Source organism: Rhinoderma darwinii, chromosome 12, assembly GCF_050947455.1.
Source record: "Rhinoderma darwinii isolate aRhiDar2 chromosome 12, aRhiDar2.hap1, whole genome shotgun sequence".
Taxonomy (NCBI): Eukaryota; Metazoa; Chordata; class Amphibia; order Anura; family Rhinodermatidae; genus Rhinoderma; species Rhinoderma darwinii.
The window spans coordinates 24113385-24185473 of record NC_134698.1 but is presented as its reverse complement, the minus strand read 5'-3'; the positions used below and the strand labels follow the sequence as shown (position 1 = coordinate 24185473).

Here is a 72089-nt window from a genome sequence, read left to right as displayed (position 1 = left end):
ACGTGAAGCCAGTGTGTAAGTGGATGCACGAGAACCAAGGTCATTTTGCAGTGGAAAAGACTGTACAGATCATCAGGAATCACTTCTATGCTCCAAACCTGGAAGAAGTAATGAGAGATGTCTACAAGGAATGCACCGAGTGCGTCCTACACAAGGCAACAGAACAGTCGGAGAGACCCATGACCATTGTGACGGGTGAGCCACTAGAACTACTGACGGTAGAATTCTTAACAGTCCAGGAAGTTACCTCGGGGCACCGATATGCGTTAGTATGCTTGGACCATTTTCAAAATTTGCCATGGTGATACCTACGCGGGATCAGACCGCTCCGATGACCGCAGCTGTGTTCTGGAAGCATGTTATCCATCCGTATAGGTGCCCCAGACGCATCTTGTCAGATCAAGGACCGAATTTCGAGTCGGATCTCTTCCGTGAGCTGTGTATTTTACACGGAATTCGAAAATCCAGAACGACTCCGTATCACCCACAAGGGAATGGAGCTTGTGACCATGGGGGACGAACGGCAAGAACGGTGGCCTGAATATGTAGACGATCTGGTATGGGCCTATAACAACACTGTGCATAGAGCTACCGGGTATACCCCATATCAATTGATGTTCGGCCGACCCAGCCGGGTTCCTTTGGATCTTTTGTTAGAGACGCCGGAGGTGGAAGTCAACCGTTCCTCGTCACAATGGGTACAGGAACACCAACGGCGGTTGAGTGCAGCGCAGGGCGTCATGGAGAGAGCTCGGCCCACGGAGAGCCTGCCCCCTATGGAAGAACGCCAGCGAGCATTTCATACTGGGGACCGAGTGTTGGTGCGGAATCGCAGGGCAGCACGTGGCTGTAAGCTGGAGCCCCAATGTGAGAGGCAACCATATGTGGTGATAAACCGCGTCGATCCTGGGCTTCCTGTGTATGAAGCGCGACCAGAGAGTGACCAGGGACCGAGCCGGAGGCTGCATCGCAACCTGTTGTACCTTTCTGACGCCAGAAGCAGTTACGTCAGCAAGACAAGAAGATCCGCAGAATACGCCACCGACAGATACTGACGGAGATTGGTGGTTGAAGGTTCCATCCAACGGCCCTAGTGTAATCTGCAAACCACTACCGACAGAGACAGGCCGTCCAACGGATGGGGCGGAGATCCCTGCAGCGGAAGTGAATCGTGAATTGCGTTACCCTCAGAGGTGTAACCGCAACCGACAACCGGCCTATTTGCAAGACTATGAAGTTTAGTGCAGAGAACTGCACTTGATAACCAGGGGGGAAGTGTAAGGGTGCACCCGTACTTACCTCTCCCCGGGGGTCAACGCAGAAACACGGGCTTGCCGGGCGGCTCGGGAGTTTGGCTCCGGAGCGGACGAGCTTCTTGGGCGTCAAGGTGACGGCCGCACTGCCGACAGCCATGACGCATGCGCCCAGAAGTGAAGCAGGGCGAAGTCTCGCGATGCTGGGACTTGGGGAGGAGGAGGAGACCGGATGAAGAGAGAGGACGGGAGAGGCGGGCGGAAGTGAGGGAGCGCGGCTGGAGAGAGTGTGGAGGAAGGAGCAGGGGAAGCAAGAGCGAGAACGCTAAAAGGGGGAAAGTAAGGTCAGCCCAGCCGAACGAACAGAGGGGAACCCACAGCGTGGATACAAGAGGCAGTACCACAGAGGGCTGCCGGATCAGCGACCGCAAAGAGGGAAATCAGTGTGGCAGCAGCAGAGGACCGACAGGAGGAACGTGTCTCCCTGCAGTGGAGAAAGAGAAACAGGGGGTGCGCCCAAACAGAGGACTGACCGAAGCAGGAGCGGTTTGGAGCCTCAGCATCCGCTACAGGTACCAGCCACACCCCGTAGCCCCTAACTAGGACCCTCAGATCTTCCCAGGGACAGTACCAGTAACCACATTACAGCCTGACCCTCCAAGAGAAGTACGGCCCTTGTTTATCCTGGTCACAGAGTACTTTAAAGACTAGCCTTACACTATCTTCGGATGATTTAGCCTGAATTAGGCCTAGTACAGGCTCGCTACCTCATTAACCACGCCAGTGTCCCTGCGTGTCCTCCAGAGTGTAAACAACTGTAACATTTGCATGGAACTGTTGTTCATGAATCTTGTTGGATCAGGAGCAGACAGAAGGAACGGTCGGGTTAATGGGACTTTATTGGACTATTAACTGGACTTTGTGAAACCTTAGCGTCAACCCGCCGGTACAGTTGCATCCTAGGGGGTCCACCGTATGGACCGCCGACTGAGGAGAGAGAGGGTTTGTCGCGAAAGGTAGCGGATAGCTCCGCAAGCACCCGTGACGGTGCCAGTACGTACGGGTAGTTCACTGATTCCCACAATGCGACCCATGGGCCGGGAGTGTGACTCTTACCCTGGTAGCTCACACCGTGACTGACAGCGGCGTGACCGTAGCCAAGCCTGGCAACGTGGGGTCAGGCACAACCTCTCTCCGGGGGACTTCCAGCGGGATCGAAAGTCCTCAACCTCAGGATTCCTGTCTGCTCCATGCAAGAGAATTTCCTGTTACCTGTTCATTGCAGTAAATAAGTTGAACAAAAGAAGTCGTGTCTCTTGCATTGCATACCGATAGTGGTAATTCCTTCTACATAATTGGCGTAGTCGGCAGGATCTGAAGCCTCGCCGCGATGGAGCCGTCCAGCAGCGAAACACTACCGCCGACTCCGACCGTCATGATACTCATGGGAGCCGCTCTAATGAACATCCCCAAGTTTGACGGAAAGAGCGTATCGATTGCAGACTGGACGGAACGAGTTTGTACTGCGGCCCGGTTATTCCAGGTACCTGTGACCCACCAAGCCGACCTGGCATTCAACTCGCTCGAAGGGGACGTTAGACAAGCTGTCTTGGTCTTACCGCTTTTAAGGAGACTGTCAGTATAGCGATATACTGCAATACATTAGTATTGCAGTATATCATGCAAGCGATCCAATGATTGCTGGTTTAAGTCCTCTAGGGGGACTAATAAAAAAAATAAAAAAACAGTTAAAGTTTTTCTTAATGTTGCAAAAAAAAAATGTTTAATGTTCAAACACTCCCTTTTTCCAATTTTTTCCATAAAGCAATGTTAAAAAAAATTCAAGTTAACATAACTAGTGTCGCCGCGTCCGTAAAAAGTCTAATATAGCAGTAAATAAATATTCGGCACACAATGTGATGATTTTAGCAAATCTTTCGGTTTTATTTTATCAAAAATTGATGCCAGAGGTTTAGTGCGACGTTTCGGTCGTATATTAGACCTTCATCAGGCACTTGTACTTCCTGGTGTCTGGTTCATCCAGTCGTTGGCGCTGCGTATATTAGTAGCAGTTTACTGCTTTCTTATGGCTCTACTAATATACGCAGCGCCAACGACTGGATGAACCAGACACCAGGAGGTACAAGCGCCTGATGAAGGTCTAATATACAACCGAAACGTCACACTAAACCTCTGGCATCAAGTTTTGATAAAATAAAACTGAAAGATTTGCTAAAATCATCACCTTGTGTGCCGAATATTTCTTTACTACGTAATTGGGTTGGGACCCTATTCGTGCACCTACCGGATCTTGTGCGCTCTGAACCACTACATATCATAATATAGCGTTGGTGAAAGCAGTAAAAAAAATATATATATACAAATATATAAAATATAAAAAGCAAATTGCTGTTTTTTGGTCACCTTAGCGCTCCAAACAAATAGAATAAAAAGTGATCAAAAGTCGCTTGCACCCCAAAATGGTATCAGTGAAAACTACAGCTCGCCCCACAAAATGTAAGCCCTCACACCGGTATAGTGACGGAAAAATAAAAAAAAGTTATGGCTCTGAGAATAAGGTGACACAAAACATTATTTTTCTTTAGCAAATAGTTTTATTTTTTCTAAAAGTGGTAAAACATAAAACAAAACATAACAATGTGGTATCGCCGTAATCGTATCAACCTGTAGAATAAGTTAAACATGTAGTTTTTTACCGCCTGATGGACGCCGTTAAAACAAAACCCCCCAAAAAAATGGCGTAATTGCTGTTTTTTGCCTATTTGACATCAGAAATAATTTTTGATTCAGCTTCCCAGTGTATTATGCTGTAGAATAAATGGTGCCATGAAAAACTACAACTTGTCCCGCAAAACACAAGCCCTCATATGGCTACGTAGACGAAAAAATACCAAAAAAGATATGGCTTTTGGAAGGCGGGAAGGAAAAGGCTAAAATGAAAAAACTCAAATTGGTCGTGTCCTTAAGAGGTTAAAGTTTATTCAGTATACAGTAAACATTTCTACAACTTTCTAATATACTTTGTGTTTCATTGTTCGGTCATTTAGAGGCTAAAAATCTGTGACAGGACCTATCAGGCCGTCGTGGGAATGGGTAAGGTGAGTTTTCTTTTTATTGGTGCAAAGGGGGCCTAACTTATCTATGGTAAAACACAGGGGGGCCTAACTTATCTATGGTAAAACACAGGGCGCCTAACTTATCTATGGTAAAACACAGGGGCCTAACTTATATATGGTAAAACACAGGGGACCTAACTTATCTATGGTAAAACACAGGGGCCTAACTTATCTATGGTAAAACACAGGGGCCTAACTTATCTATGGTAAAACACAGGGGCCTAACTTATCTATGGTAAAACACAGGGGCCTAACTTATCTATGGTAAAACACAGGAAGGCCTAATTTATCTATGGTAAAACACAGGGGGGCCTAACTTATCTATGGTAAAACACAGGGGGGCCTAACGTATCTATGGTAAAACACAGGGGGGCCTAACTTATCTATGGTAAAACACAGGGGACCTAACTTATCTATGGTAAAACACAGGGGCCTAACTTATCTATGGTAAAACACAGGGGCCTAACTTATCTATGGTAAAACACAGGGGCCTAACTTATCTATGGTAAAACACAGGAAGGCCTAATTTATCTATGGTAAAACACAGGGGGGCCTAACTTATCTATGGTAAAACACAGGGGGGCCTAACGTATCTATGGTAAAACACAGGGGGGCCTAACTTATCTATGGTAAAACACAGGGGGCCTAATTTATCTATGGTAAAACACAGGGGGCCTAACCAGGACCGGCCCCAGGATAGATGGCGCCCTTTGCAAAATGATCTTTCGGCGCCCCACCCCATGCACCAGTCCTCTGGAATGCGCTACCCCAGACAATCAGATTAATTCCCAATATCCACAGTTTTAAATGCGCCCTGAAAACACATCTATTTAGACTGGCCTATAACATTCCCTAATCTGACTCCTTTCCATGGCCCTCCTTTTAGATTAGTCATCAGAATAAGATTCCCTCACACTCCTTCTCTTCATGTCAGTCATACACGGAGACTGGCTGGTGACCGGCTCATGCAGCTTTATGTGTACCACCCCATGTGTATAAAAATGGCCGGACTATTGTACAGAACAAACTGTTAAACGTTGTGTCTCCTTTATTTCCTCATAGATTGTAAGCTCTTGCGAGCAGGGTCCTCACTCCTCAGGTTTGAATTGTAAATGAACTTTGTCACTATGTAATGTCTGATATTGTTTGTTTCATGTTCCCTCTAAATTGTAAAGTGCTGCGTAATATGTTGGCGCTATATAAATAAAGATTATTATTTATTATTATTATTATTATTATTATCATTAAAAAAAAATGCCCCATAAAAAAAATTATAATGCCCCTTTAGTGCCCCCAGACAGTATAATACTAATAATATTTAACAATATAATTTATTACAACCCCTTCAAGGACACAGTATTTTGTCCTCTAATTGTGCCCACAGTATTATGCCCCCTGTAGTACCTCTACACAGTATAATGTCTGCTTAGTGGCCCTACACAGTATAGTGCCCCCCCTGTAGATTTTGCCATATAGCCTCCCTCTAGACAGTGCCATAATCCCCCACCGCCTTTTTGTAGATCGTGCCATACAGCCCCCCACCTCCCCCTTGTAGACAGTGCCAGACAGTCCCCCACCTCCCCCTTGTAGACCGTGTCCCCAAACAAAAACAAAAATTGTACTCACCTAGGCCCCGTTCCCATGACGTACTGAGCTGCTCCACGATGGGATCCTGTGGCCTAGTACAGAGTTTCTCAACCTTTTCGGACTCGAGGCAGCACTGGAAAAATAAAAATTTCCTCAGGGCCCCCCTACCAAATTTTTTTTTGAGAAAGACAGAAAAAAGGCTGTGAACAAGCACTACACTAGTAGGGTTTGTTCACACACGTTTTTTGTAAGGCAAAAAAATCTGCCTCAAAATTCCTTCAGGAACTAACAGCGTTGTTTGACCTTTTTTTTGTGTTTTTTCTTAAGCTGTTGAAGCGAATGCAAAAAACGCAGAAAAAAAAGCTCCAAACGAGTGCCGCAGGTATTTTCTGCCTCCTATTAATTTCAATTGGAGGTCAGAGGCGGAAATCACTTGAAGACCCTCAGCCCCCCACTCACAGTAAAATTACCATCAGCCCCCCCACTCACAGATTCCCCCTGTAGGTAGCGCCACACAGCCCCTTGTAGGTAGCGCCACACAGCCCTTTGTGGGTAGCGCCACACAGCCCTTTGTGGGTAGCGCCACACAGCCCCTTATAGGAAAGACCACACAGCCCCTTGTGGGTAGCGCCACACAGCCCCTTCTAAGTAGCACCACACAGCCCCCTTGTGGGTAGCGCCACACAGCCCCTTGTGGGTAGCGCCACACAGCCCCTTGTGGGTAGCGCCACACAGCCCCTTGTGGGTAGCACCACACAGCCCCTTGTAGGTAGCACCACACAGCCCCCTTGTGTGTAGCGCCACACAGCTCCTTGTAGATAGCGCCACAAAGCCCCCTTGTAGATAGCTCTACACAGCCCCCTGTAGGGAGTGCCACACAGCACCCTGGTAGGAAGTGCCGCACAGCCCCCCCGGTAGGAAGTGCCGCACAGCCCCCTGGTAGGAAGTGCCGCACAGCCCCCTGGTAGGAAGTGCCGCACAGCCCCCTGCTAGGGAGTGCCGCACAGCCCCCCTGCTAAGGAGTGCCGCACAGCCCCCCTGCTAGGGAGTGGCGCACAGCCCCCTGCTAGGGAGTGGCACACATCCCCCTGCTAGGGAGTGCCGCACAGCCCCCTGCTAGGGAGTGCCGCACAGCCCCCAGGTAGGTAGTGCCACACTGCCCACAGCCCCCCTGTATGTAGTGCAAGGACTACAAAATGACCCTGAAAGCTGGCGGGCAATAGACATTCAAAAAAGGACAACTGTACAGGAGCACACAAAATACCCAGCTTTCCCAGCTATCAAATAAATGTGTGGAAATAAAAGAAGATATAACTTTTATTTAGTCTAGCTAAAGGATTAATCCTTTTAGCTAGATTAAATAATAGTTATATCTTAGTTTATTTCCACAGATTTATTTGATAGCCGGGAAAGCTGGGTATTTTGTGTGCTCCCGCACAGTTGTCCTTTTTTGTAAGTAGTGCCACACAGCCCACGGCCCCCCTGTAGATAGCAAACCCCCCCCCCCTTTCCAGTATAGATAGCGCCACAGTAGTTCCCTGAAGGAGCGGAATCCCCGTGTGGCTGGGGATTCCGCTCCTGGAGCGCTGCTTGATGCTTCTGTCCATATATGGACAGTGACATCAGGGGAAACTCCTGAAGCGGAATCCCCGGTCACAGCGTTGCTCACGCTGTGACCGTCGATTCCACTCCAGGAAAAGCTCCTGTCGTCTGTGTCCATGACGTCATTGGCTTCTCCTGGAGTGGAATAACTGGTCATATCGTCTGCAACGCTGTGACCGGGGATTCCGCTTCAGGAGTTTCCCCTGATGTCACTTTCCATATATGGACAGAGACTTCAAGCAGCGCTCCAGGAGCGGAAACCCCGGCCACACGGGGATTCCGCTCCTTCAGGGAGTTACAGTGGCACAAGTAGATAGCAGAGGAGGGAGATACCTCCCTGCTCTGCTATAGTGCCGTCGCTACCGCTATAGCCGCCGCAGCAGCTGCTAGCGGCGCCACCAACCTCATGCCCGGTATCACCGCTAGCAGCTGCTATGGCTAATACAGCGGTAGCGACTGCCACTAAGTGAAGAAGCGCCCGGGTGGAAAGGCGACTGTAGTTAGTGTGTGCATCCCCACTGCTAGTTGCAACGGCGCGGGGATACACACACCCGCTGGCGCCCCTCTTGCAGTGTGGCGGCTGGCGCCCTGTGCGACCGCACTGGTCGAACGTATCTAAGGCCGGCCATGGGCCTAACTTACCTATGGTAAAACACAGGGTGCCTAACTTATCTATGATAAAACGCAGGGGGCCTAACTTATCTATGGTAAAACAGAGGGGGCCTTACTTATCTATGGTAAAACACAGGGGGCCTAACTTATCTATGGTAAAACAAAGGGGGCCTAACTTATCTATGGTAAAACACAGGGGGCCTAACTTATCTATGGTAAAACACAAGGGGCCTAACTTTTTCTTTTTGGTGTCTAGTTTCTTCCATTTTACTGCCGCTGCCGCCGAGTAAGTTGCACCGCAAAAGGGGTCACTAAGACCATGTTCACACGGTGGATTTTGCTTGGTGGGTCCCGCCAGGGCCGCCATCAGGAATTTCAGGGCCCCCTACAGCTAAATTTTCTGGGCCCCCCTACCGTGGCACCGCCTGTTAACGGTACTCCGTCCAGCACTATATCATGGTACCCAGGGCCGCAATCAGGGGGGGTATTAGGGGTACTGATGTGAGAGGCCCGGCCAAACCTATTTGAAAGGGGGGCCCGGCCAACTGCCGCGACTTGCCTTTGGTAGAAAAAAAACAGGCCCCTGCAATGGGGCCTGTTTTTTTCACCAAAAGAATGTCATGAGCTGAGGGCCCCCCTTTCAATTAGGCTTGGCCGGGCCTCTCACATTAGTACCCCTAATACCCCCCCTGATGGCGGCCCTGGGTAGCATGGGGGTCGTCATGGGGGCCGTCAAACACCGCCGCCCGTGCGACCGATCGCGCGCACCCGCAAACTCCCGCGCATGCGCATCGGCGACCGCCTGGAACTGCGCACTGAATTTTGAGGCAGATTTTGACCTGCCCACACTATCTTGCCGCGTTTTTTGCCCGCGGCGATTGAGGACAGCAGACAAAAAACGCAGCGAAAAATGCATTTTCTGCCTCCCATTGATTTCGATGGGAGGTGAGAGGCGGAACAGCGGCAAGAAAGACGTGCTGCTTTTTCTTTTTTCCGCGACTGGCTCCCATTGATTTCAGATTAAATCAATGGGAGGCGGTTTTGGAAGTTGTTTGGTGCTGATTCTGACGCAGTGTCCGAGTCAATATCAAGGCCCAAAAACTCTGTGAACTGGGCCTTATTGTTAGGGCTTATTCAGACGAACGTGTAATACATCCGTGCAACGTGCGTGATTTTCACGCGCCTCGCACGGACCTATGTTACTCTATGGGGCCGTGTAGACTGTCAGTGATTTTCACGCAGCGTGAGTCCGTTGCGTAAAACTCACGACATGTCCGATATTTGTGCATTGTTCGCGCATCACGCACCCATTGAAGTCAATGGGTGCGTGAAAATCACGCCTAGCACTTCCGCAGCCGTATAAACTATGAATGAAAACAGAAAAGCACCACGTGCTACACACATACAAACAGAGTGTCATAATGATGGCGGCTGCGCGAAAATCACTCAGCCACGCATCATACGCTGCTGACACACGCGCAAAACTCCACGTTTTTGCACGCGCAAAAAGCACACGCTCGTGTAAATCCGGCCTTAGGGTAGGAACACACTAGGCATGAACACTGCGGATTTTATGCAACACATTTTATTGTGGAAAATCCGCAGCGTATAACAGTCGCAGCAGAGCGGGTGAGATTTGAACAAATCTCATTCACACGCTGCAAAAAAAATGGACCTGCAGTGTGGCTTTTGGCTTTTTAAGCCGCAGCATGTCAATGTATTCTGTGGAATCGCTGCTCCTCTGTTGCGGAAATGCTGCGGTTCTGCCGCAAAAATCACAAATGAGAAAAAAAAAAAAGGCACTTTTTTACATTTATAAAAAGTTTAGACTTACCCCGGCCGTAGTCCTGGTGAGGCGATCCTCTATTCTTAGCGCAGCTCGGCCTCCTGTCATGACGTTTCATCCCATGTGACTGCTGCAGCGGTCACATGGTCTACAGCGTCATCCCAGGAGGCGGGGCTACGTTTAGAAGAGAGAGATGCGTCACCTAAACTACGGCCGGGGCAAGTCTAAACTTTTTTTTCCCTGCAGGATTCCCGCAGCGGACATGCCTCACGAAACCTGCGCCACTATTTGGTGGAGGCCGGGCTGCGCTAAGAATAGAGGATCGCGTCACCAGGACTACGGCCGGGGTAAGTCTAAACTTTTTTATGAATTTAAAAAAGTACCTTTTTTTTTCTCATTTGTGATTTTTGCGGCACAACCGCAGCATTTCCGCAATAGAGGAGCAGCGATTCCACAGAATACATTGACATGCTGCGGCTTAAAAAGCCAAAAGCCACACTGCAGGTCCATGACCTGCCTAAGTAGAGTCGTGTGTTAATGAACCTTCTCTTATCCCTTCTTTTTCGTCCACCCCCACCTTTGAGAAAAAGACACGTGACAGCGAGGTTGGATGTGAAATGGCCACAACAGCCGTTTATTAATTTCACAGTTTTTAAAAAAAATGCAATTTAAATCCGAAACATTCGGATAACTAATTAGGAATCCAACCAGAGAATTCCTCCTAATAATTCACATGATCCAACATGGGTCAGAATCATAAATAACAATTTTACGTTAACATTAATCCGAGCAGGGGAAGTCCTTGAAGCCATTTTAGATATTCCTTTTAAAAACTCGAATTAGCCATCTGCAACACCACCAAGACCTTACCTCCAGCCGTAAACCAGCTCGGAGGCACCGCTCACCTCTGCAGATGGCTCCAACCACCAGAAGACCACTTCAAAGGGATAACACCCGATGAAGTCTTCAACCATGTACCTTTTTTGGGGGACGCATACCCCCGATGCGACTCCCTCACCATTTTGTACTGACCGACCTCAAGGACTCCCCCCGCCAGCTGCTATGACACCTGGACCTGCTCCGAATGAAAATAAAAACAACATGTTAGATAAGCACACAGTAAAACAAACCAATCATAGACGGACTCACATCAAGACCACAAAGGATAAACAAACAAAGGGCGGGAGGGTGGGAGCTTATGAAAATTGTGTGTTACTCCTCCCGCTGCTTCCGGCTCAATGCCGAAAACAGCGGGAAGCCTGGTAACGTCCCCTAACTCCTCCCTGCCTCTCATCTACCTCCCCCTCCCTCTCCCTCTAGTTAACCCTTTCCCTACTAGGTCCGGTCATGGAGGCTTCCCTCTGAAGCCCTGCAGGCTGCGTCCAGCCTCTTCTTGACCTGCCTAAGAAGAGTCGTGTGTTAATGAACCTTCACTTATCCCTTCTTTTTCGTCCACCCCCACCTTTGAGAAAAGACACATGACACCGAGGTTGGATGTGAAATGGCCACAGCAGCCGTTTATTAATTTCACAGTTTTTAAAAAAAATGCAATTTAAATCCGAAACATTCGGATAACTAATTAGGAATCCAACCAGAGAATTCCTCCTAATAATTCACATGACCCAACATGGATCAGAATCATAAATAACAATTTAACGTTAACATTAATCCGAGCAGGGGAAGTCCTTGAAGCCATTTTAGATATTCCTTTTAAAAACTCGAGTTAGCCATCTGCAACACCACCAAGACCTTACCTCCAGCCGTAAACCAGCTCGGAAGCACCGCTCACCTCTGCAGATGGCTCCAACCACCAGAAGACCACTTCAAAGGGATAACACCCGATGAAGTCTTCAACCATTTACCTTTTTTGGGGGACGCATACCCCCGATGCGACCCCCCCACCATTTTGTACTGACCGACCTCAAGGACTCCCCCCGCCACAGCGAAACAGGCCTTGACCACCTTAAGCCTGTGAGTCTCGCCACACCACCACCGCCCTTTCAATTCCCTCTGCTATTGCCAGACTCCACAGATCAATCCCAACCTCGGTCAAATGAACCCCATCACTCCTCCAGTAGTTACCCTCTCCTGACTCCAAATTCCTGTGCCGCACACAAATGCCCCCCATTTTTGGCTACAAAACGGGACACCGCCCGATTAACTTTGATGCGAGCCTTATTGATTCTTTCCACTGACCTAGCCAGCCGCCAATGCTTCCTTGGAACAATGTCCGACCACACTATAACTAACCCGGGATAAGAAACCCACAAGCACAACATATCGTGTTTGATATCCCGCACCAACTCACCAAAGGGGCGGACCCCCAAATCATTCCCACCCATGTGCAACACCAAGACTTCAGGAACCCTATCCAGCTGGGAGTATGTCTGGAATTCCGCTAACACCCTGCTCCACAACATACCTCTAAATCCCAGCCAATGCAAAACCGCGTCCTGCCGCGGAATGCGCAACTGGCGACCGTCCGGGCGGACGTCCGCCCTCAAAGCCCCCCAATTAACGTAAGAGTGGCCCAACAACCACACAAGACACGGAAGCTGATCTGAAACGGAAAAGAAAGTTAGATACCAGCACACAAACGATTTTTTAAACGCTAACAACATGACTCATAACAAATGAGGGCGCACGTAGGACCTAAACCTGTTGGACTCCCAACGACCGATGCGCCGCACCCCCTCTTCATCCAGCCCCCAGCGCCCCGCCTCTGTTGCTGCGCCAATCCTGAAGGAATGAGATGAGTACGGGCCCGCTGCGACACCGACCGCCGCCAAGCATTTCTTGAACACCGCGCCAAATTGAAATCTGGACAAAAATGACCCATCCTCGTGACATAGCAACGGCAACTCGGGAGACCCTCCCTGTGGCTGAAAAACCCGCATGCAAGCGACCGGGCACATCGCCGACCCCGGGAGGGCGAACAAAACTATCAGCTTTCCTTTTCCCAATTGGTCAGTTTTCGACCGGCGCAACCATACCTCGAGCCGATCCACATATAAGCTCACCTCCCCCAGTCTCAACCCCCCTGCCCGTTTGGTACTAGGTGACACCAGCTCGCCAATTCTAAGTGCCCCGAAGAACGCTAAGGAAAATGCTAACCGAAACAACTTCACCTCGGACGAAGAACGACAGACCGATACTAATGACACGCCCAAAGAGCAAAGCAGAGAAAACGACACAGGCCTCCTACAATCCGCTTCAACCCTACCTCGGTGCAGACCCTTTAAAGCCTGCCCCACTAAAAATTCTTTAGATATATCCAGCAAGCCCTGTAACTTAAAACCAAAAGCCAACGCAGACATGAAACGATTAAGCTTTGCCAACGAAAACCCCGCCTCCCAGGCGTCCCCCAACCAGTACAAAAGCGCCACCAACCTGTCTCTATCCGTGCTGACGTTACCCAACTCTCTTACCCACTCCTCCCACTGCCTCCAACAAGCAGAACAAGCACTCCACGTCGTGCGCGCCAAAGACCTTTCCACCAATCGTTCTACGGGACCGAGACCAGATCCCAGAAATGTTCTGGACAAGCCAAACCGAGACGGTCCGCTCCCGGTGCCAATTGCCGAAATCGGTCCCACTGCGAGCGAGAAAGAGCATCAGCGATACAATTCCGTACCCCCGGCACATGCACCGCCACCACCCACGCGTTCAACGACAAGCACACCAAAACTAAATGTCGCAACAACTGAACTACCGGAGGAGAGGATGCAGTAATGTTATTAATGGCCAGCACCACCCCCATGTTGTCGCAATAAAACCGAACCTTCTTATCCCTGAGCCTGTCCCCCCAAATGGTCGCCGCAACCACGATAGGGAACAGCTCGAGCAGGGCCAGATTCCGCGTGAGTCCACTGGACACCCAGCTAGCCGGCCATTGACCTGCACACCACGGACCCCCCCCTGTACGCCCCAAAACCGCCCGCCCCAGCCACATCCGTAAAAAAATTTAAATCACTCGTATCCTGCGCTGGAGCCATCCATAGCGAGCGACCGTTATACTGACCCAAGAATTCATCCCAGACCTGCAGATCAGCCCGATGCTCCTCCTTGAGCCGCACAAAATGATGTGGCGCATGCACCCCCGCCGTTGCAGCCGCCAAACGACTACTAAACACCATCCCCATTGGCATAACCCGGCAAGCGAAATTCAACTTCCCCAGCAACGACTGGAGCTCGCGCAACGTAATTTTCTTTAACCTACAAGCCCGACGTACCTCCTGACTCAATGACCCTAACTTATCCACAGGCAGACGACACTCCATCGCCACCGAATCAATTTCAATTCCCAAAAAGCAAATCGTCGATACCGGGCCCTCAGTCTTCTCTGGCGCCAAGGGAATCCCAAAATCCCTCGCCACCTTCTGCAGGGAATGAAGCAAATTACCGCAAACCTGCGAACCCCCCGGGACAACACACAAGAAATCATCCAAGTAATGTATCAAAGAGTCGACCCCGGCTACTCCCTTCGTCACCCATTCGACGAAGCTACTAAACGCCTCGAAATATGCGCAAGAAAGGGAACACCCCATCGGAAGACACCTATCCACGTAAAAAGCCCCATTCCAGAAACAACCCAACAGCCGTTGGCTTTCTGGATGAACTGGCAACAACCTGAAAGCCGCCTCAATGTCGGTTTTCGCTAACAGCGCGCCGGGACCCGCAGCACGAACCAGCCCCACCGCCTTATCGAATGAGGTATACACTATGGAGCACAACTAGTGATCAATCCCGTCATTTACCGACGAACCCTTGGGAAACGATAAATGCTGAATCAAATGAAATTTCCGGGGCTCACGCTTTGGGACAATACCCAATGGGGACACCACTAAATCTTTTATTGGCGGATCAACAAAAGGCCCCGCCATGCGACCCAACGAAACTTCTTTAAACTATTTTTCCGACACGACCTCGGCATGCAAGTAGGCCGACTTAAGGTTCCTCCACGTAACCGGGACCTCATAAGGAGGTGGAGGAATAATAAAACCAACACAAAACCCTTCGTAAATTAACTTGGCCGCAGCCCTATCCGGATACTCATTTAGATAAGGGGCCATCCTTTCCACCCTCACCGGTGACAACCCCTTGACTAGCCGAGGAGGACTGGTTCCCTGCCCTCTTCTTCCGCATACATTTTGCAGCCCCGTGGGATGCACCATTACACTCTGAGCACACGTGCTTGAACTTACACGTGGCCCCGAACTTACACTGGCCATCGTTAAATTGCCAGCAGAATCCCAATTTTGCCCCTGCACCTTGCCCGGCCTGACTGGACTGACCTCCTTGGCCAACGCTCCCGGGAAAGGACTGCCTAACCGAAGCCGTAACCCTTAACCAAAGAGCAATATCCTTCTGGTCCCACCGAATCGCCGGCCGAACCGCTTTCCGCTGACGGAATTGCTCGTCGTATCTTAGCCACGCCTGCCCCCCGTACGCCCTATGAGCCTCCCCAATGGCATCAAAATAGCAAAACAACGCCGAACAATTTTCCGGCGCCTTTTCCCCTATCACACTGGCTAATATGGCAAACGCCTGCGACCAATTGACGAACGTCTGCGGGATAAGCCTATACCGCCGACGTTCCTCCTCCTCCTTCTTACTCTCATCCCGCTTGCCCTTATCCAAATTGAATTTAGCAAGCGGCAGGAGAGAGAAAATCTCAACATATTCGTCCTTCCAGATCCGCTCACGCACCTCCTGTTTTAAATGCGCCCCCAACGGACCTTCGAAGCAAACATACACCTCCCCGCGAGCGCGATCATCAATACGCACCCTATCGGCATCTTTTTGGGCCTCGGTCTGTACTGACACCGCGACCGCCTCCTTAGCCGCCACCGCCATCCTGGGACGTGCCTGTAACGATCCCACTTCCCGGGGGCCTTCCCAAACTACCACCGGGGACACCTCTGTAACTACCGGCGCCGCCGCCCTGTCTAGACGCCCGACCAGCTCCCGCAAGCAACCCACTAAATCTGCTAGACCCGCGCCGTTGCGCCCGACCGCGCCGCTACCGGCAGCCGATACCTCGCTTGCTGCCCCCCCCCCCCGACACCCGACATAAAAATCGCTGGATATGGCAAAGACGGAGTTATGCACTCACCGGGCTGCACAGGCGCTGTGTTCCCCTCAGCCGGACCATCCTGACCTCGCCGATAATCGTCCAGCTCGCCTTCTTCCAGATCCTCTCTCGCAGAGGACTGGCCATCCCACCGACATCTCCTACACGGGGACGATGGGCCGGCAACCTGCCGCCCGACCGCTGGGACCCAGACTTCCGACCGGACCTGTTGCCTCGTCGTCGCTGCAGCTCTAGGCGTCCGTCTTGACGGTCTCGATGAAGCCTGCCCCCTGGCCGGAACATCACCATGCGGGGCGGCCGTAGATTGTCCTCCAACTCTTGCATCCGATGGGGGAGGGGTGACAGGGAGCCCGGCCTGCGACTCCCTGTTTACCGCCGGACCCCGTCGCGGCTGGGGATTCCTGCCAGAGCGCAGGGCCTGGGAAAAGGCAGCCCTCCCAGCTGCCTGGCCTGCAGCGTCCTTTGTAGGGCTCCCCCTGCGACGCCGTGTCCGCGGGACCACCTCAGGGCTGACACTCTGTTTGTATGTTTGTAGCACGTGGTGCTTTTCTGTTTTCATTCATAGTTTATACTGCTGCGGAAGTGCTGGGCGTGATTTTCACGCACCCATTGACTTCAATGGGTGCGTGATGCGCGAACAATGCACAAATATCGGACATGTTGTGAGTTTTACGCAGCGGACTCACGCTGCGTGAAAATCACTGACAGTCCTCACGGCCCCATAGAATAACATAGGTCCGTGCGAGGCGCATGAAAATCACGCACGTTGCACGGATGTATTACACGTTCGTCTGAATAAGCCCTAACAATAAGGCCCAGTTCACAGAGTTTTTGGGCCTTGATATTGACTCGGACACTGCGTCGAAATCAGCACCAAACAACTTCCAAAACCGCCTCCCATTGATTTAATCTGAAATCAATGGGAGCCAGTCGCGGAAAAAAGAAAAAGCAGCACGTCCTTTCTTGTCGCGGTTCCGCCTCTGACCTCCCATCGAAATCAATAGGAGGCAGAAAATGCATTTTTCGCGGCGTTTTTTGTCTGCTGTCCTCAATCGCCGCGGGCAAAAAACGCAGCAAGAAAACGCGGCAAGATAGTGTGGGCAGGTCAAAATCTGCCTCAAAATTCTGTCAGGAATTTTGAGGCAGATTTTTTTCTGCCTGCAAAATACTCTGTGTGAACAGGGCCATACTTAATCAGAACTTTGAGACACTTTACTCACTGTGTCTGAAGAGCTGCTGGCTCCCACTCCAGTCCTCTTCAGGCGATGTCTTCGATCCAGACGTCCAGTCCTTCACCTCCAGCCAGGCTCCAGGTAAGTTGTGTCCATGTGTGTGTCCGCGGCTGCGCGCGCTACTTTAGCGGGTGCGCGCGCGGGCGGTCTCGAGTGCGGGCTGTCGTGGGTGCGTGCTCGCGGACGCTCGCGAGTGCGCACGAGTTTCCTTGAGCGATCCTTGAGCGAGTTTCCTTCGACGACCCCCATGACGAGAGGGGGGCCCGTAGCTCACGACATTCTGTGGTGAAAAAAAACGGGCCCCATTGCTACCAGGTCCCTCACCCATCTCCGTCCCTGTGCCTACTTCTCCAGGAAGTTTTCGCCCACTGAGAGTAACTATGATATTGGCAACTGCGCACTCTTAGCCATTAAATGGGCATTTGAAGAGTGGCGCCACTTCCTGGAGGGGGCTAGGCAGCATGTAACGGTCCTTACCGACCACACGAATCTGGTTTTCCTAGAATCTGCCCGGAGGCTAAACCCGAGACAAGCTCGATGGGCGCTATTTTTTACCAGATTCAACTTTTTGGTTACCTATAGGGCTGGGTCTAAAAATATTAAGGCCGATGCACTGTCGCGTAGCTTCATGGCCAGCCCCCCTTCGGAGGAAGATCCTGCTTGTATTCTGCCTCCTGGTATAATCATTTCTTCTATTGATTCTGATTTAGTCTCAGAAATCGCGGCTGATCAAGGTTCAGCTCCCGGGAACCTTCCTGAGGACAAGCTGTTTGTTCCCCTGCAATTTCGGCTAAGGGTACTTAGGGAAAACCATGACTCCGCACTATCTGGTCATCCAGGCGTCCTGGGTACCAAACACCTCATTGCCAGAAACTATTGGTGGCCTGGGTTGCCTAAAGACGTTAAGGCCTACGTCGCCGCTTGTGAGGTTTGTGCTAGGTCCAAGACTCCCATGTTCCGACCAGCGGGCTTACTACGTTCTTTGCCCATTCCCCAGAGACCTTGGACCCATATCTCCATGGATTTTATCACCGATTTGCCTCCATCTCAAGGCAAGTCGGTGGTGTGGGTTGTAGTAGACCGCTTTAGTAAGATGTGCCACTTTGTGCCCCTCAAGAACCTACCCAATGCCAAGACGTTAGCTACCTTGTTTGTCAAACACATCCTGCGTCTCCATGGGGTCCCTGTCAATATTGTTTTGGACAGAGGGGTACAATTTGTTTCATTGTTTTGGAGAGCCTTCTGTAAAAAGTTGGAGATTGATCTGTCCTTCTCCTCTGCCTTCCATCCTGAAACTAATGGCCAAACTGAGAGGACTAATCAATCTCTAGAACAATATTTAAGGTGTTTTATCTCTGACTGTCAATATGATTGGGTCTCATTCATTCCCCTCGCCGAATTTTCCCTCAATAACCGGGTCAGTAACTCGTCAGGGGTCTTCCCCTTTTTCTGTAATTTTGGGTTTAATCCACGGTTCTCCTCCGTTTCACCTGGTAGTTCCAACAATCCCGAGGTAGAGGTCGTTCATCGGGTACTGTGCACAGTCTGGGCCCAGGTTCAGAAGAACCTAGAGGCGTCCCAGAGCGTACAAAAAACTCAGGCTGATAGAAGACGTTCTGCTAACCCCTTGTTTATGGTCGGGGATCTGGTATGGTTATCGTCTAGGAACTTGCGCCTTAAGGTCCCGTCCAAGAAATTTGCTCCCCGGTTTATTGGGCCATATAAGGTCATTGAAGTCCTCAATCCTGTCTCCTTCCGACTGGAGTTGCCCCCATCTTTTCGAATACACGACGTGTTTCATGCCTCCCTCCTTAAACGCTGCTCCCCGTCCTTAGCTCCCTCGAGGAGACCTCCTGTTCCCGTTCTCAGCCCTGAGGGGGTGGAATTCGAGGTGGCCAAGATTGTGGACAGCAAGATGGTCCAAGGCTCCCTCCAGTACCTGGTCCATTGGAGAGGATACGGGCCTGAGGAGAGGACTTGGGTACCCGCCCGGGATGTTCACGCTGGGGTATTGGTCAGGAAGTTCCACCTTCGTTTCCCCAATAAACCAGGTCCACTTAGAAAGGGTCCGGTGGCCCCTCATAAAAGGGGGGGTACTGTAAAGGATCTGCCAGGCACAGCGGGGTTAACGCCCATAGGTAATCAGTCGGCACCTGAGTCTATGCCTCTGAGACTGACTCCAGCTTCCACCACTCAGGCTGGCAGGCTTAGGAGTGGGAGAGCCTATCGCAGCCTGGCCAGACTCAGCTAGCTCCCGCCCTCTGTCTATTTATACCTGCCTTTCCTGTTCCTCCAGTGCTTGTGATTCTTCTCGTGTGGTTTCCTGGCCCAGCTACAGCTCCTGACTTTTTGATCCTGCTCCATACTGACCCTGGCTTACTGACTACTCTTCTGCTCTGTGTTTGGTTCCTCGTACACTCCTGGTTTTACTCGGCTCGTTCACCTCTCTTGTTGCTCACGGTGTTGCCGTGGGCAACTGCCCCATTTCCCTTAGCTTTGTGTACCCTTGTCTGTTTGTCCGTGCACTTACTGAGCGTAGGGACCGCCGCCCAGTTGTACCCCGTCACCTAGGGCGGGTCGTTGCAAGTAGGCAGGGACAGAGTGGCGGGTAGATTAGGGCTCACTTGTCCGTTTCCCTACCCCTATTATTACAGCAGCCTCCTGAATACAGCTGGGGTCGAAAAACATTCCGACCCCAGCTCTTTAACCCTTTGATCGCTGGGGCATGAACAAAGGGGACTCCCCTCTGCGATTGAAGACTTTGTAATCCGTCTGCAGTCAGCCGTGGGGACCTACAGAGGACCCCAGGGCGGTCTGTTCAGTTTGCCTGCTGTTGTGGCACATTATGTGATGCCCTAACAGCAGCCTGTGTCATAGTGACACCGAAGATCATGTATTAGCATATAAGAGTATGCTAATACATTATAAGTGAAAAATATAAATAAAGTTATCCCTTAATGGGATTAAAACAAAATATTTAACAAAAAATAAACATATTAAAAAATCTCAAAAAAAAGTCATTATTTTGCCTAAAATAAATGTTATTGCCCATACATAACATAAAAACAAAAAATCCTACCCATATTCAGTATCTACACGACCATAATAACTTGAAGAATTAATTTAACAGGTTATTTAGCGTGAAAAATGAACAGGATAAAAAATAAACAAAAAAGACAATGCCGAAAATCTTTTCCTACATTCACGCCGTAAAAATAAATTATAGAACTTACACAGTGATTGTTTTTTACCCCCAAACTGCGCAGAAAAAACAAAAACAATTTCCCGCATAAAACAAGGCCTCCTACAGCCACGTCAATGAAAAAATATAAAAGAGTTATGGCTGCTGAAAAGCAGAGAGGCAAAGACGGAAAAATTTAGCTGGTCATTAAGGCCTTTTCAGGCCCGGGTATTGAGGGTTTAATAGGTCCACTATCTGATGATGTCATCATCTGTAAACTGCTATGTTTCTCACCAGAGAAGTGGATCCTCAAATCAGTTTGGACCTGGCAAAACTAGGCTGCAGAGTCCAAGGTATCTTCCTGTTCCTACACCCTTAACCCCCACAAGGAGATATAGACCTTCATGGTCGGGATCCCAGTTTGCGAAACCGAGAATAGTCACCGATTGGCGGCAGGAGCAATGATACAACTTTAGCCTATTTAGGAAGGGGTCATAGCCAGGGGTCATCACCAGGATAGTGGTCAGAATGCGACAACCAGAGAATGAGGTTAAAATCAGGAGGAGACTAACCGGTACCAGGTGACAAATCCAAGGGATGACACAGAAGCGAAATCCGGAAAGCCAAGATCAGGATCAGAGTCAATAGCAAAGGATATACGTTTAAAAAAAAGACAAGGCTTTGAGGTTAGAGTCCGCTTTAAATAAGCTACCAGAGTGATGTCATCTAGGAGGGTCCGGTTGCCATGGCCCGCCAGAACTGCCAGCAGGAGGCATCGCAGGAGGGGGGAGAAGTCATTCAGTTTGCAAGGTAACTTGATGCAGCCTGTGGCTAGAGCCACGGCTGCCACTGGCGACTTGCTGCTGGAACAGGGTAAGGCCTCATGCACACGAATGTATTTTTTTCCTCCCGTAAATACTGGTATAAATACGGGTCTTTGGTCACACGTATTCAACCTGTATTGCACCAGTATTTCCGGACCCGTGCCCGTAAATAAGGGTCCGGTGTCACCAGTATTCCACCCGTATTTATGGGCACGTTTTCGATGCAAAATTGCACTGCACTAATCGGCAGCCCCTTCTCTCTATCAGTGCAGGATGGAGAGAAGGGGCAGCGCTTTCCGTAGTAAAAGTAAAAGAAATTCATACTTACCCGGCCGTTGTCTTGGTGACGCGCCCCTCTTTCGACATGCAGCCCGACCTCCCTGGATGATGTGGCAGTCCATGTGACCGCTGCAGCCCATGATTGGCCTGTGATTGGCTGCAGCGGTCATATGGGCTGAAACGTCATCCCGGGAGGCCGGAATGGAGGAAGAAGCAGGGAGTTCTGGGTAAGTATGAACTTCTATTTTTTTTACATGTTGATCTATATTGGGATCGGAAGTCACTGTCCCGGGTGATGAAACAGTTACTGCCGATCGTTTAACTCTTTCAGCACCCTGGACAGTGACTATCCCCTGACGTCGCCTAGCAACGCTCCCGTAATTATGGGTGCACACACATAGTCACCCGTAATTACGGAAGCCCCATAGACTTCTATGGGCCTGTCCGTGCCGTTATTACGGCCTCAAATAGGACTTGTTCTATATTTTTCAACGGCACGGGCACATTCCCGTACGCATACGGGGAGGTACCCGTGGCCAATAGAAGTTTATGGGCCCGTAATTACGGGCCGTAATTACGGGTCGTAATTGCAGCCTTTTTTACGTTGGTGTGCATGGGGCCTAGGGAAAATTATTGAAATTCTACATCAGGAAGAATGGCAGCCAGTAGAACCAAGTGACTATGGTGATTCCAGGAGAGGAAGAAGCTCCATACATATAAATAACATATTTATATATAGCAGGTGGGTATTACCCCTAGGTAGTCACTCAGGTTATTTTTCAGATCACAACTGGATATCTGCTTTTACCATATTGATCTAGAATGAGATGCGGTGAAACCAAACCTTTTTCTATTGATTACATGAATCCTTACATATGATATAGGGCTTTTCAGACCTTCATATTACAGCTCCATGTGGGGTCAGACGCCGATCAGCCAGAACATTAAAACCACCTGCCTAATATTGTGTAATTCCTCTTATACTGCCAAAGCATGTCATGCATGGACACCAAAAAGACATCTGAAGGCGTCCTGTAGTATCTGCCAGCAAGACGTAAGATACACTATATGGACAAAAGTATTGGGACAAACCTCTTATTAATTAAATTTAAATCGGTCCCATTGCTACAAGTGTATAAAATCCAGCACTCGCCATGCAGTCGCCTTTACAGACATTTGTGATAGAACGGGTCGTTGTAAAGAGATCACTGAATCCCAGCGCGGTCCTGTAATAGGACGTCACCGTTGTAACAAGTCAGTTCATGAAATTTCACCCGTCCAAGATATTCCACAATCAATTACAAAGTGGAAGCGTTTAGGAACCACAGCAACTCAGCCACGAAGTGGAGACCACGTAAAGTTACAGAGCCAAGTGCTGGGGAGATTAGTGCATAAAAGTCGCCAACGCTCTGCTCATTTAATAACTGCAGAGTACAAAACCTCCTCTGGCATTAATATCCACACAAAAACTGCCCCGGAAGCTTCACAGCACGGGGGCCGAGCAGCTGCATGCCAGCCTTACATCACCAAGCACAATGCCAAGTGTCAGATGGAGGGGTGTAAAGCCGCCGCCACTGGACTCTGGAGCAGTGGAAACGTGTTCTGTGGAGTGATGGATCACGATTCTCTATCTGGAGTCTCATGGACGAGTCTGGGTTTGGTGAATGCCAGGAGAACGTTACCCGCCTGACTGCATTGTGCCAGCTGTAATGTTTGGTGGAGGAGGATAATGATATGGGGTTGTTTTTCAGGTGTCGGCCTCTTCGTTCCTGTGAAAGGAAATCTTAATCCTTCAGCACACAAGACATTTATGACAATTGTAGCTTCCAACTTTGTTGGAAAAGATTATTAAAGAGAAGGCTTAAGGCCCCAGGCATTTTGCATCTACAGGCTTCTATATCCCATACAAAGTTACTTCTTTTTGTCTGCAGCGTTTACTAAAGGAACCTTCTATAGACTATAACCCTGGGTGGTCCGCTAATTTATTGCAGACCCAAATCAGGCCACTTTAAAGCCCCTTTAAATTGTACCTCTAGTTATACTGACTCATGTACTGACTGTAGGTGACCGTGGGTAGTTTTAGCAGCTGGATATCCAGGGGATACATTTACAAAGGGGGCTGTTTTGTTGAATTACCCTTAAAGGGGTTGTCCACTACCAGACAGCCTATCCAATGGATAGGTCATCAGTATATGATCTGTGGGGGTCTGACACCCAGACCCCGCACCGATCAGCTGCTCCGGCTGCCTGCGGGCACCGGACGTCCATGCCGGAAGCAGATGGCTCCGGACACAAAATAGCGGCCGATTCAAGTGAATAGGAGCAGAGCTGCAGCTTGGCCGCTATGCAATGTATGGAGTAAACTGCTTCCAGCCCCGTACATTGCATACTGTGCAATGACATCTGATGCCTGCAGGCAGCCGCAGCAGCTGATCGGTCCGGGGCCCGGGTGTCAGACCCCCACAGATCATATACTGTTGACCTATCCGGTGGATAGGTCATCAGTTGTCCGGTAGTGGACAACCCCTTTAATTTGATTAAATTCTAGCTGCCTAAAGTCACCACTAGAGGGAATATTTCGCACTTATTTATTTGGAGGTGTATACATTTGTATATGGTAAGACCCTAGTGGTGGCTGAAAAATTGCATTATTGACCTCTAGAACTATATGTATGGAGCTCTGTATCAAAAAAAAACAAAGCTGCATCCTCTAATTTAATAATCCAATATAGAAGTTTGATGCCCTAAAAATTAAATGTTTAAAGTTAAAACTAGAACTAATGAATATTAGGATTATAATAAATATGCAGATATTTTGAGTTTAAAGGCTATGTACACCTTCACCACCATGTTTTGTACTGTCCAAAATCATCTAAAATGTAAAGTGAAGCAACTTTGCAAATAGTCGTGATTAAAAATGTAGTTTTATGTCAGGCCTGTATCTCCATGGTAACAGACTACAAGTAAACCCTATGTAGTCTGATCTTGCAGCTATGCTATCTAACGTCTGTCCCCAACCTATTGCTAACCTACCACAGGTAACTTTTTTTTATTCATTACGGGGGGAAAAAAGGGCAAGCTGTCTCTATAGAACCACCTATAGGTGACTACCCTGTTGTCGATGTCTAACCAAGCAGAATCAGTACCTTCCCAGAGCTGCTATAAAGGAATCTCACTAAATTGTGCTGCCTACAATTGGGTGTCTCTAGTTTGGCTATTAACCAAAATCTTGTTTCAAGTCTCTAGAAAGTTTCGGGCATTAGGTTACAGAATAGTCACCTATAGGTGGCACTAGACAGACAGTTTTCCTCCTTCTGGAGTACCGGTATTTTGTATACATTTTCCCAGGTAACATTGCCTTTAAGACTCCCTGCCAGCAAGAAGAATCAGCACTTTCCAATAGAAAAAAAAGGAGAAGACTCAAAGTTATGTTTATAAATGGTAATTTATTTCCTACCATTATTACCCTATAATTACTAATATAATATTACTAGAATTATATTACTGCTATCGTTATAACCCTAACACTATGAGATCCCTATTCCTAAAGCTGTTGATTCAGAAGAAGGCGAAAAACCCTGGACACATTCGGCCAATTTATGCCACAAGGGGAAAATTCCTTCTTGACCCCGGGAAAAGGCGATCAGTCCGAGAACCCTGGATCAAAGCTGCTAATAACTATTACAGTTTACTAATTATTATAGGTAATTAACCTAAATTATAATGAAATGTAATTTAATTATTATATTGTTAGTATTACTTTGGTGTTGTTAATAATAATATAATGATACTACTATTGCTATCACTAATATCTAAGTCCCTATTCCTAAAGCTGTTGATCCAGAAGAAGGCGAAAACCCTGGACACATTCAGCCAATTCCTGTCACAAGGGGAAAATTCCTTCTTGACCCCGGCAAAAGGCGATCAGTTCGAGAACCCTGGATCAAAGCTGCTGCTAAATATTATAGTTTACTATATTTTATAGTTAATTTACCTAAATATGTTATTATTATATTAATTTGTTATTATTAGATTATTATTATTATTATTATTATTATTATAGTGATATTTCTATTGCACATTTTTAATAAGACTATACTATAATTATTAGTTTATTGAGATTATACTATTTTTTATATAATCTTATTACTACTATATAACTACTAATATTACTAACATTTTTATTGTTATTTTCTTATTTATATTTATTATATCCCTATTCCTAAAGCTGTTGATCCAGAAGAAGGCGAAAAACCCTGGACAATTTGAGCCAATTCATGTCACAGGGGGAAAATTCCTTCTTGATCCCGGGAAAAGGCGATCAGCCCGAGAACCCTGGATCAAAGCTGCTGCTATTATTATATCATTATTTTTGTTATTACTCTCTTATTATTATACTATTTCTAATATTACTGCACTCTTGCTACCAATATTAATATGACTGACCTTTTTAATCTAACAATTATTAATATTATTATTATCATATTATTAATATTACTGTCGTTGCTGTTGATGTAATAACAGTTAAGATGTTTCCATACAAGTCTTCATCTTCTCATTGGTCTGAGGAGGATGGTCCAGATGATGTTCCTCTTCCCTCTGATGTTCTTCATCATATCATGGAGGAAGGAATGCTGGCGGATTTTCTTTCTTCTTCCTGTCCGACACTGAATTCTTCTCATCGCCTCTTTAACCGTTTTCTCTTCCTCCTCCTCCTCTTTCTCTTCATCCTCCTCTTTCTCTTCAACCACATTCTCTTCTTCTTCATCCTCGTTGTCTGATTTCTCATCAACCTCCATGTCTTCCACTTCATTGTCTTCCTCCTCCTTGTCTTCCTCCTCCATGTCTTCCACTTCATTGTCTTCCTCCCCCTTGTCTTCCACCTCGTGGTCTTCCTCCTCATGGTCTTCTTGCACTTGTTCCTCCTCGCGCTCTTCTGCCTCTCCTTCCTCCTTCTTGACCTCTTCTTCCTTCAGATCCTCACACAGATGGCTTGATGTAGGTTTTGGCTCTTCTTCATCCCACGGCCATGGCAGATATTTCCTCTGAGCTTCGCGGTTCGTTGGCATGAGGCGCTATGAAGATAAAATATTCAGTCAATTGTCTATTGAAACGATCCAATAACATTTTTCCATCTATAGAAAGAATATGGACAAATCTGTTATAGAGAGAGAACATAATAACCAGTATGATCACTGACCTCCATCTTGAAGATTGGTGATGGTAAGAATTTCGTGCAGTAGATCAGGCGCTGTAGATCTCTCTCCTCCGTGGTGCTGGGGTAAGCTGAAGAGAGAAAACAACCAGATAATGGGATCAGTCATAAAACGACACCATAAACCATAACATAACATTACAAAAATATTCCTTTAATCTGTCATCAATGGGACATAAAAGGTGCTTTATTTTAAAATATTCTGGATTATTGGATGGGCATAGAAAAGTATAGAAATCTTAGTTTCAATCTTCAATTTCCTTACTGGTTCTCTCTGCTCAGTCTTCCACATTATAGTACAGTTTTGTGCTAAATGACAACATTTTCGGGATTATCAGATACAAAGCAATTTTACTGTATTTTGAGATCATCTATCAATCACTTTCTTGTGGTAAAGTCTAATTATTAAAAAAAACTCACTTATGAAGGGTCTAAGTCCAAAAGCGGATTCCTGCTGCCGATAGATGTCCTAAAGAGAAGAGAATCCAGTAAGTGACCACTTATCCCTCCTCAGGAATGGACAGTAGGACAAGTAGTCAGTTTTACAAATGAGCAGCCGGTGATTTGTGGAATTGTTACCTGTCCGGGGCTCTTACTCAATAAGCGGCTACTTGTCTGAGTGGACAGCCGGCCACATGGACCTCTCCTGCTGGATCCAAGTCTCCTGCTACATGTCCATCACAGGGAAGGAAAAAACAGGACAATGAAGCCACTGACCTCCAGAGATCTGCTGCTCGCTGCCATCCTGTACCCGTCCTGAACTGTAGTATCCAAATCACAATCTGAAACACAAAAAAGAGATGTAGTCCCAGATCTGATAAAGACCCAAAATCCTGCAACTTTCCACATGTATTAATAGTGAATGTCCAAAAATATATATATTTTTTTTAATCTAAAAAGATCCAAAATTCTGAGTTGAATAATTAATTGTTCGGGACACCAATTGCATACGGTACCTTCAAGTTTGTGGCCTGTGATTGGTGCCTCAGGTCACATGATCTATGACCCATAAGGAATAGCAGTGCACAAGTACAGACCACGCAGCGCCATAATCTGGACAGTACAGCGCTTGGCGGTCCTATAGCTCCCATAGATCTTGTATGAGGTGTCAGTGTGCGGCTGCATCTCTTCTTACAATCTCCTCCACACTGCAGTCGTCCGGTTGTGGAGGAGAGCAGGGGTGTAGCTATAGGGGTGCAGAGGTAGCAGTAGTACCCAGACCCTGATACCTGAGGGGACCAGAGGCTAAAAAAGAAGACGCCAGTATGACAAACATCACATAGTAGATGGGGGCCCTGTTATAAATATCACACTGGACCCCAGGAGTTTCACAATATGCCTCTGGACAAACGGATACTGGGGACCCCAGTACTATTGATCGTGGGGGTCCCGGCAGTGATTAAACATGTATGGCCCCTCCGGTGTATAGGTGAGAAATGTTTCTGGTGGGAGAATCTCTTTATCATGTGCGATCATCGTTTTCTGCGCTGTTTATTTCTTACATCTTGACATTATAGAACATTTATCTCTGGAAATCTTCATGTAACATTCTCCACGGTGGATTTTACTGTATTTTGGGCTTTGTACTCTCATATATATATATACACACAGTGATAATACATTGGAGTGTGGCCTGTACTGGTATTTGTAGCCGTATAGGAGGAGGAATATAAGTAATACTGGACACAAATACATATGCTATATGGGATTTCATTGCTGCCCTATAAAGATATATGACATGAATATTTTGTCTATGTTAAATCCATTCAGAAGTACAGAATACACCCCAAAACATCAACCAAAGAGTCCCCATTTACAGCGTCAGAAGAGTGACCCTATAAACAGTTCCAGCAGACCGCCCCTCATTAAAAATAATGCCAGCAATGCACCCACACATAATGCCAGCAGAGTGCCCCCTAATAAACATTACTGGCAGCAGAGAGTCCCTAAGAAACATTACTGGCAGCAGAGAGTCCCTAATAAACATTACTGGCAGCAGAGAGTCCCTAATAAAAATTATTGGCAGCAGAGAGTTCTTAATAAACATTACTGCCAGCAGAGAGTCCCTAATAAACATTATTGGCAGCAGAGAGTCCCTAAGAAACATTACTGGCAGCAGAGAGTCCCTAATAAACATTACTGGCAGCAGAGAGTCCCTAATAAACATTATTGGCAGCAGAGAGTCCCTTATAAACATTACTGACAGCAGAGAGTCCCTAATAAATATTACTGGCAGCAGAGAGTCCCTAATAAACATTACTGGCAGCAGAGAGTCCCTAATAAACATTATTGGCAGCAGAGAGCCCCTAAGAAACATTACTGGCAGCAGAGAGTCCCTAATAAACATTACTGGCAGCAGAGAGTCCCTAATAAACATTATTGGCAGCAGAGAGTCCCTTATAAACATTACTGACAGCAGAGAGTCCCTAATAAATATTACTGGCAGCAGAGAGTCCCTAATAAACATTACTGGCAGCAGAGAGTCCCTAATAAACATTATTGGCAGCAGAGAGCCCCTTATAAACATTACTGACAGCAGAGAGTCCCTAATAAACATTACTGGCAGCAGAGATTCCCTAATAAACATTACTGGCAGCAGAGAGCCCCTTATAAACATTACTGGCAGCAGAGAGTCCCTAAGAAACATTACTGGCAGCAGAGGGTCCCTAATAAACATTACTGGCAGCAGAAAGTCCCTAATAAACATTACTGGCAGCAGAGAGTCCCTAATAAACATTACTGGCAGCAGAGAGTCCCTAACAAACATTACTGGCAGCAGAGAGTCCCTAACAAACATTACTGGCAGCAGAGAGTCCCTAAGAAACATTACTGGCAGCAGAGAGTCCCTAATAAAAATTATTGGCAGCAGAGAGTCCCTAATAAACATTACTGGCAGCAGAGAGCCCCTTATAAACATTACTGGCAGCAGAGAGTCCCTAATAAATATTACTGGCAGCAGAAGGTCCCTAATAAACATTACTGGCAGCAGAGGGTCCCTAATAAACATTACTGGCAGCAGAGGGTCCCTAATAAACATTACTGGCAGCAGAGAGTCCCTAATAAACATTACTGGCAGCAGAGTACCCCTAATAAACATTACTGGCAGCAGAGAGTCCCTAATAAACATTACTGACAGCAGAGAGTCCCTAATAAACATTACTGACAGCAGAGAGTCCCTAATAAACATTACTGGCAGCAGAGTACCCCTAATAAACATTACTGGCAGCAGAGAGTCCCTAATAAACATTACTGACAGCAGAGGGTCCCTAATAAACATTACTGACAGCAGAGAGTCCCTTATAAACCTTATTGGCAGCAGAGGGTCCCTAATAAACATTACTGGCAGCAGAGAGTCCCTAATAAACATTACTGGCAGCAGAGAGTCCGTAATAAACATTACTGGCCGCAGAGAGTCCCTAATAAACATTGCTGGCAGCAGAGGGTCCCTAATAAACATTACTGGCAGCAGAGGGTCCCTAATAAACATTACTGGCAGCAGAGGGTCCTATATAACCAGTTCCAGCAGACGCTTCCCATCACACAGGCATAGAATAAATGATGAAATGCTGGCAGCCTGCAGCCACCACTAGGGGGAGCTCACAATTTCCATATTTATACAGGTTAAATATTAGTTATTGGGGGTAATATAAATACAATATGACAGCTCCCCCTCGTGGTGGTTTCCAGCAGTCTTTGTGGGGGCCTTGTCTGCTCTGTCAGGAGATCTCCCCTATTTCTGGAAACTCACAGACAATCCGGGATTTAGGGTAAATGATAAATTCCTAATAACATGAATGAAGCATCATGGGGGATGAGATAAATGGGGGTCAGTTATATCACATTATGGGGGAACTCACCGACGTCCAACTTCACTCGCCGTTGTCCTGTAACACACTGAGGTCCACTGAGCGGTTGTTGTTTCAAATTCAAATCCAGCGATCCCATTGGCTGCTGATCAGTGATGTATGTAACAGTAAATTTAAAGGGACATGACTCTTATTTCACTAGACTGCATTTATTATATGTTTGCTATAATTCTGCTTATAACATGAAGCTGTGGAGATAATCTGCAGGGACGGGATGACAGCAAATAAGCACCAAGACCTTGTGTCCCAAGTGGTCAGGGGTGTTGTGGTCTCATCCAGCATCAGAAGGGGGCGCTGTTTTTCTCTTTGCTATGAGGCCCCATCAATTCCTTCAGAAACATTTGTGCTGCCGATCAGAGGGATTTACCATTCAGGAACATAATAAATCTGGGTGACAAGTCCTATATGCGCTGTAATGGCAGCTGTACTGGATGTCACCCAGCTTTCCCAGTCTCCTGAATGACAAGTCTGCCTAATTATACAGTGACCGTGCCCCTGCTGTTATACTGCTGCATTATTAGGTAGGTTTACCCTTCAGGGGTCTAGGCAAGTTGGGTAACAACCCTTATGGAGGCCGTCGTTCTCACTCAGCTTTTCCAGAAACAGAAAAAAAAAAACACAAGGCAAATGGCGGCCGTGCACATGGCTACTGTCGTCTGCATGAGGCCTAATATAAACATTGTACCAAAAACATGTAAAAAACAGTGTAATGAGGATCCCGGGATGTGATGTGATGGGGCAGATCAGAAGCGTGTAAGTGATTGTTGTAAAATGCTGAGCCAACATAATGCTCCGTCTATTAAATAATTAGGACATTGCCAGCGGGCAGGGAGTGGGCATGTAAGGGGCAGGTGCCGCACAGGGATAACTCCTTGGCAGAACGCCACTTATTAGGGATAATTGTAAAGTACAGAAGCCAAAACAAATAAGACTGGATAATATCTGTGTACAATCCTAATATATATATAATGTACCGGCCGCTGGAGTCACATATTATATCTATCTATCTATCTATCTATCTATCTATCTATCTATCTATCTATCTATCTATCTATCTATCTATCTATCTATCTATCTATCTATCTATCTATCATCTATCTATCTATCTATCTATCTATCTATCTATCTTTCTATCTATCATCTATCTATCTATCTCATATCTATCCTATCTATCTATCTATCTATCTATCTATCTATCTATGTCATATCTATCTATCTATCTATCTATCTATCTATCTATCTATCTATCTATCTATCTATCTATCTATCTATCTATTATCTATCTATCTATCTATCTATCTATCTATCTATCTATCTCATATCTATCTATCTATCTATCTATCTATCTATCTATCTATCTATCTATCTATCTATCTATCATCTATCTATCTATCTATCTATCTATCTATCTATCTATCTATCTATCTATCTATCATCTATCTATCTATCCATCTATCTATCTATCTATCTATCTATCTATCTATCTATCTATCTGTCTCATGTCTGTCTGTCTGTCTGTCCGTCCGTCCGTCCGTCCGTCCGTCCGTCTGTCCGTCCATCTATCTATCTCTTTTCCCATTACATACTTTTATGGCTTATTGATTCGATTTATCATCCAAAAAATTGCCGCTCCAGGCATTGGGAACCCCAACAAAACCTGTTTCCTTATCTCTCATTAACTCCCATTAACCCCTTAACCCCTTCCCGCTCCTTGACGTACTATTACGTCATGGCAGCTGTATCGTTCGCGCTCCATGCTGTAATAGTACGTCACGGGAGTAACGGCCGTTTCGGCCGTCCTCCCGAAACATACAGGAGCTGTGACGCTGCTGTCTTGTTCAGCAGCTGTCACAGCTCCTACAGCGGGGACCGATCGCTGTGTCCCCGCTGATTAACCCCTTAAAAGCCGCGTTCTATAAAGATCGCGGCTTTTTAGGGGTTAAGCTGCCATCGCCGGCCTGCTACGCGATAGCGCCCGGCGATGGTGACTATGGCAACCGGACACCAAACAATGGCGTCCGGCTATGCCATAGAAAAGATGTGTAAAAATAAGAAAATAAAAGATTTAAAAGTAATAAAAGTAAAAATCCCCCTTTTCCCTTATCAGTCCTTTATTATTAATAAAAATATATAAACAAACAAATAAACTATACATAATTGGTATCGCCGCGTCCGTAACGGCCTGAACTACAAAATTATTTCGTTATTTATCCCACACAATGAACGCCGTAAAATAAAATAATAATAAACCGCACCACAATCACAATTCTTTGGTCACTTCACCTCCCAAAAAATGTAATAAAAAGAGATCAAAAGGTCGCATGTACCTAAAAATGGTCCTGATCGAAACTACAGTTCGTAACGCAAAAAATAAGTCCTCGCACGGCTTTATTGATTGAAAAATAAAAACGTTCTGGCTCTTAGAATAAGGTAACACAAAAAGGGAATGATTGTTTACAAAACGTATTTTATTGTGCAAACGCCATAAGACATAAAAAAAAACTATAAACATCTGGTATCGCCGTAATCGTATCGCCCCGCAGAATAAAGTGAATATGTCATTTATAGCGCACGGTGAACGCTGTAAAAAAAAAAGAATAAAAAAACAATAGTAGAATTGCTGTTTTTTAGTCACCACGCCACCTAAAAATAGAATAAAAACTGATCAAAAAGCTGCATGCACCCCAAGAAAACTACAATGCATTCCTCAAGGGGTCTAGTTTCCAAATTGGGGTCACTTTTGGGGGGTTTCCAATGTTTTGGCACCACAAGACCTCTTCAAACCGGACATGGTGCCTAATAAAAAAGAGGCCTCAAAATCCACTGGGTGCTCCTTTGCTTCGGAGGCCGGTGCTTCAGTCATTACCGCATTAGGGCCACATGTGGGATATTTCTCAAAACTGCAGAATCTGGGCAATAAGTATTGAGGGGTCTAGTTTCTAAAATGGGGTATTTCATAGGGGTTTCTAATATATGGGCCCCTCAAAGCAACTTCAGAACTGAACAGGAACCTAAAAAAATAAATAAATGAGGCAATACTTCATTTCTTACATTATACTGATAATGAGTCGTGCCCACCCCGAGATGACCCCCAGTTTTGACCGTTTATATAAATGGAGACCCCTATTAGACCGTTCCAGTGCCCGGTTTTCCCCAGCATACACCCCGAGAAGTGTATTTCTATTGATGAGTCCCTGGTACATTTTAAAGGGAGGGTTCAATTCCGCCAGTACCTGCCGGGTAAGAGGGCAAGGTATGGCGTGAAGATGTATAAGCTGCGAGAGTGCATCAGGGTATACCTACAGGTTTAGGATATATGAAGGAAAGGCCACCCCCAAACCAGACTGCATCCTGGACTACAATAGGTACATGGGAGGGATGGACTTGTCAGATCAAATCCTGAAGCCCTACAGCTCCATGCGGTGTGGTATAAGAAGCTGGCCGGGCACATCATACAGATGGCTTTGTACAATGCGTACGTGCTACGTCGATGTGCAGGCCAGACGGGAACTTTCCTGGAATTTCAAGAGGTGATTATCAAGAACCTAATCTTTAGGGACCAAGAAGGGGGGGCACCCAGTACTTCTGGAAGCGGGGCCACACGCATCGTACCAGGGCGGCAACACTTTCCAGGGGAAGTTCCCCAAACAGGCAAGAAGGGAAAAAGTCAAAAGAGGTGCAAAGTCTGCTATAAGAGGGGTATAAGGGAGGACACAATATATCAATGTGACACGTGTCCCGAATAACCAGAGCTCTGTATGAAAGAGTGTTTTAAAATTTATCATACATCCCTTGGTTTATAATTTACCCCAATTTTACTTACCCTGATGCCCTCCGCACAGCTTATCCCCCCTCGTCTTTCCCCTCTGAGCCCTGCTGTGTGCCCAGGCAGCTGATAACAGCCACATGTAGGGTATTGCCATACCCGGGCGAACCCACATTACAGTTTATGGGGTGTAGGTCTCCGGTCAAAATGCTCACTACACCTCTAGATGAATGCCTTAAGGGTGTAGTTTTTAAAACGGGGTCACTTCTTGCGGGTTTCAACTGTACTGGTACCTCAGGGGCTTCTGCATACATGACTTCGCACTAGAAAATCCCCAGTAGGCCAAACGGTGGTCCTTTCCTTCTGATCCCTCCCATGGGCCCAAACGGCAGCTTATCACAACAAATGGGGTATTGCGGCCCTCAGAACAAATTGCGCAACAGAATGGGGTATTTTGTTTCTTGTGAAAATAAGAATTTTTGAGCTAAAATGACATATTATTGGAAAAAATATATATTTATTTAATTCCCAGCCTAATTCAAATAAGTTCTGTGAAGAAACTATGGGGTCAAAATAGTCACAAGACCCATAAATGAATTCCTTGAGGGGTGTAGTTTCCAAAATGGGGTCAGTTGTGATTGGTTTCTATTGCTTTGATAGCTCTGGGGCTCTGCAAATGCGACATGGCACCCGAAAACCAATCCAGCAAAATCTGGACTCCAAAGAACACACAGCGCTCCTTTCCTTCTGAGCCCTCCCATGGGCCCAAACGGCAGTTTATCACCACAAATGGGGTATTGCCGCACTCAGGACAAATTGGGCAACAAAATGGAGTATTTTATTTCTTGTGAAAATAAGAATTTTTGTGCTAAAATGACATATTATTGGAAAAAATATATATTTATTTAATTCCAAGCCCAATTCAAATAAGTTCTGTAAAGAAACTATGGGGTCTAAATGGTCACATTACCCATAAATGAATTCCTTGAGGGGTGTAGTTTCCAAAATGGGGTCACTTTTGGTGGGTTTCCATTGCTTTGATACCCCTGAGGCTCTGCAAATGCGACATGGCACCCGAAAACCAATCCAGCAAAATCTGGACTCCAACAAACATATAGCGCTCCTTTCCTTCTGAGCCCTCCCATGGGCCCAAACGGCAGATTATCGCCACAAATGGGGTATTGCCACACTAAGGACAAATTGGGCAACCAAATGGGGTATTTTGTTCCCTGTGAAAATAAGAAATTTTGATCACAAATTTATACACATTTTATTGGAAAAAATGAAATTTTTTTCATTTCACATCCCAATTCAAATACGTGCTGTGAAAAAACTGTGCGGTCAAAATGGTAACAACAGCCATAAATGAATTCCTTGAGGGGTGTAGTTTCCAAAATGGGGTCACTATTGGGGGATTCCTACTGTTTTGGCACCTCAACACCTCTTCAAACCTGGCATGCTGCCTAAAATATATTCTAATAAAAAAGGGGACTCAAAATGCACTAGGTGCTTCCTTGCTTCTAGGGCTTGTGTTTTAGTCCACGAGCGCACTAGAGCCACATGTGGGACATTTCTAAAAACTGCAGAATCTGGACAATACATACTTAGAAGTGTCTCTCTGGTAAAACCTTCTGTGTTACAGAAAAAAAAAATGAATAAAATTGAAATTCCGCATGAAAAATGAAATTTGCAAAGTTCACCTCCACTTTGCTTTAATTCCTGTGAAATGCCTGAAGGGTTAAAAAACTTTCTAAATGCTGTTTTGAATACTTTGAGGGGTCTAGTTTTTAAAATGGGGTGTTTTATCAGGGTTTCTAATACATAGGCCCCTCAAAGCCACTTCAGAACTGAACAGGTACCTTAAATAAAAGGCATTTGACATTTTCTTAAAAATATGAGAAATTGCTGTTTATGTTCTAAGCCTTGTAACGTCCAAGAAAAATAAAAGAATGTTCAAAAAACGATGCCAATCTAAAGTAGACATATGGGAAATGTGAACTAGTGACTATTGTGGGTGGTATAACCGTCTGTTTTACAAGCAGATGCATTTAAATTCTGAAAAATGCAATTTTTTCAAAATTTTCTTTAAATTTTGCAATTTTTCACCAATAAACACTGAATATATCGACCAAATTTTACCACGAACATGAAGCCCAATGTGTCACGAGAAAACAATCTCAGAATCGCTTGGGTAGGTTTAAGCATTCCCACGTTATTACCACATAAAGTGAAATATGTCAGATTTTAAAAATGGGCTCTGAGCCTTAAGGCCAAAACTAGGCTGCGTCCTTAAGGGGTTAAGGACGCATCCTAGTTTTGGCCTTAAGGCTCAGAGCCCATTTTTCAAATCTGACATATTTCACTTTATGTGGTAATAACGTCGGAATGCTTAAACCTATCCAAGCGATTCTGAGATTTTTTCTCTTGACACTTTGGGCTTCATGTTCGTGGTAAAATTTGGTCGATATATTCAGTCTTTATTTGTGAAAAATTGCAAAATTTAGAGAAAATTTCGAAAAAATTGCATTTTTCATAATTTAAATGCATCTGCTTGAAAAACAGACGGTTATACCACCCAAAATAGTTACTAGTTCACATTTCCCATATGTCTACTTTAGATTGGCATAGTTTTTTAACCATTCTTTTATTTTTCTTGGACGTTACAAGGCTTAGAACATAAACAGCAATTTCTCATATTTTTAAGAAAATTTCAAAAGCCTTTTTTTTAAGGTACCTCTTGAGTTCTGAAGTGGCTTTGAGGGGCCTATGTATTAGAAACCCTGATAAATCACCCCATTTTAAAAACTAGACCCCTCAAAGTATTCAAAACAGCATTTAGAAAGTTTTTTAACCCTTCAGGCATTTCACAGGAATTAAAGCAAAGTGGAGGTGAAATTTGCAAATTTCATTTTTTCTGCTGAATTTCAATTTTATTACATGTTTTTCTGTAACACAGAAGGTTTTACCAGAGAAACACTACTAAATATGTATTGTCCAGATTCTGCAGTTTTTAGAAATGTCCCACATGTGCCTCTAGTGCGCTCGTGGACTAAAACACAAGCCCTAGAAGCAAAGAAGCACCTAGTGCATTTTGAGGCCCCTTTTTTATTAGAATATATTTTAGGCAGCATGCCAGGTTTGAAGAGGTGTTGAGGTGCCAAAACAGTAGGAATCCCCCAATAGTGACCCCATTTTGGAAACTACACCCCTCAAGGAATTCATTTATCGTTTTTGTTATCATTTTGACCGCACAGTTTTTTCACAGCACGTATTTGGATTGGGCTGTGAACTTAAAAAAATGTAATTTTTTCCAATAAGATGTCATTTTTGATCAAAATTTCTTACTTTCACAGGGAACAAAATACCCCATTTTGTTCCCCAATTTGTCCTGAGTGCGGCAATATCCCATTTGTGGTGAAAAAACTCCTTCTGAGCCCTCCCATGGGCCGAAACGGCAAAGTAGCGCTATGTGTTTGTTGGAGTCCAGATTTTGCTGGATTGGTTTTCGAGTGCCATGTCGCATTTGCAGACCCCCAGAGGTATCAAACCAATGGAAACCCTCCAGAAGTGACCCCATTTTGGAAACTACACCCCTCAAGGAATTCATTTATGGTTGTCGTTACCATTTTGACTGCACAGTTTTTTCACAGCACGTATTTGGATTGGGCTGTGAAATTAAAAAAAAATTAATTTTTTCCAATAAGATGTCATTTTTGATCAAAATTTCTTATTTTCTCAGGGAACAAAATACCCCATTTTGTTGCGCAATTTGTCCTGAGTGCGGCAATACCCCATTTGTGGTGATAAACTGCCGTTTGGGCCAATGGGAGGGCTCAGAAGGAAAGGAGCGCTATGTGTTTGTTGGAGTCCAGATTTTGCTGGATTGGTTTTCAGGTGCCATGTCGCATTTGCAGAACCCCAGAGGTATCAAAGCAATGGAAACCCACCAGAAGTGACCCCATTTTGGAAACTACACCCCTCAAGGAATTGATTTATGGTTGCTGTGACCATGTTGACTGCACAGTTTTTTCACAGCACGTATTTGAATTGGGCTGTGAAATTTAAAAAAAAACATTTTTTCCAGTAAGATGTAATTTTTTATCAAAATTTCTTATTTTCACAGGGAACAAAATACCCAATTGTATTGCCCAATTTCTCCTGAGTGCAGCAATACCCCATTTGTGGTGATAAACTGCAGTTTGGGCCCATGGGAGGGCTCAGAAGGAAAACACCACCATTTGGCCTACTGGAGCTTTTCTGGTGCTATGTCATGTATGCAGAAGCCCCTGAGGTACCAGTACAGTTGAAACCCCCAAGAAGTGACCCCATTTTAAAAACTACACCCCTTAAGACATTCATCTAGAGCTGTAGTGAGCATTTTGACCCCACAGGTATTGTGTAAAAGATAATGCGCAGCAGATGGTGCAGTGTGAGATTTGCAATTTTCTATATATCTATGCCATTTCAGTATCCGATATAGTGTGCCCAGCATGTGCCACCGGAGATATACACCCCATAAACTGTAATGTTGGTTCTCCCAGGTACGGCAATACCCTACATGTGGCTGTTATTAGCTGCCTGGGCACACAGCAGGGCTCAGAAGGGAAAGATGAGGGAGATAAGCTGTGCGGAGTGCGTCAGGGTAGATGAAAAATCTAAGGGATGTATGATAAATTTTAAAACACTTTCATACAGAGCCCTGGTTTATCGGGACACGTGTTACATTGATATATTGTGTCCTCCCTTATCCCCCTCTTATAGCAGACTCTGCACCTCTTTTGACTTTTTCCCTTCTTGCCAGTTTGGGGAACTTCTTCTGGAAAGTGTTGCCCTGGTACGATGCCTGTGGCCCTGCTTCCAGAAGTACTGGGTGCCCCCTTCTTGGTCCCTAAAGATTAGGTTCTTGATAATGATGTGCACGGCCAGCTTCTTATACCACACTGCATGGTGCTGTAGGGCTTCAGGACTTGATCTGACAAGTCCACCCCTCTCATGTACATATTGTAGTCCCGTATGCAGTCTGGTTTGGGGGTCTCTGTACTGGTACCTCGTACAGGTACATGGGTACTGGTGTGGCATCTCTCTTGTCCTTGTACGTGACACACAATATGTTGCTGCTAGATTGTGCCCTGCTCTCACCCCTTCTTGTTTGCCCAAGCAGAGTCTTAGGGAGGCCTCTCAGATTTCTTTTAGCAGTGCCGCATGCCGCAGGACTTCTGGGAGTGAGGCAGTTGAAGAGTGGGACGTTGGTATAAAAATGATCCAGGTAGAGGTGGTAACCCTGATCCAGCAGTGGGTGCACCAAATCCTACCCAATTTTTGCATTAACTCCCAGTAAGAGGGGGGGGGGGGCATTCTGGGGGCTGAATACTGCTGTCCTTCCCTTCATATATCCTAAATTTGTATCACTCTCGCACTGATGCACTCTCGCACAGCTTATACATCTTCACGCCATACCTTGCCTTCTTACCCGGCAGGTACTGGCGGAATTGAACCCTCCCTCTAAAATCTACCAAGGACTCATCAACAGAAATACACTTCTCGGGGGTGTATGCTTGGGAAAACCGGGCACAGAAATGGTCTAATAGGGGTCTCCGTTTATACAAACGTTAAAAACTGGGGTCATCTCGGGGTGGGCACTGCTCATTATCAGTATAATGTAAGAAGCGAAGTATTGCCTCATTTATTTATTTTTAGGTTCCAGTTCAGTTCTAAAGTTGCTTTGAGGGGCCCATATATTAGACACCCCTATGAAACACCCCATTTTAGAAACTAGACCCCTCAAAGTATTCACAACAGCATTTAGAAAGTTTATGAACCCTTTAGGTGTTTCACATGACCTGCCTAAGTAGAGTCGTGTGTTAGTGAACCTTCCCTTATCCCTTCCTATCCCTCCACCCCCACCTTTAGAAAAGACACGTGACACCGAGGTTGGATGTGAAATGGCCACAGCAGCCGTTTATTAATTTCACAGTTTTATAAAAACAATTTAAATCCGAAACGTTCGGATAACTAATTAGGAATCCACCTGAGAATTCCTCCTAATAATTCACATGACCCAACATGGGTCAGAATCATAAATAACAATTTAACGTTAACATTAACCCGAGCAGAGGAAGTCCTTGAAGCCATTTTAGATATTCCTTTTAAACACACCCCGAGTTAGCCATCTGCAACCACCACCAACCAATTACCACCAGCCGTAAACCAGCTCGGAGGCACCGCTCACCTCTGCAGATGGCTCCAACCACTAGAAGTCCACCTCAAAGGGATAACACCCGTTGAAGCCTTCAAGTGATATACCTTCCACCAGAAGACCACTTCAAAGGGATAACACCCGATGAAGTCTTCAACCATGTACCTTTTTTGGGGGACGCATACCCCCGATGCGACCCCCCCACCATTTTGTACTGACTGGCCTCAAGGACTCCCCCCGCCAGCTGCCATGACACCAGGACCTACTCCGAATGAAAAGAGAAAAAAAACAAAAAAAAACATGTTAAATAAGCACCATAAAATCACAACACTCATAGACGGACGTACATAAAGACCCCCAGGGATAACGAACAAAGGGCGGGAGGGTGGGAGCTTGTCTAGCTGCGTGTTACTCCTCCCGCTGCTTCCGGCTCAATGCCGAAAACAGCGGGAAGCTCAGTAACGGCCCCCAACTCCTCCTTGTCCCTCCTCCACCTCCTTCTAACTTTCCCTTAACACTTAACCCTTTCCCTCCTAGGGCTGTCATGGAGGCTTCCCTCCTAAGCCCTGCAGGCTGCGTCCAGCCTCTTCTTGACCTGCCTAAGTAGAGTCGTGTGTTAGTGAACCTTCCCTTATCCCTTCCTATCCCTCCACCCCCACCTTTAGAAAAGACACGTGACACCGAGGTTGGATGTGAAATGGCCACAGCAGCCGTTTATTAATTTCACAGTTTTATAAAAACAATTTAAATCCGAAACGTTCGGATAACTAATTAGGAATCCACCTGAGAATTCCTCCTAATAATTCACATGACCCAACATGGGTCAGAATCATAAATAACAGTTTTAACGTTAACATTAATCCGAGCAGAGGAAGTCCTTGAAGCCATTTTAGATATTCCTTTTAAAAACACCCCGAGTTAGCCATCTGCAACCACCACCAACCAATTACCACCAGCCGTAAACCAGCTCGGAGGCACCGCTCACCTCTGCAGATGGCTCCAACCACTAGAAGTCCACCTCAAAGGGATAACACCCGTTGAAGCCTTCAAGTGATATACCTTCCACCAGAAGACCACTTCAAAGGGATAACACCCGATGAAGTCTTCAACCATGTACCTTTTTTGGGGGACGCATACCCCCGATGCGACCCCCCCACCATTTTGTACTGACTGGCCTCAAGGACTCCCCCCGCCACCGCGAAACAGGCCTTGACCTTAAGCCTGTGAGTTCCGCCACACCACCACCGCCCTTTCAATTCCCTCTGCTATTGCCAGGCTCCACAGATCAATACCAACCTCGGTCAAATGAACCCCATCACTCCTCCAGTAATTCCCCACTCCCGCTTCCAAATCCCTGTGCCGCACGCAAATGCCCCCGTTTTTGGCTACAAAACGGGACACCGCCCGATTAACTTTAATGACTGACCTAGCCAACCGCCAATGTTTTCTTGGGACAATGTCCGACCACACTATTACCAACCTGGGATAAGACACCCACAAACACAACATATCGTGTTTTATATCACGCACCAACTCCCGAAAGGGGCGGACTCCCAAGTCATTCCCACCCACGTGCAATACTAATACCTCTGGGACCCTATCAAGCCGGGCATATGTCTGGAATTCTGCTAACACCCTGCTCCATGACATACCTCTAAATCCCAGCCAATGCAAAACCGCATCCTGCCGCGGAATGCGCAACTGGCGACCGTCCGGACGGACGTCCGCCCTCAAAGCCCCCCAATGCACGTACGAGTGACCCAGCAACCACACCAAACACGGAGGCGGATCTGAAACGGAAAAGACAATTAGACACCACCACACAAACATTTTTTAAGCGCTAACAACAAGACTCATAACAGATGGGGGCGAACATAAGACCTAAATCTGTTGGACTCCCAACGACCGATGCGCCGCACCCCTTCGTCATCCAACCCCCAGCGCCCTGCTTCTGTTGCTGCGCCAATCCTGAAGGAATGAGATGAATATGAGCCCGCCGCGACACCAACCGCCGCCAAACATTTCTTAAATACAGCTCCAAACTGAAATCTGGACAAAAATGACCCGTCCTCGTGACATAGCAATGGCAACTCTGGAGACCCCCCTCGTGGCTTAAACCCCCGCATGCACGCGACCGGGCACATAGCCGAACCCGGGAGGGCGAACAAAACTATCAGCTTTCCCCTTCCTAATTGGTCAGTTTTTGACCGACGCAACCATGCCTCAAGCCGATCAGCATATAGGCTCACCTCCCCCAGTCTCAACCCCCCTGCCTGCTTGGTACTCGGCGACACCAACTCGCCAATTCTAAATGCCCCAAAGAACGCTAAAGAAAAAGCTAACCGAAACAACTTCATCTCGGCCGAAGAACGACAGACCGATGCTAATGAACCACCCAAAGAGCCAAGCAAAGAAAACGACACAGGCCTTCTACGATTCCGCCTCCACCCTACCTCGGCGCAAACCCTTCAAAGCCTGTACCACTAAAAATTCCTTAGATACATCCTGAAAGCCCCGCAACTTAAAACCAAACGCCACCGCAGACATGAAACGGTTAACCTTTGCCAATGAAAACCCCGCCTCCCAGGCGTCCCCTAACCAGTACAAAAGTGCCACCAACCTGTCTCTATCCGTGTTGACGTCACCCAACTCTCTTACCCACTCCTCCCACTGCCTCCAACAAGCAGAATAAGCATTCCACGTCGTGCGCGCCAAGGACCTCTTTACCAATCGTTCTACGGGACCGAGACCAGATCCCAAAGATGTTCCGGACAAGCCAAACCGAGACGTTTCCGCTCCCGGTGCCAATTGCCGAAACCGGTCCCACTGCGATCGAGAAAGAGCATCAGCGATACAATTCCGAACCCCCGGCACATGCACCGCCACCACCCACGCGTTCAACGACAAGCACACCAAAACTAAATGTCGCAACAACTGCACTACTGGAGGAGAGGACGCCGTGATGTTATTAATGGCCAGCACCACCCCCATATTGTCGCAGTAAAAACAAACCTTCTTATCCCTGAGCCTGTCCCCCCAAATGGTCGCCGCAACCACGATGGGGAACAGCTCGAGCAAGGACAGATTCCGCGTGAGTCCACTGGACACCCAACTAACCGGCCATCGACCTGCGCACCACGGACCCCCCCCACGTAAGCTCCAAAACCGCCCGCCCCAGCCGCATCCGTAAAGATATTTAAATCACTCGTATCCTGCGCTGGAGCCATCCATAGCGAGCGACCATTATACTGGCCCAGGAAGTCATCCCATACCTGCAGATCAGCCCGATGCTCCTCCTTAAGCCGCACAAAATGATGTGGCGCACGCACTCCTGCCGTTGCCGCCGCCAACCGTCTACCAAACACCCTCCCCATTGGCATAATCCGGCAGGCGAAATTCAACTTCCCCAGCAACGACTGAAGCTCACGCAGCGTAATTTTCTTTAACTTACAAGCCCGACGTACCTCCTGACTCAAAGCCCCCAACTTATCCACAGGAAGACGACACTCCATTGCTACCAAATCTATTTCAATTCCCAAAAAACAAATCGTCGGTACCGGACCCTCGGTCTTTTCTGGCGCCAAAGGGATCCCAAAATCCCTCGCCACCTTCTGCAGTGCATGAAGCAGATTACCGCAAACCGGCGAACCCCCCGGGCCGACGCACAAGAAATCATCTAAGTAATGTATCAACGAGTCGACCCCGGCTACTCCCTTCGTCACCCATTCCACGAAGCTACTAAACGCCTCGAAGTATGCGCAAGAAAGGGAACACCCCATCGGAAGGCAACGATCCACGTAAAAAGCCCAATTCCAAAAACAACCCAACAGCCGTTGGCTTTCTGGATGAACTGGCAGCAACCTGAACGCCGCCTCGATGTCGGTTTTTGCTAGCAGCGCGCCTGGACCCGCAGCACGAACCAACCCCACCGCCTTATCGAATGAGGTATACACTACGGAACACAACTCGTGATCAATCCCGTCATTTACCGACGAACCCTTGGGAAATGATAAATGCTGAATCAAACGAAATATCCTGGGCTCGCGCTTTGGAACGATGCCCAACGGGGACACCACTAAATCTTTTATTGGCGGATCAACAAAAGGCCCCGCCATGCGACCCAACGAAACTTCTTTAAACTATTTTTCCGACACGACCTCAGCATGCAAGTAGGCCGATTTAAGGTTCCTCCGCGTAACCGGGACCTCATAAGGAGGCGGAGGAATAATAAAACCAACACAAAACCCCTCGTAAAGCAACTTGGCCGCCGCCCTATCCGGGTACTCATTTAGATAAGGGGCCATCCTTTCCACCCTCACCGGTGACAACCCCTTGACCAGCCGAGGAGGACTTGTTCCCTGACCTCTTTTTTCGCATACATTTTGCAGCCCCGTGTGATGCACCATTACACTCTGAACACACGTGCTTGAACTTGCACGTGGCCCCGAACTTACACTGGCCCTCGTTAAATTGCCAGCAAAATCCCAACTTCGCCCCGCCCCCTTGTCCGACCTGACTGGACTGGCCCCCTTGGCCAGCGCTCCCGGGAAAGGACTGCCTAACCCAGACATGGGCAAACTACGGCCCGCGGGCCACATACGGCCCGTTAGGCTTTTTAACCCGGCCCGCCGAACTTGTCCAAATAATAGTAAAAACCTCCTTTTTTTTCCCCTTTCCCTGCAATGCCCACGTTTTCCCAATAGATGGCGCACTCAAAACACATTGACCGTGTTTTGAGTCATGGAAACCCCTTAACGCCGAAGGACGGATATATCCGTCCTCAGCAGCTGCTAGTTCGCGCAGGAGGATGGATATATCCGTCCTGTGATCGCGCGGGTACTGACAGTTTACCCACGCGATCAGCGGCAGGAGCACGGCTGTTATACACAGCCTGGCTCCTGCTGCAACTGCCGGAATCGAAGCACGCGCCGATTCCGGCAGTTTAACCCATTAAATGCCGCTGTCAACAGTGACAGCGGCATTTAATATGTTTGACAGAGGGGGGAACTCCCTCTGTCTCCCGATCGGCGCCCCCGCAAACAAATCGCGGGTCGCCGTCGGGTTTCCATGACAGCCGGGGGTCTAACAAAGACCCCCAGGTCTGTCTTCAGCATCTGCCTGTTAGGCGATGCCAGAGGCATGACCTAACAGGTTGCCTGTCAGTTTTACACTGACAGGCAATAATGCTTTGGTATACGAAGTATACCAAAGCATTATATATGCGATCGGCACATCGCATAGTGAAGTCCCCTGGTGGGACTAAAAAAAAAAAAGTAAAACCGTTAAATAAAGTTTGTGAAAAAAAAAATAAAAAAAATTACAGTCAAAGTCAAATAAAACTACTTTTTTGCCCCAAAAAGTGGTTTTATTTAATAAAACGGTCAAAACAAATCACACATACACATATATGGTATCCCCGCGATCGTAACAACTTGACCAATAAAATGAACACATTAATTAAACCGCCGGATGAACGGCGTCCAAAGAAAACGCAAAAAACAACGGCAAAATTCTCTCTTTTCTCCCATTCCCCCCATAAAAAATAAAATAAAAGTTCATCTATAAGTCCTATGTACCCCAAAATAGTACTAATGAAAACTACACATTGTCCCGCAAAAATCAATCCCACGTACGGCCACATCGACGGAAAAATAAAAAAATTACGCCTCTTGGAACGCGGCGATGCAAAAACAAGTAATTTTTTTCTAAAAGGGTTTTTATTGTGCAAACGTAGAAAAAACATATAAAACCTTTACACATTTGGTATCCTCGTAATCGTGCCGACCCGTAGAATAAAGGTAACATGTTATTTACGCTGCATAGTAAACGGCGTAAATTTATAACGTGAAAATTAATGCTGGAATAGCTGCTTATTTTCAATTCTCTCCTAAAATAAAGTTAATAAAAGTTAATCAATATGTTATAAGCATCTAAAAATGGTACAATTACAAAATACAACTCGTCCCGGAAAAAAACAAGCCCTTATACGGCTATGTCGACGGAATAAAAAAAGAGTTACGACTCTTGGAATGCGACCGTGGAAAAACAAAAAATAATCCTTGGTCATTAACGTGCAAAATGGCCCGGTCATTAAGGGGTTAATGTGGCGCGTATTTCTCTTTATTTCACTTTAATTTTCACTTCGTTTCACGTCACCATTAAGCCCTTCGGTTTTCAAAGAGTACAATATCAGCCGTCACTTTGCCACGAAGCATGCAAACTATGCTAGCAAGCAGTCAACACAAGAACGGGCGGCTACTGCTCAGAGGTTGGCAGCTAATTTACAGAGTCAACAGAACTTTTTTCTTGATAAATCACAGTGCGTATGTTATTTTAATCTATTTACATTTCCTTCTCCCAGTATCTGCGAAATAGTATGTAAATGCCATATCTTGCATATTCCTTGAGACAAATTTATTAACTGATAAGGGCTATTTTTCACATTTGAAAGACAGTTAATAAATTGGGTTGTAGTGTTCTTACTGTGCTATGAGGTTTGCACACACTACATTTAATGCTTTAGTATATCCGGCCCAAACACTCCCTCCAAATGCTCCTGGCCCGGCCCCTCTGTCAAATTTTAGAACCCATTGTGGCCCGCGAGTCAAAAAGTTTGCCCACCCCTGGCCTAACCGGAGCCGTAACCCGTAACCAGAGAGCAATATCCTTCTGGTCCCACCGAATCGCCGGCCGAACCGCTTTCCGCTGACGGAATTGCTCATCGTATCTTAGCCACGCCTGCCCCCCGTACGCCCTATGAGCCTCCCCAATGGCATCAAAATAGCAAAACAACGCCGAACAATTTTCCGGTGCCTTTTCTCCTATTACACTGGCTAATATGGCGAACGCCTGCGATCAATTGACGAACGTCTGCGGGATAAGCCTATACCGCCGACGTTCCTCCTCGTCCTTCTTACTCTCGTCCCGCTTGCTCTTATCCAAATTGAATTTTGCAAGCGGCAGGAGAGAAAAAATTTCGACATATTCGTCCTTCCAGATCCGCTCACGCACCTCCTGCTTTAAGTGTGCCCCTAACGGACCTTCGAAGCAAACATACACCTCCCCACGAGCACGATCATCAATACACACCCGATCGCCTTCTTTTTGTGCCTCGGTCTGTACCGACACCGCGACCGCCTCTCTAGCCGCCATCCCAGGCCGCGCCTGTAACAATCCCCCGTCCCTGGGGCCTTCCCAAACTACTGCCGGGGACACCTCCGTAACTACTGGCGCCGCCGCCCTATCTAGGCGCCCGACCAGCTCCCGCAAGCAACCCACTAAGTCCGCCAGACCTGCGCCGTCGCGCCCGCCCGCGCCACTACCGGCCACCGATGCGACGCTAGCAGCCCCCCCGCCGACACCCGACATAAAAATCTTTGGATACGACAAAGATGGAGTTATACACTCACCGGGCTGCACAGGCGCTGTGTTCCCGTCAGCTGGACCATCCTGACCTCGCCGATACACGTCCAGTTCCCCTTCCTCCAGCTCCTCTCTCGCAGACGACTGGCCATCCCACCGACATCTTCGAAACGGGGATGATGCCCCGCTGACCGATGGGCCGGCAACCTGCCGCCCGACCCCTGGGACCCAGACTTCCGACCGGACCTGTTGCCTCGACGTCGCTGCAGGTCTAGGCGTCCGTCTCGACGATCCTGATGAAGCCTGCCCCCTGGCCGGAACATCACCAGGCGGGCGGCCGTAACTTGTCCTCCAAATCTTGCATCTGATGGGGGAGGGGTGACAGGGAGCCCGGCCTGCGACTCCCTGATAACCGCCGGACCCCGTCGCGGCCGGGGATTCCTGCCAGAACGCAGGGCCTGGGAAGAGGCGGCCCTCCCAGCTGCCTGGCCTGCAGCGTCCATTTTAGGGCTCCCCCTGCGACGCCGTGTCCACGGGACCACCTCCGGGCTGAGGCGTTCTGGAGGTCGGGACCGCCGAGAGCTACGGGTAGACCCAGCCTGAGTCACCATCACCCCTGGCGACGCTCCCAGCCTGCTCTGAGCAGGAGCGGGTGTTGCCGACTCCCCCCCCGCCGCCATATTACTTCTAGGAAGGGGGCCGGGGGAGGGGAGCCTGTCCCCAACAACAGACCTCGAACGCCGGGCCTGACGTGGCGATTCGGCGTCCGGGATTCTTGTCAGTGCTGCCACGGTCTCCTCCAACCATCCGGGACCGTGGTGCACAGCAGCGGCGCGCAGCTGCGCAAGTATTACAGCCTCTGACATGGCACACAGAGCGGGGCAACGGGGAGCTTGTCTAGCTGCGTGTTACTCCTCCCGCTGCTTCCGGCTCAATGCCGAAAACAGCGGGAAGCTCAGTAACGGCCCCCAACTCCTCCTTGTCCCTCCTCCACCTCCTTCTAACTTTCCCTCAACACTTAACCCTTTCCCTCCTAGGGCTGTCATGGAGGCTTCCCTCCTAAGCCCTGCAGGCTGCGTCCAGCCTCTTCTGGAATTTAGAGCAAAGTAGAGGTGAAATGTTAAAAACAAATTTTGTCAGAAAATCCTCTTTATACCATTTTTTTATAACACAAAAGGATTTATCAGAGAAACGCAACTTAATACGTATTGCCCAGATTCTGCAGTTTTGAGAAATATCCCACATGTGGCCCTAGTGCGGTAATGGACTGAAGCACCGGCCTCCGAAGCAAAGGGCACCTAGCGGATTATGAGACCTCCATTTTATTAGGCACCATGTCCGGTTTGAAGAGGTTTTGTGGTGCCAAAACAGTGGAAACCCCCCAAAAGTGACCCCATTTTGGAAACTAGACCCCTTGAGGAATCCATTGTAGTTTTCTTGGGGTGCATGCAGCTTTTTGATCAGTTTTTATTCTATTTTTAGGTGGCGCGGTGACTAAAAAACAGCAATTCTACTATTCTTTTTTAATTCTATTTATTTTACAGCGTTCACCGTGCGCTATAAATGACACATTCACTTTATTCTGCGGGGCGATACGATTACGGCGATACCAGATGTTTATAGTTTTTTTATGTCTTATGGCGTTTGCACAATAAAATACGTTTTGTAAAAAATCATTCACTTTTTGTGTTACCTTATTCTAAGAGCCAGAACTTTTTGATTTTTCCATCAATAAAGCCGTGCGAGGACTTATTTTTTGCGTAACGAACTGTAGTTTCGATCAGGACCATTTTTCGGTACATGCGACTTTTTGATCTCTTTTTATTCCATTTTTTGGGAGGTGAAGTGACCAAACAATTGTGGTTGTGGTTCGGCTTATTATTTTCTTTTACGGCGTTCACCGCGTGGGATAAATAACGAAATAATTTTGTAGTTCCTGCCGTTACGGACGCGGCGATACCAATTATGTATAGTTTATTTGTTTGTTTATATATTTTTATTAATAATAAAGGACTGATAAGGGAAAAAGGGGGATTTTTACTTTTAAAACTTTTATTTTCTTATTTTGACACATCTTTTTTTATTATTTTTTTACTGTATTACTTTGTCCCACTAGGGGACTTGAGGGCAGGAGGCCCTGATCGCTATTCTAATACCCTGCACTACATGCGTAGTGCATTGTATTAGAGCTGTCAGCTACTCACTGACAGCAAGCATAGTGGGTCCTGACTTCGTCAGGACCCATTGTTTGGTGTCCATTGTTTGGTTTCCGGTTGCCATAGTTACAATCGCCGGCCGCTATCGTGTAGCAGGTCGGCGATTGTAGCTTAACCCCTAAAAAGCCGTGATCGCTAATGAACAAGGCTTTTCAGGGGTAAATCAGCGGGGACACAGCGATCGGTCCCCGCTGTAGGAGCTGTGACAGCTGCTCCTGTATGTGTCGGGAGGATGGCCGAAATGGCCGTTACTCCCGTGACGTACTATTCCGTCATGGAGCGCGAACGGGGTGGTTTCCATGACGGAATAGTACGTCACTGAGCGTTAAGGGGTTAAATCCTGTGAAACACCGAAAGGGTTAACAAAATTCCAAAAAGCCTCCTGACAGATACATAGTGATATATTCTGCAGATTATTACACCACTGACCTCTCTGGAGATCTGCAGAACATTGCTCCTCTACCTTCCTACAGATACATAGTGTTATATTCTGCAGATTATTACACCACTGACCTCTCTAGTGATCTGCAGAACATTGCTCCTCTACCTCCTGACAGATACATAGTGATATATTCTGCAGATTATTACACCACTGACCTCTCTGGAGATCTGCAGAACATTGCTCCTCTACCTCCTGACAGATATATAGTGTTATATTCTGCAGATTATTACACCACTGACCTCTCTAGAGATCTGCAGAACATTGCTCCTCTACTTCCTGACAGATACATCGTGATATACTCTGCAGATTATTACACCACTAACTTCTCTGGAGATCTGCAGAACATTGCTCCTCTACCTCCTGACAGATACATAGTGATATATTCTGCAGATTATTACACCACTGACCTCTCTGGAGATCTGCAGAACATTGCTCCTCTACCTCCTGAGATACATAGTGATATATTCTGCAGATTATTACACCACTGACCTCTCTGGAGATCTGCAGAACATTGCTCCTCTACCCCCTGACAGATACATAGTGATATATCCTGCAGATTATTACACCACTGACCTCTATAGATCTGCAGAACATTGCTCCTCTACCTCCTGACAGATAGATAGTGATATATTCTGCAGATTATTATACCACTGACCTCTCTAGAGATCTGCAGAACATTGCTCCTCTACCTCCTGACAGATACATAGTGATATATTCTGCAGATTATTACACCACTGACCTCTCTAGAGATCTGCAGAACATTACTCCTCTACCTCCTGACAGATACATAGTGATATACTCTGCAGATTATTACACAACTAACCTCTCTGGAGATCTGCAGAACATTGCTCCTCTACCTCCTGACAGATACATAGTGATATATTCTGCAGATTATTACACCACTGATTTCTCTAGAGATCTGCAGAACATTGCTCCTCTACCTCCTGACAGATATACAGTGATATATTCTGCAGATTATTACACCACTGACCTCTCTGGAGTTCTGCAGAACATTGCTCCTCTACCCCCTGACAGATACATAGTGATATATTCGGCAGATTATTACACCACTGACCTTTCTAGACATCTGCAGAACATTGCTCTGTCCTCTCTACCTGTTGATAGATACATAGTGATATATTCTGCAGATTATTACACCACTAACCTCTCCAGAGATCTGCAGAACATTGCTCCTCTAGCTCCTGACAGATACATAGTGATATATTCTGCAGATTATTACACCACTGACCTCTCTGGAGATCTGCAGAACATTACTCCTCTACCTCCTGACAGATACATAGTGATATATTCTGCAGATTATTACACCACTGACCTCTCTGGAGATCTGCAGAACATTACTCCTCTACCTCCTGACAGATACATAGTGATATATTCTGCAGATTATTACACCATTGACCTCTCTAGAGATCTGCAGAACATTACTCCTCTAACTCCTGACAGATACATAGTGATATATTCTGCAGATTATTACACCACTGACCTCTCTGGAGATCTTCAGAACATTGCTCCTCTACCTTCCTACAGATACATAGTGTTATATTCTGCAGATTATTACACCACTGACCTCTCTGGAGATCTGCAGAACATTGCTCCTCTACCTCCTGACAGATACATAGTGATATATTCTGCAGATTATTACACCACTGACCTCTCTGGAGATCTGCAGAACATTGCTCCTCTACCTCCTGACAGATATATAGTGATATATTCTGCAGATTATTACACCACTGACCTCTCTAGAGATCTGCAGAACATTGCTCCTCTACTTCCTGACAGATACATCGTCATATACTCTGCAGATTATTACACCACTAACTTCTCTGGAGATCTGCAGAACATTGCTCCTCTACCTCCTGACAGATACATAGTGATATATTCTGCAGATTATTACACCACTGACCTCTCTGGAGATCTGCAGAACATTGCTCCTCTACCTCCTGAGATACATAGTGATATATTCTGCAGATTATTAAACCACTGACCTCTCTGGAGATCTGCAGAACATTGCTCCTCTACCTCCTGACAGATACATAGTGATATATTCTGCAGATTATTACACCACTGATTTCTCTAGAGATCTGCAGAACATTGCTCCTCTACCTCCTGACAGATATACAGTGATATATTCTGCAGATTATTACACCACTGACCTCTCTGGAGTTCTGCAGAACATTGCTCCTCTACCCCCTGACAGATACATAGTGATATATTCTGCAGATTATTACACCACTGACCTCTCTAGACATCTGCAGAACATTGCTCTGTCCTCTCTACCTGTTGATAGATACATAGTGATATATTCTGCAGATTATTACACCACTAACCTCTCCAGAGATCTGCAGAACATTGCTCCTCTAGCTCCTGACAGATACATAGTGATATATTCTGCAGATTATTACACCACTGACCTCTCTGGAGATCTGCAGAACATTCCTCCTCTACCTCCTGACAGATACATAATGATATATTCTACAGATTATTACACCACTGACTTCTCTAGAGATCTGCAGAACATTGCTCCTTTACCTCCTGACAGATAGATAGTGATATATTCTGCAGATTATTACACCACTGACCTCTCTAGAGATCTGCAGAACATTGCTCCTTTACCTCCTGACAGATAGATAGTGATATATTCTGCAGATTATTACACCACTGACCTCTCTAGGGATCTGCAGAACATTGCTCCTCTACCTCCTGACAGATACTTAGTGATATATTCTGCAGATTATTACACCACTGACCTCTCTAGGGATCTGCAGAACATTGCTCCTCTACCTCCTGACATATACATAGTGATATATTCTGCAGATTATTACAATACTGACCTCTCTGGAGATCTGCAGAATATTGCTCCTCTACCTCCTGACAAATACATAGTGATATTCTGCAGATTATTACACCACTGACCTCTCTGGAGATCTGCAGAATATTGCTCTGTCCTCTCTACCTCCTGACAGATACATAGTGATCTATTCTGCAGATTATTACACCACTGACGTCTCTGGAGATCTGCAGAACATTGCTCCTATACCTCCTGACAGATACATAGTGATATATTCTGCAGATTATTACACCACTGACCTCTCTGGAGATCTGCAGAACATTGCTCTGTCCTCTCTACCTGCTGATAGATACTTATTGATATATTCTGCAGATTATTACACCTGACTTTTCCACACCCTTATGATCCCTGTAGATAAAAGGCTCCCTGGATAAATTCCCCAATATATATATGAAAACACTGAAAATTGTAAAGAAAATATATGTTTATTCCAGAATCCAGTAGAATTGCTGTGCGGTTTTCTCCGGCCCTTTAACATGTGATGATCTGTGACATGAAGAAGAGGAGGGTCCTTCTTCACACGTGGATATGGCCGCCAGTCCACCCTTACACAGCTCAGTCCTGGATCATAAGAGAGCGTAAAACATTTTTCTATTTTTTCACAGTTGTATCCTAGAAAAGACAAAATAACTGAATTAGCACAAAAATTCACAAAACCTTCACCACAAGGAGATGAAGACGGAGCAGAAGACGTCGGACTTACCGGATCTCGCTTCTGTTCTGCACGTCACTGGTTCTCAGCGCTGGGGAGTCTTCATGGCAAATTCAGATGGTTTAGGTGGTAAAGACCACCATGTTGGGGTGGCAAAAGATGGTGAATGGGCCCCGAGCGACAGATGGAACTGAACAGGCCTCTTTCTCTCCCGGGGGTTCGGGGCCCTGATGGTAAATGGGCCTCGAGTGGCAGATGGAATTAAAATGGCCACTTTCTCTTCCGGGGGTTTGAGGCCCTGGTGGTAACAGTAACCCCTGAAAGGTCCTCCATCTCCACATCCTCTGGAAGTTGGCGTCCGCGAACTTCCTTTTTGTCTTTCTCATCCTCCATTTCCTCCATTTCTATATCATCGGGAAACTGGCGTCCGCCAACCTCCATTTTCTCGTCCTCCTCCACGTCCTCCATCTCTACATCATCGGGAAATTGACGTCCGCCAACCTCCATTTTCTCTACAATCCTCATCTTGAAAAAAGTCTTCACTATCCTCCTCTTCTTCAAAGACACCTTCATGATGAGAGCCAGCAAGAGAAACCGACACCGTGGTCAATGTGTGACCCCAATTTATAGACTTGATGATGTCATAAGATGTTTACACATCCAGATTAAGAGGTGTAGAGAAATAGAATCTGCCCTCATTCTAGATGACATCACAAGAAGCGTATCTCAGTGAACCGGTGGCCATATAAAACGTAATATGGTACAAGAATACAGACAGTAGGGTCTCACTACACCCTCTGGGGAAGTTTCTATCACCTCAAAGAATTCTCAAATCAATGTGGTCAATTCCACTGGCTTTCTTAAACGTAATCGCACCCATAAAACGTACAACACGGGCATTTACATATACAGTAAAAATTAAACAAAACCATTTTTTTCATAAAAAGTGGGTTTTATTTTGTACAAGTGGGAAAAAAATACACATATATGGTATCACCACGATCGTAACGACCAGAGCAATAAAGTTAACACATTATTTAAACAGCATGGCGAAGACCGTAAAAAAAAATGTAAAATAAAAATAATAAACATGGCAAAAGAGTTTTTTTTTTACCCCCCACAAAAAATATAATAAAAGTTAATCAATATATCATATGTACCCGAAAATGGTGCCATTAAAGAAAATAACTCGTCTGGCAAAAAAAAAAGCCGTTATACAGCGATATTGACAGAACAATGCAAAAATTACGGCTCTTGGAAAGCGGAGATGCAAAAACCAATTATTTTTGTTTAAAAATATTTTTAATGTGCAACTAAAATTTATATTCACCCAACCCGGTGAATTGCACAACAAGCAGAGCAGATGAGGCCTTTTTTAGCCTTTAAGATTAACGGGCAGGAGCGGCGGCGTGATACAGTGATTGTAAGTCTGTATCCTACAAAACAGAGAACGGCAGGGGTCTCTGTCATAGGTTTCAACTAGAACCGCCTCCTGATAGGCCGTATAACCCCTAAGTCGACAAAGTCAATAGCGAGCGCAGCATCTAAGTGGTTGACAGAAGGAGGGGGCATCTTCTGTACAATAGCAGGCGATCGCGGGGGTGCCAATGGTTGCTATGGCAACTGGAGGCCTAACAATGGTCTCCTGGCCTGCCATGTACAGAAGCCTATTAGGCCCTGCCAGAATGCAGTGTATTATACCAGCTAAGAGGTGATCGGATCCTCAAGTCCCCTAGTGGGACAAAAAACGAAAAAAAATGCTTTAAAAAAAAATAAAAAAAAATTGCCACTCTCTCTTTATAAAGTCATTATTAAAAAAATATATAAACCTATACACAACTGGTATTGCCACATCCATAAATACACAAAAATAATCACATCATTTATCCTGCGCGGTAAACTTTGTAAGAAAAATATTTAAAAAAAATACAGATATTCTGTTTTTTGGTCACATCTTCTCCAAAACATTGGAATATAAAGCTACCAAAAAAATGTACCCCAAGATAGGTGCAGGCCACAAATTTTAGCTTAGGGGGGCAAGCACACAGCACTGGACCAAGAGTAGTGGCCCGTCCTTAACCTGTTTACCTCCACCTACGGTATAAAGGCGGCAGAGGTAACTGGGCTTTAAATTGTTAAAAGACGGCAGCTGGTTGTGTTTTCAGGTTGGGATTGTACACGCAAACTAATCCCGCTTCAGGCCTGTTCACACCTGCGTCAGTGTTTATGTTGAGGACTAGAACCACAAAATTACCGTCTGGTTTCCGTCATGGTGTCCGTGGTTATACCAAAAACAAAAGCGCAGCGGGCTGCGCTATGTTTTCCGGTATTTTCGTCCAGATCTGTCACAGAGTCTCCAACGCAGATGTGAATAGGCTCTTACCTGCATAGTTACTCAATACTTCCGCTACACAATGACCACATAGTGACTGAATAATATTACCATACTGTTACTGAATCAAAACCACTGAACAAAAACCTATATCACCACCTTATAGTGACCATATAGTCATAGATGTCGATCCTAAACAGGGGCTCTACAGACCATATAAGTGATTACAGTACAATGACATCCAGTGACCATATAGTGGTAAATAAAGGTCCTACACAGGAGGGTTGTAGACCATATACAGCACAGTGACATCCAGTGACTCACAGGTGGCGTTGTAAAGGATCTGCCAGGCACAGCTTCTGTATCCACGCCCATAGGTAATCAGTCTGCACCTGCTTCTAGGTCTGTGAGACTGACTCCATCTTCCACCACTCAGGATGGCAGGCTTAGGAGTGGGAGAGCCTATCGCAGCCTGGCCAGACGGAGCTAGCTCCCGCCCTCTGTCTATTTATACCTGCCTTTCCTGTTCCTCCTTGCTTGTGAATCTTCTCTGTTGGTTTCCTGGCCCTGCTGCAGCTTCTTGTACTATTTGTCCCTGCTTCGTATTGACCCTGGCTTACTGACTACTCTCCTGCTCTGCGTTTGGTACCTCGTGCTCTCCTGGTTTGACTCTGCTTGTTCACTACTCTCCTGGTCTGCGTTTGGCACCTCGTACTCTCCTGGTTTGACTCGGCTCGTTTACTACTCTTGTTGCTCACGGTGTTGCCGTGGGCAACTGCCCCGTTTCCCTTAGGTTCTGTGTTCCCTTGTCTGTTTGTCTGTCGTGCATTTATTGAGTGTCGGGACCGTCGCCCAGTTGTACCCCTGTCGCCTAGGGCGGGTCGTTGCAAGTAGGTAGGGACTGAGTTGCGGGTAGATTAGGGCTCACTTGTCTGTTTCCCTACCCCCATCATTACATATTCACAAGTCTATATACCTAGTCTACCCTGGTCCCTGACACTACTATGGACCCCCTTGAGACCCTGGCTCAGCAAATGCAGGGTCTCTCCCTACAGGTCCAGGCCCTGGCTCAGAGGGTCAACCAGCCTGATGCTACCATGGTAGTGCCCCTCACCTCACCTCTTGAACCCCACCTCAAGTTGCCTGACCGGTTCTCAGAGGACCGGAAGACTTTTCTCTCCTTTCGGGAGAGTTGTAGGCTCTATTTTCGCTTAAAGCCCCACTCCTCAGGTTCTGAGAGCCAGCGGGTGGGTATAATTATGTCCCGGCTCCTGGAGGGGCCCCAAGAATCGGCCTTCTCCTTGGCTCCTGACACCCCCTGAACTTTCCTCCGTTGATCTTTTATTTTCTGCTCTCGGACTCATTTATGACGAGACTGACAAGACTGCCTTTGCCGAGAGTCAGCTGGTGACCTTACGTCAGGGTAAGAGACCTGTTGAGGAGTATTGTTCTGACTTTAGGAAGTGGTGCGTAGCTTCTCGGTGGAATGACCCTGCCTTAAGGTGCCAGTTTAGGTTGGGTCTGTCGAACGCCCTGAAAGACCTGCTAGTTAGCTATCCCTCTTCTGACTCCCTAGACCAGGTTATGGCTTTAGCGGTACGACTTGACCGACGTCTCAGGGAACGACGACTTGACTGCTTGGTGTTTTCTCCTCTGACTCCCCCATGATGCCTCCCGAGGTCCCGTTGCTTCATTCTTCCACGGAAGACTCGGAGGTACCTATGCAACTTGGGGCCTCCGTGTCCCTCCGACAACGTAGAGAGTTCCGCAGGAAGAATAGTCTCTGCTTCTACTGTGGGGATGACAAGCATCAAGTGAACAACTGTCCTGGGCGTAAGAATAAGCTGCCGGAGGAACTTCCGCGCCTAAGTGATCATCGGGGAGGCCACTTGGGCGCACAGGTATTTCCCGTAAATATGAAACGTAATAAAATCTTGCTTCCCTTTCAGGTCTCGTTTGCTGGTCGGTCTGCTACCGGCAGTGCCTTCGTGGATTCAGGGTCTTCTGCTAATATCATGTCTGTGGAATTTGCTATGTCTCTAGCTATGCCTCTGATTGATTTGCCTAAACCTGTCCCGGTAGTGGGTATCGACTCCACTCCTCTTGCTAATGGTTATTTTACGCAGCATACCCCTGTTTTTGAACTCCTTGTGGGCTCCATGCATTTGGAGCAGTGCTCTGTACTGTTAATGCAGGGATTATCGTACGATTTGGTTTTAGGCCTTCCCTGGTTGCAGTTGCATAATCCCACGTTTAACTGGAATACTGGGGATTTCACCAAATGGGGTAATGAATGATTGAAGGAACAGGGGGAGTAGGAAAAGTAGTGTGTTTCATAGATGTAAAAAATAAAAAATACTTTATTGTTAAATTGTTATTAAAAACAATGTTGGATGTAATTTACGTTGCGCCAAAGTCCCCTAGATTGGCACAATATGACAAATTATGTCTAAATTAAATTGCTCCGTTTCTATAGTAGTATATTGATTTATATAGACGACTGACCTCTCAGTGTTGGTGAGAAAAGTCAATTGCAAGCAAAAAATTATTATTAAGGTTCCCCCAACGGGCTGTAGATAAAGCCCAGCGATGGGGAAACCCCTACATCAATATTGCTGCAATGGGTTCCATGTACATGCATATAACTGCATAGATTGCATGCACAAATATCCTGTGTGAGCAGACACGACACAGCAGAGTCGAAACTGCTGCGTGTCAGCAACTACACAGGAGTAGGAAAGGAACAGGCCACAACAAGTGACAGCACTGTTGAATTGCCTAGATAGTGACCTATGAATGATGTATCAGCAAATACTCTGCCCTGTCAGGCAGTCAATGACCTGCACAAACCCACTCTGTACTAATAAGTCCTGGCTATAATATAAGCTGATAAGCAAGCCACGGCCAGCTAATTGTGTCTAACCGCAAGCTGCAGCAGGAACCTCTGTGGAATGAATCACAGCTTGTGTGTTATCATGTGTGTGTATCTCGGCATAGCAGAGTTGAAACTACTATGCTGTGACAGCTCTGCAAGGGGGAGTAACAGATCGGCCGTGCTCCCGGGCGTGCGGCCACACAGGCAGTGTGCCTGGACAGGGGTGAGTACTCTGCCTGTCAGGCAGTCAGTATACTGAAGCACAGTTTCTTTATTATTTATTATGTAAGTTGAGCTGCCAGGTCATTCACACACACGTGGTGAGGGCTGGGGGAAGGAGAGCCGCTGTCAGCTGTCTGTGTACGGACTTTACTCAGACACAGCTCGGCTCCGTTCCCCTGTGCAGAGCAAACTAAGTCAGCTGCTCAGCGTGCAGCCTCGGCAGGCCATTGTCCCTAACTAAAGCAGATATTCTGCAGGGTAGATGGTGAATAGAACTGCTAGTAGGCAGTACGGAGCAATATTAAGCATCCAACATTGACGGTACTTCCGGCTTCTTCCAGGGGTGGTGACCGCCGGAATCAGAGGCCAGATATGCTAAAAAATTCCTGATTGACAGGAATAGTGACCAATCCAAACAGTTTAGGAGTGGAGACAAAGTAACCACTGTCAATGTTGGATGCTTAATATTGCTCCGTACTGCCTACTAGCAGTTCTATTCACCATCTACCCTGCAGAATATCTGCTTTAGTTAGGGACAATGGCCTGCCGAGGCTGCACGCTGAGCAGCTGACTTAGTTTGCTCTGCACAGGGGAACGGAGCCGAGCTGTGTCTGAGTAAAGTCCGTACACAGACAGCTGACAGCGGCTCTCCTTCCCCCAGCCCTCACCACGTGTGTGTGAAGGACCTGGCAGCTCAACTTACATAATAAATAATAAAGAAACTGTGCTTCAGTATACTGACTGCCTGACAGGCAGAGTACTCACCCCTGTCCAGGCACACTGCCTGTGTGGCCGCACGCCCGGGAGCACGGCCGATCTGTTACTCCCCCTTGCAGAGCTGTCACAGCATAGCAGTTTCAACTCTGCTATGCCGAGACACACACACGTGATAACACACAAGCTGTGATTCATTCCACAGAGGTTCCTGCTGCAGCTTGCGGTTAGACACAATTAGCTGGCCGTGGCTTGCTTATCAGCTTATATTATAGCCAGGACTTATTAGTACAGAGTGGGTTTTGTGCAAGTCATTGACTGCCTGACAGGGCAGAGTATTTGCTGGTACATCATTCACAGGTCACTATCTAGGCAATTCAACAGTGCTGTCACTTGTTGTGGCCTGTTCCTTTCCTCCTCCTGTGTAGTTGCTGGCACGCAGCAGTTTCGACTCTGCTGTGTCGTGTCTGCTCACACAGGATATTTGTGCATGCAATCTATGCAGTTATATGCATGTACATGGAACCCATTGCAGCAATATTGATGTAGGGGTTTCCCCATCGCTGGGCTTTATCTACAGCCCGTTGGGGGAACCTTAATAATAATTTTTTGCTTGCAATTGACTGTTTTCTCACCAACACTGAGAGGTCAGTCGTCTATATAAATCAATATACTACTATAGAAACGGAGCAATTTAATTTAGACATAATTTGTCATATTGTGCCAATCTAGGGGACTTTGGCGCAACGTAAATTACATCCAACATTGTTTTTAATAACAATTTAACAATAAAGTATTTTTTATTTTTTACATCTATGAAACACACTACTTTTCCTACTCCCCCTGTTCCTTCAATCATACATTGACAATCGGTGGTGTACACCTAGTGTGAGTTACTCCGACATATATTGTATATAAATTGTACGGGGGTAATACCCATCCAAATATATAACCAAATGGGGTAATGAATGCTTGACGTCATGTTTTTCTGTTAATTCTATTCCTCCCCCTGAGGAGGTGAACACGCTACCTGAGTTTGTTCAGGACTTCGCTGATGTTTTCTCTAAGGAGGCCTCCGAAGTGTTACCCCCTCATACAGAATACGATTGCGCTATCGATTTGGTACCAGGAGCTAAGCTCCCTAAGGGTAGGATATTTAATCTCTCTTGTCCCGAACGTGAAGCCATGAGAGAGTATATCCAGGAATGCCTGGCCAAGGGTTACATTCGCCCCTCTACTTCTCCGGTAGGTGCTGGCTTCTTCTTCGTGGGGAAGAAGGATGGTGGTCTTAGGCCGTGCATTGACTACCGAAACTTGAATAAGGTCACTGTAAGGAACCAGTATCCCCTTCCTTTGATTCCTGATCTCTTTAATCAGGTTCAGGGGGCCCAATGTTTCTCTAAGTTTGATCTACGGGGGGCTTATAACCTTATCCGCATAAAAGAGGGGGATGAGTGGAAGACTGCGTTTAACACGCCCGAAGGTCATTTAGAAAACCTCGTCATGCCCTTTGGGTTGTGTAATGCTCCTGCGGTCTTCCAGAATTTCATAAATGAGATTTTAAGAGATTACCTGGGGGTATTTCTTGTAGTGTACCTTGATGACATACTTGTGTTTTCCAAGGACTGGTCCTCCCACATTGAGCATGTCAGGAAGGTGCTCCAGGTCCTTCGGGAAAACAAACTGTTTGCGAAGACCGAAAAATGTGTATTTGCGGTGCAGGAGATACCATTTTGGGGTCAAATCCTCACTCCTCATGAATTCCGCATGGACCCCGCCAAGGTCCAGGCTGTGGCGGAATAGGTCCAACCTGCCTCCCTGAAGGCGTTACAGTGCTTCCTGGGGTTCGCTAATTATTACAGGAGATTTATTGCTAACTTCTCGGTCATCGCTAAGCCTCTTACGGATCTCACTCGCAAAGGTGCTGATCTCCTCCACTGGCCACCTGAGGCTGTCCAGGCTTTTGAGGTCCTTAAGAAGTGCTTTATCTCGGCCCCGGTGCTGGTTCAGCCCAACCAAATGGAGCCGTTTATTGTGGAGGTTGACGCGTCCGAGGTTGACGCGGGGGCTGTCTTGTCCCAGGGTACCAGGTCCCTCACCCATCTCCTTCCCTGTGCCTACTTCTCCAGGAAGTTTTCGCCCACTGAGAGCAACTATGATATTGGCAACCGCGAACTCTTAGCCATTAAATGGGCATTTGAAGAGTGGCGCCACTTCCTGGAGGGGGCTAGGCACCAGGTAACGGTCCTTACCGACCACAAGAATCTGGTTTTCCTAGAATCTGCCCGGAGGCTAAACCCGAGACAAGCTCGATGGGTGTTATTTTTTACCAGATTCAACTTTTTGGTTACCTATAGGGCTGGGTCTAAAAATATTAAGGCTGATGCACTGTCGCGTAGCTTCATGGCCAGCCCTCCTTCGGAGGAAGATCCTACTTGTATTTTGCCTCCAAGTATAATCATTTCCTCTATTGATTCTGATTTAGTCTCTAAGATTGCGGCTGATCAAGGTACAGCTCCCGGGAACCTTCCTGAGAACAAGCTGTTTGTTCCCCTGCATTTCTGGCTAAGGGTACTTAGGGAAAATCATGACTCCGCACTATCTGGTCATCCAGGCATCCTGGGTACCAAACACCTCATTGCCAGAAACTATTGGTGGCCTGAGTTGCCTAAAGACGTTAAGGCCTACATTGCCGCTTGTGAAGTTTGTGCTAGGTCCAAGACCAGCGGGCTTACTACGTTCTTTGCCCATTCCCCAGAGAACTTGGACCCTTATCTCCATGGATTGTATCACCGATTTGCCTCCATCTCAAGGCAAGTCGGTGGTGTGGGTTGTAGTAGACCGCTTCAGTAAGATGTGCCACTTTGTGCCCCTCAAACTACCCAATGCCAAGACGTTAGCTACCTTGTTTGTCAAACACATCCTGCGTCTCCATGGGGTCCCTGTCAATATTGTTTCGGACAGAGGGGTACAATTTGTTTCATTGTTTTGGAGAGCCTTCTGTAAAAAGTTGGAGATTGATCTGTCCTTCTCCTCTGCCTTCCATCCTGAAACTAATGGCCAAACTGAGAGGACTAATCAGTCTCTAGAACAATATTTAAGGTGTTTTATCTCTGACTGTCAATATGATTGGGTCTCATTCATTCCCCTCGCCAAATTTTCCCTTAATAACTGGGTCAGTAACTCGTCAGGGGTCTCCCCCTTTTTCTGTAATTTTGGGTTTAATCCGCGGTTTTCCTCCGTTTCACCTGGTAGTTCCAACAATCCCGAGGTAGAAGTCGTTCATCAGGAACTGTGCACAGTCTGGGCCCAGGTTCAGAAGAACCTAGAGGCGTCCCAGAGCATACAAAAAACTCAGGCAGATAGAAGACGTTCTGCTAACCCCTTGGTTATGGTCGGGGATCTGGTGTGGCTATCGTCAAAAAATTTGCGCCTGAAAGTCCCGTCCAAGAGGTTTGCTCCCCGGTTTATAGGGCCGTACAAGGTCATTGAAGTCCTCAATCCTGTCTCCTTCCGACTGGAGTTGCCCCCATCGTTTCGAGTACACGACGTGTTTCATGCCTCCCTCCTTAAACGCTGCTCCCCGTCCTTGGCTCCCTCGAGGAAACCTCCGGTCCCTGTTCTTACCCCTGAGGGGGTAGAATTCGAGGTGGCCAAGATTGTGGACAGCAGGATGGTCCAAGGCTCCCTCCAGTACCTGGTCCATTGGAGAGGATACGGGCCTGAGGAGAGGACGGGGGTACCGGCCCGGGTTGTTCACGCTGGGATATTGGTCAGGAGGTTCCACCTTCGTTTCCCCAATAAACCAGGTCCACTTAGAAAGGGTCCGGTGGCACCTCATAAAAGGGGGGGTACTGTAAAGGATCTGCCAGGCACAGCTTCTTTATCAACGCCCATAGGTAATCAGTCTGCACCTGCTTCTAGGTCTGTGAGACTGACTCCATCTTCCACCACTCAGGATGGCAGGCTTAGGAGTGGGAGAGCCTATCGCAGCCTGGCCAGACGGAGCTAGCTCCCGCCCTCTGTCTATTTATACCTACCTTTCCTGTTCCTCCTTGCTTGTGAATCTTCTCTGTTGGTTTCCTGGCCCTGCTGCAGCTTCTTGTACTATTTGTCCCTGCTTCGTATTGACCCTGGCTTACTGACTACTCTCCTGCTCTGCGTTTGGTACCTCGTGCTCTCCTGGTTTGACTCGGCTTGTTCACTACTCTCCTGCTCTGCGTTTGGCACCTCGTACTCTCCTGGTTTGACTCGGCTCGTTTACTACTCTTGTTGCTCACGGTGTTGCCGTGGGCAACTGCCCGTTTCCCTTAGGTTCTGTGTTCCCTTGTCTGTTTGTCTGTCGTGCACTTATTGAGTGTAGGGACCGTCGCCCAGTTGTACCCCGTCGCCTAGGGTGGGTCATTGCAAGTAGGCAGGGACTGAGTGGCGGGTAGATTAGGGCTCACATGTCTGTTTCCCTACCCCCATCATTACAGGCGTCTTCTCAGATTAGATTTGCTCACTTTCCCTTTTCTTCTCCATCCTGCCCAGAAACCTAAGATGACTTCTTCTACCCATGAATCCCCTCTGCAGAATTTAAAATACAGACAAGTTGGTTTCCTGCTTTTCTTGCATTTATCCCACCTATAACCCATCCTCTAAACAAACTCGTCATTCATAGTGCCCCAGATAGTAGTAATGCCACCCACTTGGTGCCCCACACAATAATAGTGCCCCCTTTGTGCACCCATATAGTAATAGTGCCCCCTTTATGCCCCCATATAGTAATGCTTCCATTAACAGGCCCCCTTCTCTTCCAGGCCCAGTTGTGATTGTAGTGGTTGCTACCTGACCCAGGTGGGAGAGGGACCAACTGATAACAGTGGGCTGATATTTTTATTCTCAGACAGGAGACCCTGTAGGGATGGTGGCCCTGGGCATTTGCCCAGTTTGACCCCCCTCCTAACACCAGCCCTGTAAAAAAGTGTTCTAACAGACGTCACAGGTGTAGCGCGGCCATGGGGGTGGTCATGGGAATGATGGTGTCATGTACTCTCTGCCTGCGGCTCCCTCGGTCTCCAGGACATCGAGAGTTACTCGCTCGGGCGTCGCCCGGACCGGTAGACTGAGGCAGTCTGCAGCCAATAGGAGCTCAGGAGCGTCAGGCCAATCAAAGCCTGGCTGATGTTCCTGAGCTCCCGCCCTCTCCTTATTTAGTTCAGCCTGGGATAGTTGGCCTTTGTCTGTAATTAGTTTCCTTGCCTGGTGCTTTCCCTTGTTTTCAGACTCCCCTGAGAGACTTGCTTTTTGACTTTTTGTGACCTGACCTCGGCTGGACTCCTGACTTTTCTTTGCCTTCTGACTTTTGTTTTTCCGTTCTTTCCCGGTTTGACCCTGCCTGCCTGACTCCGCCTTTTGCGCCTGGACTTGTCCGCTGTGCAATTGCACTACCTCTCCCTCCGTGTACTTCCCAGGTTACCCTTTGTTAATTCGTACTGTCTCTGTCTTATCAGTTTGTCAGTTTCACTTTTACCAGTATAAGTAAGGAACGCCGCCCAGTTGTGCGCTGTCGTATAGGTCAGGTCGTACAAGTAGGTCGGGACAGAGGTTTTGGAAGAGCTATTTATTCACCCATGCGACGTTTCAGTCCAACTAGACTTTTTTCAAGCATGCTTGAAAAAAGTCCAGTTGGACTGAAACGTCGCATGGGTGAATAAATAGCTCTTGCTCTTTTTGGAAGTGCTGCCTCTGTCCATTTTTTGTCTGCTTGATATCCAGGACCGCGGACCAGGTCTATTTGAGGCGTGCACCCACTTGCAGTCCAGTGCTGTGGAATCTTTAAGTTTTTTAGAGGTTTTGGAAGAACACGGACCTCACTGTTTACTGTGTATTTGTTCATGACAGAATTACAGACATTTTACCTACTCTTCCCTTTTGTCTGGCTTTGTTTACCATGGACCCTTTGGTAGTGTTAACAGAGCAAATGCAGGGTTTCACCCAATTGGTGCAGGATCTGGCCCAGAGAGTCTACCAGCAGGAGCATTCCCTGCAGGTGGCCGCCCCTGTGTTACCCGTGGAAGTCTAAACTCCTGCACCAGGGCTGAAAGCCCAAATCCAGTTACTCGATCGTTTCTCTGGCGATATAATTTTTTTTGCAACTTTTTGTGAGAGCTGCATGCTTTATTTTCAGTTACGGCTCCATTCTTCTGGCTCTGAGTCTCAACGTGTGGGGATCAACATATCCTGTCTACTGGGGGACCCCCTGGATTGGGCAATTTCCTTATCTCCCACTAGTCCCCAACGCTCCTGTCGACGCCTTCTTTTCCGCCCTGGGACATCCCTATGTTGAACCTGACAGGAGAGCGTTCGCTGAAACTCAGTTAGGGGGACTTTGTCACGGTATAAGGCTGGTAGAAGAGTACTGCTCTGAGTTTAGGATGTGGTCTGTGGAATCTACCCGGGGTGACTCAGCCCTGAAGTACCACTTCGGGCTAGTACTGACTGACGCCCTGAAAGACCTGCTAGTAGGTTACCCCCCCCCCCCCTGACTCCCTAGATCAGCTCATGAATCTCGCTGTCCGTCGCGAACGACACATCCGGAAGCGTCTGCAGGAACGGTCCGGTCCTCCTACTCCAGTCGATCCTCCTAGGTCTTGAGCTGTCCCAGTGCCATCTTCTTCAGCTGACTACCAGGAGGAAAAGATGCAGATAGGGATCACAGGAGATCCGAAAGTTTGCAGGGAGTTCCGCCACAAAAATGCCTTATGCTTCTACTGTGGAGATGTGGACCATCTACTCAGGGCCTGTCCCAAATGCAAAAAAGAAGACTCCGGAAAACTACCGTGCCTAAGTGGTCATCAGGGAGGTCACTTGGACGCACAGGTATCTCCCATTCGTTTTAATAAGGCCTTGTTGCCAGCCCAGGTGTCATTTTTGGGCAAGACTGGCATAGGTTCGGCGTTTGTGGACTCGGGGTCCGTTGCCAATTTTATTTCCCACAGTTTTGCTTTGTCGATTGGTTTTCCCCTTATTGATTTGTCTGTTCCTATTCCCCTGGTAGGGGTAGACTCCTCCCCGTTAGCTTGCGGGCAAGTTTTCTAGTCTACCCCTGTGTTTTGTTTAAAGATTGGTTCAATTCACTTGGAGGAATATACTATGTTTGTCCTTAAGAGGCTATCCACCGAGATTTTATTAGGTCTCCCCTGGATGCGCAAGCATAACCCCATCTTAGATTGGGTGACGGGGGAAATTGTTACTTGGGGTAAGAAGTGTTTGTCATCTTGTATGTCCACCTTAAGGGTCAATCTCATTGAGGGGGGGGGAAACTCTTCCTGAATTTATTCAGGACTTCAGTGACGTCTTTTCAAAAAAAGCCTCTGAAGAGTTACCTCTTCATCGAGTACATGATTGCACAATTGACCTGGCACCTGGATCCAAGCTCCCCAAAGGTAGAATCTTTCAACTATCTTGCCCTGAGCGTGAAGCAATGAGCGAGTATATCCAGGAGAGCCTGGCCAAGGGGTACATCCGCCCCTCCTCATCACCTGTAGGTGCTGGTTTCTTCTTTGTGGGGAAGAAAGACGAGGGGCTCTGACCCTGTATCGACTACCGTCAGCTTAACAATATTACCATAAAGAACCAACACACACTTCCGCTCATCCCCGATCTCTTTAATCAGGTTCAGGGGGCCCAATGGTTCTCTAAGTTTGACCTGCGGGGGGGGGGGGGCTTATAACCTGATTAGAGTTCGTAAGGGCGATAAGTGGAAGATTGCCTTTAAGCCCCGCTGAAGGGCACTTTGAGTACCTGGTGATGCCCTTCGGTCTATGTAATGCGCCAGCTGTGTTCCAGACTTTCGTAAATTATATTTTTAGAGACTATCTGGGGCTCTTCTTGGTGGTATACTTAGATGACATTTTGGTGTTTTCCAAAGACTGGGAATCGCACGTCAAACATGTCAGGACTGTCCTTCACATTCTCAGGGAGAATAATTTGTTTGCTAAATTTGAAAAAATTAGTTTTGGTAATTCAAAGAGATGCCTTTTTTGGGACACATCCTTACCCCTGAGGATTTCTGCATGGATCCTGCCAGGGTCCAAGTGGTATCTGACTGGGTTCGGCCTGCATCCCTGAAAGCCCTCCAAAGGTTTTTAGGGTTCGCTAATTATTACAGACGTTTTATCCAAAATTTTCCAGTAAATGCCAAACCCCTTACTGACCTCACCCGTATAAGTGTGGATCTACTCCACTGGTCTCTGGAGGCGGTCCGAGCCTTCGAGCTCCTTAAGGGGTGCTTTTCCTCCACCACGGTACTAATCCAACCGGATCAAACTCAACCCTTTATTGTGGAGGTGGATGCTTCCGAGGTGGGTTTGGGAGCAGTATTTTCTCTGGCTCCTACTTCTCACACTCACCTCCGACCCTGTGCCTTCTTTTCCTATAAGTTCTCTCCCACTGAGCAAAATTACGATGTGGGTAATCGGGAACTGCTGGCCATCAAATGGGCTTGGGAGGAATGGCACCATTTTCTCGAAGGGGCAAGACATCAGGTCACGGTCCTCACTGACCATAAAAATGTAGTCTTTCTAGATTCAGCCAAGAGACTCAACCCTACACAGGCTAGATGGGCTCTATTTTTTACCAGGTTCAATTTTGTTGTTACCTACAGGCCTGGTTCAAAGAATATTAAAGCGAATGCTTTGTTCCGTAGTTTTCTGGCCACCCCTATGCCTGAGACCGAACCGAAAGGAGTATTGCTTCCTGGTGCGGTAGTGGCAACCGTAGACTCTGACCTGACTACAGAGATCACGGCCAGTCAGGACTCTGCCCCTTCCAGAGGGCAAATTGTTTATACCCCTACACCTCCGGCTGAGGCTCCTCCAGGAGTGTCATGACTCAGTCCTGTCAGGTCACCCAGGCATCTCTGGTACCAGGGACCTTGTCATCCGTGGTTTCTGGTGGCCAGGGCTGCTACGGGATGTCCAAACCTACGTGGTCTCATGTGAGACCTGCGCCCGGTCTAAAACTCCCAGATCCCGACCTGCAGGCTTGCTGTGTCCTTTGCCTGTGTTTAGGACCCTGAATCCATCTAGCCATGGATTTTATCACCGATCTCCCTTCGTCCCAGGGCAGGTCGGTGATCTGGGTAGTGGTAGACCGATTTATTAAAATGGCCCACTTCATTCCCCTGAAGATATTGCCCAATGCTAAAGAGCTAGTTAACCTCTTTATTAAACATATATTACGTTTACCTGTTAACATCGTCTCTGACAGGGGGGTCCAATTTGTATCATTGTTTTGGAGGGCGTTCTGCAAGCAGTTAGGACTAGACTTGTCCTTTTCATCGGCCTTCCATACAGAAACTAATGGCCAGACTGAGAGGACCAATCAGTTCCTGGAACAGTATCTCAGATGTTTCGAGGCCGACGCTCAGGATAAATGGTTCAGGTTTTTGGCGCTTGCGGAATTTGCCCTCAATAATCACATCAGCACATCGTCAGGAGTTTCTCCATTCTTTGCTAATTATGGTTTTAATCCCCGTTTTTTTTCATTTTCCCCATGTGTATCAGATAACCCTGAAGTGGAGCTTCTCACTGGGAATTTGGGGGTCATCTGGGACCAGGTTCAGAGTAATCTCAGGGCAGCCCAGGACCACCAGCGGCTTCAAGCCTGTAGCGTCCATGGCCGCGGGCCGTCGGGTTTACTCACCTCCCGATACCCGCAGCCATGGATCCGTGAGCGTTGGTTCCCATCTCCTTCCTAGGAGACTCCAGCGCTCACTTCCGTTCTGCTGTGTCCCTTAGGACACACAAAGGAAATCGTCTTCATCAACGGCCATGATTTCCTGGTCTATAAGAAGGCCCCAGGCCTTCTGATCCTTGCCTGAGCGTTGTTAGTCTATCCCAGTCTGTCTTGCAAATGGTCCCTTAGTGTTTCCCCGTTCCAGTTGTTACCCGTACCCCGTTCCTGTATCCCGTATTGTTCCTGTTCCTACCAGTGTTGGAGTCGTGTCTACTGCACCTACTGTCGTTTGCCACGTCCAGTGTCGTTTGCCACGTCCAGTGTCTTCTGCCACATCGGATACTGCCCGCCACGTCTCGCGCTACCTGCCGCACCAGCCTCCATCCGTGCTGAACCCACAGCCACCGTCTGAAATAGTTCAGGTACCCAAGCGTTGCTATCTGCTATTGACTTTCGTGTAGACTGTGACCTGGTCAGCTGCCTCCCTGCTACGGCGGAGTGGCCTAGTGGGTCCACATACCCTGTGACCATGACAAAGCCAATAAAAGGTGTTCGGCTAATCCTGATTTCTTGGTGGGAGATCGGGTTTGGTTATCGTCCAGAACCTCCACCTGAGGGTACCCTCCAGAAAGTTCGCCCCCAGGTACATCAGTCCTTATGAAGTCATGAAGAGGATCAACCCGGTCTCCTGCCGCTTAAAATTACCCCCCTCCTTCCGCATCCACGATGTGTTTCATTCCTCCCATCTGAAAAGATTTGTTCCCCCATCCTTCCCATAGGGAAACCTGAGGTTCGAGGTGGCCAGGTGTTGCTGGACAGTAGAAAGCTTCAGGGGTCTATTCAGTAGATGGTCCATTGGAAAGGATATGGTCCAGAGGAGAGGACTTGGGTCCCAGTCCGAGATATCGACGCTTGGACCCTTATAAAAAACTTTCATAAAAAGTTTCCGAATAAACCTGGTTCGGGGGTTGAGAGTCCAGTGGCCCCTTGTAAAAAGGGGGGGGTACTGTCACGTACTCTCTGCCTGCGGCTCCCTCGGTCTCCAGGACATCAAGAGTTACTCGCTCGGGCGTCGCCCGGCCTGGCATACTGATGCAGTCTGCAGCGAATAGGAGCTCAGGAGTGTCAGGCCAATCAAAGCCCGGCTGATGTTCGTTAGCTCCCACCCTCTCCTTATTTAGTTCAGCCTGGGATAGTTGGCCTTTGTCTGTAATTAGAGTTTCCTTGCCTGGTGCTTTCTCTTATTTTCAGACTCCCCTGAGAGACTTGCTTTTTGACTTCTTGTGACCTGACCTCGGCTGGACTCCTGACTTTTCTTTGCCTTCTGACTTTTGTTTTTCCGCACTCTTCCGGTTTGACCCTGCCTGCCTGACTCTGCCTTTTGCGCCCGGACTTGACCACGGCGCAATTGCCCTGCCTCTCCCTCCGTGTACTTCCCAGATGACCCTTTGTTTTTTTGTACTGTCTCTGTCTTATCTGTTTGTCAGTTTCACTTTTACCAGTATTAGGAACGCCGCCCAGTTGTGCGCCGTCGTTTAGGTCGGGTCTTACAAGTAGGTAGAGACAGAGGTTTGGGAAGAACAGGGACCTCACTGTTTACTGTGTATTTGTTCTTGACAGATGGGGTCCTAAAAATCTACTGGGGGACCGGCCCAGCCCAGCCCAGCTCACCCCTGGCAGGCCAGAGGGGAACATTCCATTAGTTTCTTGAGGTGGTTATCAAGGTCCTAATATTTGGGAACCAGGTAGGGGAGGGCCCGTCCACATCCGCCCATATTATACCAGAAGAATAATTTTCTAGCAAAGTTTTCAAAACTGTAAAGAAGGAAAAGACCTAAAAATGTGCAGAGCGTGTGTAAGGGTGCACCCGTACTTACCTCTCCCCACGGGCCAACGCAGGGCACGGGCTTGCTGGGCGGCTCGGGAGTTTTGCTCCGGAGTGGAGGAGCGTATTGGGTGTCATGGCGACGGCCGCACTGCCGACAGCCATGACGCATGTGCCCAGCGGTGAAGCAGGGTGAAGTCTCGCGATGCCGGGACTTGGGGAGGAGGAGG

The 72089-nt window shown here is 47.1% G+C and overlaps 1 protein-coding gene across 1 annotated transcript; it reads right to left on the bottom strand.

Annotated features, from left to right (window-relative positions):
• Positions 1 to 25791: 25791 nt before the first annotated feature.
• On the bottom strand, positions 25792 to 48496 carry LOC142664695 (uncharacterized). Its single transcript, XM_075843948.1, has 5 exons — positions 48040 to 48496; positions 27520 to 27584; positions 27223 to 27271; positions 26788 to 26873; positions 25792 to 26662 (listed from the first exon to the last, which is right to left on the bottom strand). The coding sequence occupies exons 2-5, from the start codon at positions 27544 to 27546 to the stop codon at positions 26135 to 26137; spliced, it is 690 nt and encodes a 229-aa protein (XP_075700063.1). The 5' UTR covers positions 27547 to 27584; positions 48040 to 48496; the 3' UTR covers positions 25792 to 26134.
• Positions 48497 to 72089: the final 23593 nt, after the last annotated feature.

Bases quoted from the DNA above. Each gene is read 5' to 3' on its own strand.
- LOC142664695 (XM_075843948.1), bottom strand. From the start codon at position 27,546: ATGGCAGCGAGCAGCAGATCTCTGGAG. The intron at 27,272-27,519 runs GTCAGTGGCTTC...TCTTCTCTTTAG, and splicing joins CGAGCAGCAGATCTCTGGAG to GACATCTATCGGCAGCAGGA. The intron at 26,874-27,222 runs GTGAGTTTTTTT...TTCTCTCTTCAG, and splicing joins TGGACTTAGACCCTTCATAA to CTTACCCCAGCACCACGGAG.